We start from the raw sequence: 72,089 nt of genomic DNA on the forward strand, positions 1-72,089 counted from the left end.
AAACTGGAAGGAAAGAGACACAGGTGGCTGAAAGGAATGCGTCCAGAAGAAGGGAGAAGACTGGATCAAGGTGAAGACGGAAAGGTGGTGGCAAGACAGAAGACCAGAATGAAATTTTCACTCTGCAGCGGAGTGTGCGCTGATATGAAACTTTCTGGCAGATTAAAACTATGTGCCGCACCGAGACTCGAACTAGAGACCTTTGCGTATCGCGGGCAAGTGCTCTACCAACTGAGCTAACCAAGCATGACTCACTCCCTGTCCTCACAGCTTTACTTCTGCCAGTACCTCGCCTCCTACCTTCCAAACTTTACAGAAGCTCTCCTGCGAAGGTCCCGAGTTCGAGTCTCGGTCCGGCACACAGTTTTAATCTGCCAAAAAGTTTCAAGACAGAAGACGATGGAGAGGCCTATGTTCCATACAGACCCGGCCAGAGGATGGAAACTGTCCAAGATGATGATGACCGTTTTCATCTACACACGATCCAGCTTCAGATCATAAAAAACATTCTCGATTAGTGTAACTGCCATGACAGTTCAACACATCGTTAAAACATTCTTTAAAACTGAACATATCCATACAGAACGTAAAAGTAAAATCACTATACATCTTCATAACCAGTCAAGAACAACAGAGGTCATAAACTAAGGCTTTATGCCGTTAAAACTTAGGAACTGTTTAAATTGCTTCAGTTACTAAGTTTTAAGAGCATAACGCCTTAGTTTCATAACGTCGTTTTGCTTCACTGGTTGTGGACGATATAAAGTTGTTTTACCTATACGTTCTGTATGGATATTATCAGTTTTAAAGAAGATTTTACGATGTATTGAACTGTCATGACAGCTACGCTAATGAAGAAAATTTTTGTCATCCGAAGATGGCTCTTGTGTTGCTGAAACCGATAATAAAATAAAATAAAAAAAATATTTCCGATCTCGACTTCGGGGTTTTCAGAACTTTGTCCTCAGAAATATTGACAAAAATACCCTGAAACAACTTTGATTCCATAACAGCTCAGTTTCCTTCTGTCTATACACTAGTAATATCGTGTGGTATATATTGCCGCAAGTTTATTGGATTATAGCTCAAATGCACCTAAGATGGCTCTTTATAGCCGAAATCTAGATATGCGAGACTAATGAAAGGTAATGGGGTTGCGACTGATTGCTGTGTGCCTCTCCTTCCTTATATACTGATGATCCAAAAAAATATTCTGACCATCTGCTTAGTAGCTTGTTTGTCCGTCTTTGGAACGAAATACGTCACTGATTCTTCGTATCAGGACTCCGACAGTTTGTTAGTAGGTTTGTGGAGATATGTGGCATTAGATGTCTATGCACAGGTCATGTAATTCACATAAATAACGGGCCGCTGATTTACGTACGCGGCCATGGCGCCAAATTGCTACCCAGATGGGTTGCATAGGATTTACGTCAAGCGAATTTGGTCGCCGAGAGTTCACTGTAACGCTCCTCAAACCACTGTAACGTGGTTCCGGATCGGAGACACTGACAACTGTACTGCAGAAAGATGGCCTCACACATGAAGGGATGCACGTGGTTCGCAGCTGTCAGCCTATCTTCGATTACTACCACAGGTCCCATGGAAGCGCAGGAGAATGTCTACCGCCAGCCTGCGTCCGAGTCACGCTGCACGTTTCGAGCCGCCTTTCACCTAAATTACGGCATCTGTGAAGACGACCATCGACCTAGTGTAGCAAGAATGTGATTCAGACACCTTTCCGTTGATCGACGGTAGAATACCGATGATCCCGTGCCCCGTGCCCACGGCAATCATAATTGACGATGTCGTGGGGTCAATATGTGAACACGTAGAGTAGGTCTGCTGCGGAGCTCAATGTTCACCAATGTACCACGAACGGTGTGCTGCGAAACAATAGTGATTGCACCAGCATTGTGCTCTTCTGGCAGGGATGTTACAGATCACCATATATTCTACTTTACAGAGCAAACAAGCTGCCGTGAATAATCGTGGACGTCCAAACATTTGGCGACTAGTGGTAGCTTCACAGTCCTTTTACCTCTTTCCCTAGACGCTCACGACAGTAGCACGTGACCATTCGACCAGTGTCACTGTTTTCGAGATACTCGTTCACAGACTCTGCGTAATAATTATCTGCCTTTTGTGAAAGTCGTTTATCTCAATGGATTTCCCCATTTGCAGCACATATCTTTCCTACTATGATCCCCTGTCTCTCTTACTCCGCTTACATATAATTTTTTACCGCGTCACGTGCTCACAACGCCACCAGGCGCATCCAACGTCGCGGTGGGCAGTGTTTATAACGTTTTTTTCTTATTGTTCACAGTAACCTGTATGCGTGTACACAACTCACGCCACGAAAACCACGTCAAAATATGACAGTACCACCTCAATCTCATCACACCCTCCACACGTTGGGCCGCTGGTGCCCTTGACGCCTTGCATCATTTCAAAAGAGTTGCAAGCACGACTCGTCGAACCAAGCAACACACCCACTGAAGGCGTGCAGCCTCGTGTGCCGCTGTGAGAAATGACCTTTCTCGACGCACACGACTTGAAATGTCGATTGCATGCAATTCCCTTCGCAATGTTTACTCGGAAACTGATTGAGATGGAGCTGTGTTAACTGACAGCAGAAATTCCTTTCGGATTTCAAACCGAATGTCTTTGACAAGGCGTGGTACTCGCCTCTGGTCCCTGTCGGTTTGTTGTTTTGAGTCATCAGTATTTTAAGTGGTTTGATGCGGCCCGCCACTAATTCCTCTGCTTTTCCAACCCCTTCATCTCAGAGTGGCACTTGCAGCCTACGTCCTCAATTATTTGCCGGATGTATTCCAATCTTCCCCTTCCTCTATAGTTTTTACCCCCTACAGCTCCCTCTAGTACCATGGAAGTTATTCCCTGATATCTTAACATATCTCCTATCATCCTGTCCCTTCTTCTCGTCAGTGTTTTCCATGTATTTCTTTCCTCGCCGATTCTGCAGAGAACCTCCTCATTCCGTACCTTACCAGTCTACCTAATTTTCATCATTCTTCTGTAGCACCATATCTCAAATGCTTCGATTCTCTTCTGTAGTGGTTCTCTCACACTTCATCTTTTATTTCTATACAGTGCTCTGCTTCAAACGTAGATTCTCAGAAATTTATTCCTCAATTTAAGATCTATATTTGATACTAATAGATTACTCTTGGTCAGGACATTGCTAGTGTTCTTTTTATGTCCTCCTTGCTCTGTCTAGGTAGCAGAATTCCTTACCTTCATCTACTTCGTGATCCCCGATTCTGATTTTAAGTTTCTCGCTGTTTTCTTTTCCGCTTCTTCTTATTACTTTCGTCTTTCTACTATTTACTCTCAGTCCATATTCTGTACTCACTAGGCTGCTATTTTCATTCGACAGATCCTGTAATTCTTCTTCACTTTCACTTAGGACAACAATGCTATCAGCGAATCTTATCATACTTTGAATATTAATTCCACTCTTGAACCTTTCTTTTATTTCCACCGTTGCTTCTTCGGTGTACAGATTGAAGAACAGGGGTGGAAGACTACATCCCTATCATATACCCTTTTTAATCCGAGCGCTTCGTTCTTGGTCCTTCAGTCTTATTGCTCCCTCTTAGTTTATGGTACATGTTGTATATCATCCGTCTTTCCCTACAGCTTATCCCCATTATTTTTAGAACAGCGAATATCGACATTGTCGAACGCTTCTTCCACGTCGACATATTCAATGAAGATGTCTTGATTTTTCTTCAGTCTTGCTTCCAGTATCAACTGGCAATCAGAACTGACTCTCTGGTACCATTACCTTTCGTAAAGCCAAACAGATCGCCATCTAACAGATCCTCAGTTTCCTGTTCCTTTCTTCTGTCGGTTAGGGCCCTTTAAATGACTTCCATTCTTACGCAATATGACATGCATAGCTGCTAGTGGTACATCATTGGTTGTGCGACAGTCTGGGTCGACGTAGTGACAAGTTTGCAAAATTCATTCGCTGTGTGGACATGGGCACGTCCGAATACGATAGCTCCATTTTTTATTGTGTCAAGTCGTCACGTAGACCCATCTGTACTGATAACATACAACCGGTTGGTTCATACGCTTCACAGCCCTGTCTTTGTCAGTGGTCAAGGGTCACATGATCGCGTGGTACTAGTTTTAGACCGTCTACAGAGCTCCAAAGCGACCAGTGCGCTCTTGTAAGTGAGTAACTATATTTTTCCCGGTTTATTTCTGAAAAGTAAGTGGTTGTACCCGCACTCTAAGATGAGTCTCGACGGTGTGACATTGTCGAATCGATAGAAACTGAATGCGTCGGCTGGTATTGACTATTTTCTGGTTGCTGCAAATCTTAGGTAGCAATAGACCTGTCTTTATTGCATCTACGGCTACGAAAGCAGAGATGACAAGCAAATCTAACACTGGACGTCAGTTGAACAGAACGGAACAGAAAGTCAAAAAATTCCACGATGCATTTCTAATGTCGGGATTAACACAGACAGGTCAACGGAACTGAACGGGACAATTAACTGGCGTCAACGTTAAGGATTTCCTGGAAGAAAGTTTTAACATTGAATTTGATGGGGGGAGAGATTCTTCGTCTCCTGATTTCAGAAGTTAGCCCAGCCTTGCTGCGCTAACTCATTTTATAATAGTGGGTTTTCTGCTTTTGTGTCGTATTTGTTTCATTATTTCATTTATTTCCTGGATTGCCTGCAATGGTTCCATGAGGAGTTAGTATTTCTCCGTATTTCTCCTGCGAGTATTCTTCCAAAAATCTGAAAGCGAAAAACGATTCAGGTTTTACCATACCTAGACAGAGAAAAAGCCTACACTCAGCATAAAGAAGAATTTAAACTGATGAAACAACTTTTTAGTACAAGTTTTTAACAGTACAAAAGTCAGCTCTATTAAGAGCAAAATTCTGTTGTTTTTCACGTTATTTACTACTTAGAAACGCTACGGTCGCAGGTTCGAATCCTGCCTCGGGCATGGATGTGTGTGACGTCCTTAGGTTAGTTAGGTTTAAGTAGTTCTAAGTTCTAGGGGACTGGTGACCTCAGAAGTTAAGTCCCATAGTGCTCAGAGCCATTTGAGCCAGTACTTAGAAAAAAACGCAATGGATATTTTAAAAAGGTTCCATGTAATGCCTTCTAAATATTGTTTGGTATGTTTGTGTATATATTTTCTAAGCAAGATAAATGTCGATGTTTTGAAAATTTGCAGTTTGACCTACGTCTAGAACATCTTTTATGAATTTTACATTGACCATTAATAAATTCTAAGAAACTTCCTGGCAGATTAAAACTCTGCGCTGGACTGTTTTTTTTTTATCTTCTTCCAGCACTTCAGCCTTACCTTTCGCTCACCGTAATCGCCTTCTTTGGCTTTAGCCAAAAACAAAGAAATATTCTTCTCCAGAAGTTCTTCTCGTTGATAAAACTGATAAAATTCTCTTAGACTGACTGTTAAATAATTGTAAAACATAACTCTTACTGTGCAACAGAATTACCTTGGGAAAATAGTCTTCTTGGAAGTTAAGAACTAATCATAGTGTCATTACTACGACTACAAAAGAAGTGTAAAGTCTTTAGTGGTGCTGGAAATGAGAACGGCTAATATGTGTAACAAGACTTTAACTGAAGGACCCTTCTGGTTTACAAATCACTAAAACAAAAAAATAAAGAAAATAACTTGTTGTTGCATTTTATTAATTATTTAAAAAACAACATATTTCGATTAGTGTTGCGAGTGTCTTACTATTCCGTCAGCTGGCGTCCTCCTATTTTCATTGCTTTCTGAGTGTCCTTAATTGGTTATGGTAGCAAGGACTGCTAAAGTCCCTGTTTCTTGTTCTAGTAGGATGTCCTCACCAAGAACAACATTTAAATAATTATGAAAAAGTACTGCCTCGAGTTCACTTCCTGAGATTCGCTACCGTCACGTTTCACTTAATTAGTCCCCTCCTAATCAGGAATAAACTTCATTTGACCGTGAGGTATCGGGATGAGACAAAATCACTTGCAATAGCTGCCTGGTCATTACGACGAGGTTGAGTCAATAAACGTGTCAGAAACTGGGATAGAGGCATCAGAGCAGCGTGTGCAAATATGAAATTTATTTTACCTTTCGACATTCCCCCCTTGCAAACTCAAACAATTATCTCATCGCTCGACAAAGCGTTTAGTCAGCAGCATAGAATTCCTGTGGCAGCGTTCGCATCTAACGAGTGACTTCTCGGGATACCACAAGTTTACTCGACTCCTTAAATTGCTGCAGCCCGCAAGACCAACTTGACCTAGGGGTAGCGAAATACCCCTAGACGGGAAAACAATGTGCCAAGGAGGCCAGGACACACTTGTTTGCGATTTCTTTTGTCCTTTGCTGAAATTCTGTATAAAATTGCACAAAAATTCCCATTAAATACAGTTATAAACATAAACGAGACCAATCTGGGAATGGACGTGCTCTGAAGATAGTTCCTCGGCTCAAAATAAATAGTTCCTCACGCTCTTCTAGTAGGGTATCCACTCATAGCACACCTTCCGTCTAGGTCTGTCCAATAGATTCTTAAAATCCTGAGTTGGTTGGAGGGCCTTCCTAATATTGCTCCAACGTTCTCCATAGGGGGGACAACCAATGACCTTGTTCGCCGAGGTAGCGTTTGGCGAACACGGAGACTAGCAGTAAGGACTCTCGCTTTGTGCGGGCGGGCGTTATCTTGCTGAAATTTAAGGCCAGTGTGGCTTTCCATGAAGGGCAATAAAACAGCGTGTAGAATAGTGTCGACGTACCGCTGCGCTATGAGTGTGCTGCGGATGACAACCAAAGGGGTCCTGCTCTGAAACGAAATGGCACCCCAGACCAACACTCCTGGTTGTTGGGCCGTATTGAAGGTGACTGTCATATTGGTATACCATCGCTGTCTGGGGCATCTCCAGATAAGTCTTCGACATAGAATCTCACTGACTGGAGTAGAAATGATTTCAGTGATAAACAGCGGCTGGTCAGCAAGGTCAACCAATCTCTCCTCAACTGAGCACGTTTGGAGGATTACGAACAGCGCACACGAACCAGCTCGGGATTCTGACCATCTAACGGGCAAGTTGTGACAGTACTTGGCACGACATCCCTCTGGAGGACATCCAACAACTTTATCAATCAGTGCTAAGCCGAATAACTGCTTGCGTAAGGGCCAGAGGTGGACTAACGCGTTATTGAGTTGTTCAATTTGTGAAGCTCTTGAATAAATCATCCAATTTTTCTATAGTCGTAATCAATTATTTGTCTTTACATGTCTAAACCATCATTGGCTTCAAACTACTTGATCATTTTCTTCACAGCGGTACTTGTCACAAGACCTGCACCCATTCGAATACCCTTCTTATGGCTTTAGGGTCGTAAAACTGCTGTAACGGATTCGCCATTCTGATAGTAAAGTTCCACGAACAGCGCCTTTTCTGGTAAGGTCAACATGCAGCGATTGCTGGTGCTTTTGACTCCTCTCCTTCTCTCACTACAGCTCCTTGTATACGAGATTCTCGTGCGGCGCCACTATCATATTGCGGTCCAGCGCCATCTGTTAGCTGCTCTTTGCATTCATTTTTGGTTTCAATAAAACCTCATGCCATTTTAGGCATTTATGTCACGTTTTACCTCTCTAGCTACATTATTCTGTGAATTATTGCATTTTCAAATGTGAACGAATTTTTGACTTACCCTGTACTTACCTTATTTGCCTGCAAAGTCGCCAGGCGCCATACAGTCTCGCAGAGGGCATTGGTCGTAATCTCTTGACGCATCAACGTGTATGACACAGACGGTCGGTGAGGGCGGTATCCAGAGTTCCAATGTATACGTTTTTAGTTAGAGACTGTGAAACAGTTTCTATCGATTCGATTCGCTGCTGTATTTATAAGAAATGGATATGCTCCCCTATGAGGACATTCAGTCTCCAACTCTCTATTGGTCGAAATTGTTGCGCTAATACTTGCAGTTCAGGAGTACTGAGCGATTGGGAGGGGGGGGGGGGGCTCGCAATCGATTTCGCGTGCTTGATTTCGGGCATTACTCACTGGTGCACTGCTGCACGAATCGATTGTAGCTTGTCGCTGATTATTTCTGGAAGAGAGAGTCCTGAAGTAGGCCTTGAGCAGCGTTGGCGTGGCAGTAAGAGCCAGACAGCAAGTGACAGCGGACTAAAGGGCATCACGGATATAATGGATCAGTCGGCCGTTAGCTCTTTTTATGTCAAGACTTGGTGTAACTGGTGAAGTCGGAGTTAACACAATGGGCTGAGTATGGCGTCCTTCTGTCTGCGCCCGTTGATTTGTCCGGCTTTGATATTCCATGCTGTGCGTGAGTGGGTGCTGTGAGCCGCACTGGATATTTCCAGGATTATCAAACATCTGACACATCGTGCTTTTATGGTCAGTATTTCTCACACTACGATACACCCACATCTGTTGTCTATGCTTGGTGGCTTACTGAAATACTAGTTTGAGCGCGTTTATCTGAGCTAAGTCTCTGTTGCTCCAGATTATGTATATGTCTCACCAGTCGAATATTCGGCTGTATATGTAATTGTACCTGTATTGGGGATTTCTGTGTGCCACTGAGAGCTTCATTATAGTGTATATGTGTTGGTTATGCGCACTGTGAAACACTAACTTCGGTGGTTAACCTTAATGTTATATTTTCCGATATGGCCGTCGGCTTTCTTGTGCAGTAGTATTCTGGAAAAGTGTTTTGGCAATAAGCGATGGCAAAAATTTTGCAGGTTAAATGTGATTTTAAGTGTTTTTATGCATTTTGCATTTAATCTTTTATTTTATATTTTGTTTGCTTTAACAGAAATTTCCTTATTAAATATATGTGTTAAAAATTGTATTGCATATTTTCGCGTCTAAATACCACGGAAGGAATCATTGCTTGTAAGATCTAATTATTAAGTACTGCCTCGTAGAGGTAAGCTTATCATTTTCCTTACGTAACAGTTTGGTTCACGCAAGGTTCCTTGCTGTGTGGTTTGGTTAAATTACTGTCAGATCTTATTCTCTGAACATTTATGAAGTTTTCCTGCATCAAATTTTATTCGGATAAGGGGTTTAAGAGACGTTACCTTCGCTACTACTACACATTCTTGATATTTTGTAAATTGGTTAAAGATCGATTTTGAAGTTTGGTGGCATATTAAGAGGCCTTATACTGACCATTTATTAACAAGATGGCCATTAATATTTCTTTGGCGTAAGTGGAGTTCATTGCAAGCCCTACTTAGTGTTATGAGGTTCGCGTCCGGCTTTTCTGTGGCTAGTGGCCGCGGGGGTTTGTAACGCTTGGTATTTATTGGCTGCCTGTAAGATGCTGGTTCGCGCTGTCTACTAGTAAATTTTAAGTTAAGTTGTGGCTATATTACTTAGTGTTCTGCTCTATGGAATGTTATTTAAAGTTTTACTTACAGTTGTACATCTCCTTTTGTATATGCTTATGTGCCCATATTACGAATTTCAGGTATTTACGTTTTCTTCTAAACTTGTTTAAGCACAAGTACTGCCTTGAATATTATGTTCCAAGAATATTTCCAAATCATTGAACCATAATTATTGGCGTGAGCCTAAATTAAAATTGTATTTGCCTCACATGTGGACAGCCTTAATCTATTTTGCTTTTTTGGTACTTGATGGAAGCTATAGTAGATTTTATGCTGATTTTAGCAGTGCGTTTGCCCTGTTGTGTGATAAGGACCTGTTTGATTAAAAGAAATTAAGTAGTTTTCCGAAAATCCTTTGAAGCCCTTAAGTGACCTTTTATTAAATTGTCTTAAAGATATCTTCGCTGTTACCCTTTGAGCAGCTCCTGTTTTATAAGGAAAGAAGTTTTTTTAAATTTACTGTTTTATATTTATTCTGGCACTGTGTTTTGTGGCTTGTTGAGGTAAAAATCATTTGTTAAAGCCGATTATTTCTGTTAGCAACTAATTAGCCTTATCCTAAGCTTCATATTGCTCATAATTGTGATTTTTGTGTTTATTTGTTCATGCTATTGTATGTTGGTAAAATAAGTATAACCATTCACACAACAAATGACGCTTCTATTCCGGGTTCGCCCTTCCATGCTTTCCTTGTCCTACCCCATTCTGTGTTTAGGTATTTCAAGTGTAATTAAAAAAATGAGATCTGATGTGACCGGTACAATACAAATTTAAGTTGCCGTTGATGGTGGTTGGATACTGCAGGTCGGTGACCAATTCCGCCATTCCCGTTGCAAAGAATTTCTTTGCCTCCAGATGGCGTGATAGCATTAATAAATTGGATGTCTCACCCGGATTCTATTAATGTGGTCGGCGCACATTGAGAGACGTCTCTAAATAGAACGACAGTTCCGCTTTACTAAAAATACCAGGCTTGTATCTGTGCATCTCCAGTAGTCTAGGGACGGCGATTTTCTGTAGTATTACAACGTTAAGATCGGTGGAACGTCGATATAGCCGCAAATATGTTTCCAGATGAAAAATGCTCCTGTTGGAACACAAAAAAGCCGAATATGATCCTCTAAAAGAAGAGTGGGGGAACAACTGCCTCAATCCTCGTTCAGACTTAGGGTGTGTGAACCTATTTGCGCTATTTGAAAACATAACATTCTGAATCCCTCAACCCAATCTCTCTTCGTCGTAAAGCCTTCATACTCAGCATCTCCCTTTCACTGTCACTGTCTATGTGTGTCTCTCTCCCACAGTCTCCTTTTTCTCCCATTGTCACCTTCTCCTGTCTGTCACTGTCTCCCACTGTCACTGTATTCATCCCTTTTCTCTCGCTCTTTCTTGCCATTGTCTCGTTCTCTGCCACTTTCACTGCCCCTCTGTTCCACTGCCATTATCTTTGTCCCGTTCTTTCTCTCTCCCATTGCCACCGTCTCCTCCTTTCTCGCTTACAGTCCTCTGTGTTTCTCTTCAGCCATCATTGTCTCCTCTCCACAGACGTACTTGGGGATGGTTTGCTCGGGGTTTCGACACCTAGACCCGGAAACTTCAACAGATGCATATTCACCGTGTTCTCTCTCTTTTGCTCTCACTGTTACTATCCCCATCCATCTGTCATTTTTTATTGCTACTGTTTCTCACTAATGATCACTACCTCCTCTCTCTTTGGCTGCCACTGGTACTGTCTCCTTTCTCTTCCACCGTCACTTCCCCTCTGTTACCCTCTTTTAGCAATAAAAAGCGGACATCCATTCGCACGCCAAAATTGTTGGTGAGGAAGGTGGAAAGAAAATTGAGGCACCTGCTTCCCAATTTTCTGTCAAAGTCTTTTAAAGATGAGCATATTCGCTTTTTGAGTTCCGACGGGAAATTATCATTTGGCTCCCTTGTTTATCCTGTTACAGCAGGGTGCGCTGCTTATATAAAACGAATTCCGTGGGGAGTAAAGTTTTGCGGGTTTATTTATGTATTTCGACACATGTACATACTTTGACATGTGTAGACAACAAATAACTACGCATAATATAAGGGTATCATAAAATTGTCTCCCGTTCAACGTAAGTTTATTTTACACATTTTATATAAAAATGGACAACACTTTTAGGCAACACCTACATTAGACAAGAAAGTTAGATTTGTAGGTACAAAGAATTTCGTATGACGAAATAGTTTTTTGTAAGATACTTAGGACGACAGATAGCACCATCGTATTATATCCAAGTCAAGACATCTTATATAGCCGACGTGCCCGTTATACAGACACAGCGCGTCATAAAGATTTTTTTGGTGAAACAATGACAACTAAAAACATAGTTTGGTGACCTCATAATCCTTTCGATGGCTCCAGGACCCTTGTCATGTGTTCACTGCGATAGTTGAAACTACATTCAAGCCTCAGACAGGATATTAAGCGCATATTTTACCTCTATAAGTACGCTAAATTTAGCTTTGGAAAAGGATAATGATTAAAACAAATTTCGAACTTGCCCGGGAATATCATCTTGAGAACATGTGGTAACATATGGTAAGAATTTAGACGATTTTATTAGAGTAGAAGAAACAGAAGTGACCACCGCTACAACTGGTACCTTTTTATTTATTTATTCATTTATCTGAGTCGTCTGTCTTCTGACTGGTTTGATGCGGCCTGCTACGAATTCCTCTCCTGTGCCAACCTCTTTACGTCAGAGCTGCACTTGCAACCTACGTCCACAATTACTTGCTGGATGTATTCCAACTTCTGTCTTCCTCTGCAGTTTTCGACCTCTACAGCTCCCTCTAGCACCTTCGCAGTTATTCCCTGATATCTTAAGAGATGTCCTGTCAACCTGTCTCTTCTCCTTATCAGCGTTTTCCACATATTCCTTTCCTCTGCGATTCTGTTCCGAACTTCCTCGTTCCTTACCTTGTCAGTCCACCTAATTTTCAACATTATTATGTAGCAACACATCTCAAATGTATCGATTCTCTTCTGTTTCGGTTTTCCCACAGTCCATGTTTCACTGCCATACAATGATGCGCTCCAGATATACATTCTCCGAAATTTCTTCCTCAAATTGAGGCCTTATTTGACACTAGTAGATTTGTCTTGGCCAGAAATGCCTTTTTTGCCATTGGTAGTCTGCTTTTGATTTCCTCCTTGTTCTGTCCCTCATGTGTTATTTCGCTGCCTAGATAGCATTCCTAACTTCATCAAATTTGATGTTAAATTTCTCACTGTTATAATTTCTACTACTTCTCATTACTTTCGTCTTTCTGCGATTTACTCTCAGTCCGTATTCTGTAGTCATTAGATTCTCAATTCCATTCAACAGATTCTGTAATTAATCTAAACTTTCACTGAGGATAGCACTGTCATCAGCGAACCACACTGATACCCTTTCACTTTGGCTTTTAATTCCATTCTTGTACCTTTCTTTTATTTCCATTATAGCTTCTTCGATGTACAGGTTGAAGAGTAGGGCGAAAGACTACATTCCTATTCCATCTTAGCTCCTGTATATTATCCGTCTCTCCCTAGAGCTTACCCCCATTTTTCTCAGAATTTTGAACATCTTGCACTATTTTACATTGTCGAATGCGTTTTTCAGGTTGACAGATCCTATGAGCGGGTCTTGATTTTTCTTTAATCTTGCTTCCGTTATCAACCGCAACGTCAGGACTGCCTCTCTGGAGCCTTTACTTTTCCTAAAGCCAAACTGTTCGTCATCTAACACATCCTCAATTTTCGTTTTCATTCTTCTGTGTATTGTTCTTGTCGGCAACTCGGAAGCGTGAGCTGCTGTTAAGCTCATTGTGCGAAAAGTCTCGAACTTGTCAGCTCTCGCTGTATTCTGAATTGTGTGGATGATGATTTTCCGAAAGTGAGATGGTACGTCGCCTTACTCATACAGTCTACATACCAACGCGAATAATCATTTTGTGCCATTTCCCCCAATGATTTTAGAAATTCTGATGGAACGTTATCTATCCGTTCTGCCTTATTTGATCGCAAGTCCTCCAAAGCTCTTTTAAATTCTGATTCTAAAAGTAGATCCCATACCGTTTCTAAATCGACTCCCGTTTCTTCTTCTATCACATCAGACAAATCATCCCCTTCATAGAGGCCTTCAATGTACTCTTTCCATTTATCTGTTCTCTCTTCTGCGATTAATAGTGGAATTCTTGTTGCACTCTTAATGTTACCACCCTCGCTTTTAATTTCACCGAAGGTCATTTTGACTTTCCTACATGATGAGTCAGTCCTTGCGACAATCATTTCTTTTTCGACTTCCTCAAACTTTTCAAGCAACCATTTCGTCTCAGCTTCCCTGCGCTTCCTATTTATTTAATTCCCCAGCGACTTATATTTCTGTATTCCCGAATTTCCGTAAACATTTTTGTACTTCCTTTTTTCACCGATCAGCTGAAGTATTTCTTCTGTTATCCATGCTTTCTTCGCAGTTACCTTCTTTGTACTTATTCTTTTCTCTCCATCTTCTATGATTGCCTTTTTTTGGAGGTGTCCATTCCTCTTCAACTGAACTGCCTACTGAGCTATTCCCTACCTCAGTATCTACAGCCTTGGAGAACTTGAATCGTATCTCTTCATTCCTCAGTACTTCCGTTCCCAGTTCTTTATTTATTTATTCTTTCTGACTAATATCTTAAACTTCAGCCCATTGTTCATCACAGTTAAGTCGTGAACTGAGTCTACGAGTATATCTGTTTCTGGGTACATCATACAATCCAGTATATGATTTCATCATCTCTGCCTGACTATGATGTAATCTTCCTGAATTTTCCCGTACCTCCCGGCCTTTTCCAAATATACCTCCTTCTCTTACGATTCTTGAACAGATTGTTCGCTATTACCAGCCGAAATTTATTGCAGAAATTCATTAGTCTTCCGTCTCTTACATTTATGGTACCAAGCACATACTCTCCCGCAACCCCTTCTTCTACTCCTTCCACTACAACCGCATTCCAGTCCCCCGTAACTATTAGATTTCCATATCCGTTCAAGTACTGAATTACCCGTTTATTATCCTTATATACTTTCTCTCTCTCTCTTCATCTTCACCTTGCGATGTCGACATATATACCTGAACTATTGTTGTACCTATGGTACCCAAAAATATTAGTTTTTATGGGTTTGCACAGAAACCGCCCATGAGCAAATGGTGCTTTTATAAGCCGCTTAAGGCCCTTCCTAGACCACACCTAATTAAAAAAACACTAACCGATTTGCTCAATTTGCATGGGATATGGACGTATGTAAAGTCTATATTTTGATCCTATATTGTAGGAAAGCTACATTATGCTCGATCTTCCGATAGGTACACAAATGGTGGCTAGGCCAAGGGCTATTCAAAACACTTGACCCCTTATCTCTGATCAACAGAACACGATATATGACCCCCTGAAAAATCGCATTTCCGCGCATGGCTCTTTGCAACATATTGTTACCATGCCGTTTTGGTACCTGACTCAGTTATATAAGGAACATTTAATAATTAATGCACAGGTTGGTATTACTGTGGATTGTTTGATTCAACAACAATGAAAATTACGTCAGATGTAGTTGGGAGCTTGAAGCTTGAAGAAGCACATGCTTTTTTTATCTTTTTTTTCGCTGTGTACTCTAACATAAAATTGGCGAGATGTAGAACTGGACCCAGCAGGGGTCCCGGGCACTGTGACTGCTGAAGATTAGAGGTCGTACATCAAGATCGAAACTTTACGTGGCAAAACCCCCACAGAAGTCCACAACGCGTTACAGGAAGTTTTTGGTGAGTTTACAGTGGACCGTAGTACAGTTTTGACATTGGGTTAATCGTTTCTTTGGCATAGACAATAATCAAGACCTGGAAGGCCATAAACGTCAACAGATGAACGAAGTGTGAAAGCTATGGCAGATGCTCTTGAAGAAGATAGCTGTGCGTGCGGCTTGTGAGGAATTCTCTGAAGCCTCGGGAATTCCCCTCCCCCCTCCCCTCCCCACAGTACTCTGTATCCCGACAAATGACTTGAAGAAGAGAAAAATTTCTGTGAGTTGAGTCCCACACTGTTTGACTGCTCAAGAGAGAAAGAAACGCCTGGACATTGCAACGATTCGACCGTGAAGGTAAAGGATTCTTACATCGAATTGTCGCTACTGATGAAACGTGGCTTAGGTACTTTCAACCAGAGTTGAAATCACAGTCCAATGAGTGGAGAGCTTCAGAGTCCCCATGTCCACAAAACATTTGACGTTTTCAGTCAAAGCTCAAGCAAATGATGACTTTTGATTATGCTCACGAAGGCATTATCTTGACAGCTAGAGTCTCATGTGAAACTAGTGTCATAACAGTGTATTATCGTGACTTCATGCAAAATCTGCGCAGAAAAATGCACAAAACCCGACTTCAGTTTCTCGGGGCTGGGCCACTCATTCTCCGCTTTCAACCTACATCCTCAGTTATTCACCAGATGTATTACAGTCTCAGATTTCCTCTACAGCTATCACTCTACAGGTCCCCCTAGTACCATGGAAATTATTTCCTCCTGTAATAACAGATGCCCTATTATCCTGTGCCTTTTTTCTTGACAGGGTTTCCCATATATTCCTTTTTTCGCCGATTCTGCAGAAAACCCTCCTCATTCTTTTCCTTCTCAGTTCACTCAGTTTTCAACCTTCTTCTGTAGAACCACATCTCAAACGCTTCGATTCTCTTCTTTTCTGGTTTTCCCTCAGTCTACGTCCTGTCAGTATAGGGTGTAACACAGAGCATTCTATACTTATTTTGCGTGTGTCATATCATTTGAGACCTTATAATTTATAATTAAATAGAGCATAAATTAAAAATTATGACATCCTTTGAATAGAATATGGAGTAGGAAATTTTCCGATGGTTTAGTAACAGTGTAACAGTGTCTCCCTAGAGTGTTTTTGGGTTAAAAAAAGGTAAATGCGGAACGACATGAATGCCGTTTACAGCATTATAAACTACTTAGAGGAACAGCTCGAAAAGATTGTTGTTTCTATTAGCATAACAATGCACCCTGTAATAAAGGAGCTTCTGTGAGGCAATGGTTTGTGGACAATGGCGTTTCTGACTTGCACTGACCTGCCAAGATTGCCGATCTGAACCCAGTACAACACCTCTGGGATAATATGTATGTGATGTCTGGTATCTCAGACATATTCAAAAGAACACACACCATTTTGATTCACCATCCACTATGAATTAAGACACAAAGGAAATACAGTCCATTCTTTCGGAATGTCCACGCAGTTGCATTGACCACTGTGCCCAGACAGCTCAGTGGTCAGAGTATCTACCTAGTAGGCAGGCGACTGGCTTTCGAATCCAGCTCCGATAAAAATTTTCAGCTTCCCCCATTGATTTAAATCAGTGCCCTCACTCAGCCGGTGTCTGTATTTCCTTTGTGTTAACCTCTGGGACGAGTTGGAACGTCGCTAGCTGGCTCGGTGCTGTAAACAGGGGTCTTCCTGCCTGCTCCCCTCCTGGCTTGGAGAGCTGACAAACACGTCCGCTCTCGGTGGGGGACAACAAGGCACGACTGGCGAGCCGCCCTAACAACTACACTGCCACCGTACCTCTCTCCTGTCAACTTCTCAGAAGCTCTCCTGCATTACTAGGAAGTTTCCAAGCAGCACACACTCCGCTGCGAACTAGAAGATTAATTCTGCAATAACTTCTACCATTGATAGTTCTAATATTAAATTATGACCTTTTTTTTCATCGTAGATGGTATCTCACAAACTCACTTTCACCTCCTTAATTATGGGAGTAAGATTCTGCCTTGAACATCCATAATTTTCATTTCTTTAACACCGACACACATTTCAGGGGAGTTTCAACATTGTCAGTGGAACCATTCTATTTTTTGTCGAATAATTAGGCAAAATTTTTGCATGATAAAATTTACAATTTTTTGATTGTGATATCTTTAATCATAACATTACGAAGAAAAAATGTAATATAATATACTCACGTTTGTGATGCTGATATTTTGCTCCAGTTTATCATCCGCAATAAACCAGAGCTCCTCAATAGTATATTAGATATAATTACCGAAATCTCGTGTCTAAAATGAATCTATTGCTGTTTCTGTTTCCTTAAGAGGGAACGTATGCGAAGTTGTAATATTTTTAAAAGAACCTTGTAAAATCTAAAGTTTTGAAGGCAATGTAACTACATATTCACAGTTGCTAAGGAATGCTATACGCATACTTACGTAAGTTTTTATGCTTATTGAAGTTATATGTTTGTAATTACAAAGGATTGCAATTTTTTGAATAAGGGAGTACAAATGTTATTTTACTGAAAATTACGGCGCTGTTTGAATAAATAAATAACACTGAAAAAGTGGCTGGTTGCTGTTATCTACTGTGTAAGAATCAAACTATATTGGGTATAAATGTGCCTTTTTTGAAAAATCTGTCATCATCATCATCATCATCATCATCATCATTTAAGACTGTTTATGCCTTTCAGCGTTCAGTCTGGAGCATAGCCCCCTTATAAAATTCCTCCACGATCCCCTATTCAGTGCTAACATTGGTGCCTCTTCTGATGTTAAACCTATTACTTCAAAATCATTCTTAACCGAATCCAGGTACCTTCTCCTTGGTCTGCCCCGGCTCCTCCTACCCTCTACTGCTGAACCCATGAGTCTCTTGGGTAACCTTGCTTCTCCCATGCGTGTAACATGACCCCACCATCTAAGTCTGTTCACCCTGACTGCTACACTATAGAGTTCATTCCCAGTTTTTCTTTGATTTCCTCATTGTGGACACCCTCCTGCCATTGTTCCCATCTACTAGTACCTGCAATCATCCTAGCTACTTTCATATCCGTAACCTCAACCTTGTTGATAAGGTAACCTGAATCCACCCAGATTTCGCTCCCATACAACAAAGTTGGTCGAAAGATTGAACGGTGCACAGATAACTTAGTCTTGGTACTGACTTCCTTCTTGCAGAAGAGAGTAGATCGTAGCTGAGCGCTCACTGCATTAGCTTTGCTACACCTCGCTTCCAGTTCTTTTACTATGTTGCCATCCTGTGAGAATACGTATCCTAAGTAATTGAAACCGTCCACCTGTTCTAACTTTGTTCCTCCTATTTGGCACGCAATCCGTTTATATTTCTTTTCCACTGACATTACTTTCGTTTTGGAGATGCTAATCCTCATACCATAGTCCTTATATTTCTGATCTAGCTCTGAAATACTACTTTACAAACTTTCAATCGAATCTGCCATCACAACTAAGTCATCCGCATATGCAAGACTGCTTATTTTGTGTTCACATATCTTAATCTCACCCAGCCAGTCTATTGTTTTCAACATATGATCCATAAATAATATGAACAACAGTGGACACAGGTTGCAACCTTGTCTTACCCCTGAAACTACTCTGAACCATGAACTCAATTTACCGTCAACTCTAACTGCTGCCTGACTATCCATGTAAAGACCTTTAATTGCTTGCCAAAGTTTGCCTCCTATTGCATAATCTCGTAGAACAGGCAATAACTTCCTGCTAGGAACACGGTCATATGCCTTTTCTAGATCTATAAAGCATAGATACAATTCCCTGTTCCGCTCATAACACTTCTCCATTATTTGCCGTAAGCTAAAGATCTGGTCCTGACAACCTCTAATAGGCCTAAACCCACACTGATTTTCATCCAATTGGTCCTCAACTAATACTCGCACTTTCCTTTCAACAATACCTGAGAAGATTTTACCCACAACGCTGATTAAAGAGATACCTCTGTAGTTGTTACAATCTTTTCTGTTTCCATGTTTAAAGGTTGGTGTGATTACTGCTTTTATCCAGTCTGATGACACCTGTCCTGACTCCCAGGCCATTTCAGTTATCCTGTGTAGCCATTTAAGACCTGACATTCCACTGTATTTGATGAGTTCCGACTTAATTTCGTCCACCCCAGCTGCTTTATTGCACTGCAATCTATTGACCATTTTCTCCACTTCCTCAAATGTGATCCTATTTCCATCATCATTCCTATCCCATTCTACCTCGAAATCTGAAACATTACTGATCGTATTTTCACCTACATTGAGCAACTCTTCAAAATATTCCCTCCATCTGCCCAAGGAATCCACAGGATTCACCAGCAGTTTTCCTGACCTGTCCAAAATACTTGTCATTTCCTTCTTACCTCCATTTCGAAGACTGCTAATTACACTCCAGAATGGTTTTCCAGCAGCTTGACCCATAGTCTCCAACCTGTTTCCAAAGTCTTCCCAAGATTTCTTCTTGGATGCTGCAATTATCTGTTTGGCTTTGTTTCTTTCTTCAACATAACTTTCTCTATCTACCTGAGTTCTAGTATTTAGCCATTTCTGATACGCCTTCTTTTTCCTTTTACAGGCTGCCTTGACTGTGTCGTTCCACCAAGCTGTTTTCTTCATCCTACTTTTACACACTACTGTTCCAAGACATTCCTTAGCCACTTCTAGTACTGTGTCCCTGTACCTTGTCCATTCCTTTTCCAATGACTGTAATTAACTACATTCAACTAACTGGTACCTTTCTGAGATCGCTGTTATGTACTTGTGCCTAATTTCCTTATCCTGCAGTTTTTCCACTCTTATCCTCCTACATATGGACCTGACCTCCTGCACTTTCGGCCTCGCAATCCCAATTTCACTGCAGATTAAATAATGATCAGTGTCATCAAAGAATCCCCTGAATACACGTGTGTCCCTCACAGCCTTCCTGAATTCCTGATCTGTTATTATATAGTCAGTGACAGATCTGGTTCCCCTGCCTTCCCAAGTATACCGGTGAATGTTGTAACCTCCCCCTCACTTATCGACCTTAATGACAGTGAAAAATTAAACCGCGTGTATCTAATGGAAATTTGGGAAAAGCAATCGTCACCGAAATTAATCTGTCGGTAAAGAGGGAGGAAACGGTTACATCTAAATGAAAGGAAAAATGCAAATGAAATTGGTGGAAATTAATTTTGAGAAAAGGGTAAAATTAATAACGAAAGTAAATGTGCGGTCGTCACGTTAACAATTAATTGGCGCTAATTAGATATTTGAGATTTGGGGAAAATTACGGTCGCCAGTCCTATGGACAATTACTATACTAACTGAAATAGAAAGGTTATTGCACAAATAATTAGCACTAAAAGCGTGGCAACTGAAGGTTGACACGTGTAGTGTGAAAACTGAAAGTTTGTCAGAAGTAATAAATTTCGCTACACTCTGACTTAATTTAGCAAAAGAATTAATTAAAACCGGAAAATTGAAAGTTAATTTAGTGACTAAAGTTAATAGTGAGCTTTCTTTTGAAGCACATCGAAATTCAGTAAGATACGGTTAGTCTTGGACTACCTCAACAATCATTTCAAAAGCTACTTGAATCTACGCAATTTAGAAATAAGAGATTTAACTTTGAACTTGAATTAAATGATTCTAAACAATTAACAATAGTAAAATTTAGTACGTACCAAGCTGAGCTGCAGTCTCAGGTAAGCTAAAATACGGTAACAAAACTCGCACTTTTAATTTGTGCTTGTGTAATCTAAATATTGTAGCCAGCTATGAATACCTTAACTGAACTTTGAAATTAAAGCAGTGAAATCGAATGATGCTGGCGTTTGAATTTCAACGACACTCGGGTTCATTCCGGAAAAGGAAGGGACCCTGCTTGGTAATGCAATTGGGACAATGAGCAACAAAGGTTCATGCTACGTTGCTGTAATTTTGTGATTTGAACAGTTTGAAAAGCTGAGGTCTGCCATACAGTTCTAAAACTTTACGTGCTTCCAGTCTTCCTTGTTGTTTGATTGAAGGTTTGAAGCCGTCGATCGAGGAGGTGGCGACAGTCACTCATTGTCGGCCGTCGCTGTTGCAGAAGCTGGATGTTGGCGCGCCTTCTTCTCGACACGGTCACCAGGCGAAACGGGCTCTTGATGTGCGCCAGCTAATGCTTCCCGTCCGCGACACCGTGTCAGAAACTATCATAGCAAGTCGAGCGCAATTACATGCTGCCCAACCCCCAAAGCGCGGCTACTCGCGGGAGCGTCACACAACACACCTGCTCCACTGCACTACCCCAGCCAGACTCCCTCTGCCCGCGCTCCATGCGACAGAGTTAACACTACCAAAGATCCTAAACACTTTTGTTCTCCACACGACCTATCGATGTATTCGTTCGATAGCATAGTTTTCCCTAGGCCAGACCCAGCGTATAAATACAAATAATATTCACAAAACAAACCAACATAAATGCATAAATATATATATATATATATATATATATAACAGTAAAACAATTACAATATATAAAGACACAGAAATCTCATATCTTCAGGTAAAAAAATAAGGAAAAAATTTGCAGTGCAATAGATGGAAATAGGAGGATATGCATTCTTGGCGTTACAATGTTCTTATGTTTAAAAAAGGAGTTTGTGATTACTAAGCCCATACTGGCACAGAAATACAAGAGCTGTTTCCCGTTCCTGTTTGTCTCCATATCCTCTCCAAATTTATCCATAACCTTTTCATACCCTTCTGTTTGATTTCCAATCTTGGCGTTAAAATCACCCATGAGCAGAACACTGTCCTTGTCCTTTACTCTAACAACTACATCACTGAGTGCCTCATAAAAACTATCCATCTTATCTGGATCTGTCCCTTCACAATCCGAATATACTGACACAATCCTAATTTTCTTGCTAGACACTGTCAAATCTATCCACATCAGTCGTTCGTTTACATACCTTATTGCAACTACGCTGGGTTCCATTTCTTTCCTGATGTATAGCCCTACACTCCACTGTGCTGTTCCTGCTTTGACTCCTGACAGGGAGACCTTGTATTCTCCCACTTCCTCTTCTTCACTAACAGCTAAAACGTCCAGCCCCATCTTACTTGCAGCCTTCTTCCCAGAGTAGCCCCCATTGATATTAATAGCTCCCCATCTCATTACCATTTGTTTGCCAAGTCGTATCTTAGGAGTCCCTGGTTTGTCAGTTAGAGGTGGGACTCCGTCACCTCCAAAGGTCCGAGGCATTTTGCTCTGATTGTTGCCAGCATCATATTTAAAGTACCGGGGAAGCAGGTTGCTAGCCTTACTTGCCCCGAGTCCCATTGGGTTTTACACCTAAAGGTTGAGGGACTAACCGGTTGATTTGGTAGTCTTTGCCGTATGAGCACAAAGGTGACCACGACTCTGAATATGTCCGAGATGCCCAGCCTTATTCCAAAGTAACTGGTATCCCGACTGTCGGGACCACTTACTTGGCCACTCATACGTTGCCCGTGGTTCATGAACTAGGACATGACTACAGGATCCCACGCAATGAACCACTGAAAAATCTGTCAAACTAATTAATGTATTTTTATACGGAGTTTGATATATGCCGTTATTACAAATTTTTATGTAACAGAATATTGATACGTTCTTTCTCTAGATTTTTACAGCTCTCAAATTTCTGTGAAAAAATATACTAAATATTAGGGCTTTTCTCTTATGTAAATGCTCTACTATTGTAGCAAATGCAAGTTCCTTCCACGAAATGTTTCACTAGAGTACTGAATACCTCCATGCCAAATTTAAGTACTATAATGTCAGAAGGGTGTTGTCAAAACGTAAGTTACGGGAAATGTGATTCACAGATTTGACGGTGTTTGTATTAGGCCTTACCTTATCTGGGTGAACTAGTGCAGGCCATATTCATGTTCCTCTTCATCCTCAAGTAGTTTTTTCTTTGCTTGTCCTCTTAGGTAAATCTAATTTTAAAATTAAGTAACAATGTCAGCTGCATCAATTCTCCTCTTGCCAGTTTCCTGCAATATCGACAGTGTGAAAGCTCTTGGATCAAATCCTAACCTCTGTAGCGTCCGTAGTCTGCCACGATTAGCACAATTGAAAACTAAACAAGCTTCATACGCTGCAACTTCATCAACAGTTTTGGAAACAAATGTCGTCTTAGTTTCCCTATCATTAGAATTTTGAGTTTTTTCAAGCGTACACCTTTGTAGACGTCCTGAATATACTAAACATTGAAATCTTCCCCACATTGTGACTGAATGTAACTGGAAGAAAACATGGCAGGAATAAACAATATGAGGAAATACAGAGCAACAAAAGGGCGTGACTCCGTGCAAACTTTTGTTGATTATTATTTTTATCACATTTAGAAGTGGCATTGGACTGTAATATTCAAGGAGAAATTTCAATATCATATAGTAAATGAAGATCCAATAAAATTTTTTACACAATTTTGGTCGCTTTCGCGTACATAACCCCCCCCCCCCCCCCAAATATCGTTTGCCGGTTTAACATGATTTTTTAATCACCCTGATTTTTAAATTATCTTTTAACTTTGACCCCGAGGGGTAAGTTCAACCGACTAATTGGAAAGGTTTTTCCTATCCATCGCGCTCACTACCACCTTTCGTTCGCGAAGTGTGCATCTGACACGTGTAGATGTCCGTAATGTGTGTGTGGTGTGGTGACATGTTTGCACTGGATGATGATGTTGACGGTGAGAGAAGTACTGGAACAGAGCCTGCAGCTCTCGAATACTGCCGAACTTCAGGCTGTGTGTGCACTGAACTTATTGGTCCGACCAGCTGGACTGCCGTATACGGCCGCATACGACTGACTAATCCCAAGACATGTAGCGGCACTGGCCCGCGTCCACTGCACACGACTAAGTCGGAACAATACTACCGTACACGGCCGGATGACGGACGAATCGCAGTGAAATGGTATTGGTCGGACATAGTCTGAAATCGTAGGTGCGGCGACCACTTGTTACTACTTGCGTCTCGGTGGGTTCTTTACTTAATTATCAACTATAGACTTTGAGAAGTTCATATGTCTTTTGAATGAGACCGGGCCAATGTGGGATATACACTCATGCTCATAAATTAAGGATAATTGCAGAATGAGGTGCCACACAACGAGGCACTACACGAAACTGGCGCTAATAGCATAGGCACATAGAGAACACACGCGACACAGATCTGTAAGTCCACGGTATTGGTGATAAATTGAGGAAACCGTCCCGAAACACATGTGCTACAAAACGCCACTGTTTCCTGCGCATGTACCCCGACATCTATATGAGATATGATCACCATGCACACGTACGCAGGCCACACAACGTATTGGTATACTCTGGATCAGGTTGTCGAACAACTGTTGGGGTATAGCCTCCCATTCTTGCACCAGTGCCTGTCGGAGCTCCTGAAGTGTCGTAGGGGCTTGAAGACGTGCAGCGATACGTCGACCGAGAGCATTCCAGACGTGTTCGATGGGGTTTAGGTCTGGAGAACAGGCACGCCACTCCATTCGCCTGATATCTTCTGTTTCAAGGTACTCCTCCACGATGGCAACTCGGTGGGGCCCTGCATTATCATCCATCAAGAGGAAGGTGGGACCCACTGCACCCTTGAAAGGCGGACATACTGGTCCAAAACGACGTCCCAATACACCTGAGCTGTTACAGTTGATCTGTCAAAGACATGCAAGAGTGTACGTGTACCAATCATAATCCCACCCCACACCATCAAACCACGAACTCCATACAGATCCCTTTCAAGGACATTAATGAGTTGGTATCAGGTTCCTGGTTCACGCCAGATGAAAACCCGGCGAGAATCACTGTTCAGACTACTCCTGGGCTCTTCCGTGAACATAACCTGGGACCACTGTTCCAATGACCATGTACTGTGTTCTTGACACCAGGCTTTACAGGCTCTCCTGTGACCAGAGGTCAGTGGAATGCATATTGCAGGTCTCTGGGCGAATAAACCACGTCTGTTCAGTCGTCTGTAGACTGTGTGTCTGGAGACAACTGTTGCAGTGGCTGCGGTAAGGTCCCGAGCAAGGCTACCTGCAGTACTCCGTGGCCGTCGGCTGGGACTGATGGTGAGATATCGGTCTTCTTGTGGTGTTGTATACTGTGGACGTCCCGTACTGTAGCGCCTGGACACATTTCCTGTCTGTTGGAATCGTTGCCATAATCTTGAGATCACACTTTGTGACACACGGAGGGCCCGTGCTACGACCTGCTATGTTTGACCAGTCTCCAGTCGCCCTAGTATTCTACCCCTCATAACGTCATCAATATGTTTTCTTTGAGCCATTTTCAACACACAGCCACCATTAGCACGTCTGAAAACGTCTGCCCAATTACTCGCTGAACCGCACTCTGACATGCACCAACACACCTCTGCGTATGTGGACTGCTGCCAGCGCCACCGTGCGGCATCCGCAGGTCAACTACACCGCTTGGTCATACCCTGAGGTGATTTAAACCCGCAAACTGCCCACCAGAGCGTTGTTTCAGTATGTATCAGCATTATCCTTAATTTATGAGCATGACTGTACGTGACACAAAGTTCCACCAACGCTACTTACCGAGTAAACTATTCAAAACTTGGGGAGCACAAGAGTGCAAGGTAAATGGAAAACATGTCATAACTTATAAAAAAAAATAAAAAAAATAAAAAAATAAAAACCTGTGCGATCAGATTTACTGAATTCGTGACATATTTTTACTGGAAACTAGTACAGACATAGTGACGTACGATATCATTCAATAAGACTGTTTAAAAAGATTCCATTAACTTTATTTGGAAACACGATTGAGAAAAACACCTTGAATCGTACGTCGATTTTATTTATTTCTCAAACTGCGGAGGTACCAAGAATGGGGTCCACAAAGTTCAGTCTTGATTCCCTTATTCTTAATATATATTAATGACTTGCAATTCTACAGGGTGTTTTTCCCTCCATGTAAAAACTCTTGGGATTGATCGATGAGAGGATACGGAACAAAAAAGGTCGAATGAACTTATGTCCGGAAGTGCATGGTTTCCGTATGCATGGTTTCCTCCTAGAGGATGGTACTGTTCGTGATACGTCCATGTCCTAGCACCCTCTCGTGCTGTAGTTATTGGTAATGTTTGTCCGATTCTCTTCTGTTGCTGACTCACCTTGTGGTGGATCTGATACAGAGTTGTACACAATGGTTCCGTATTCGAATCGTGAGATTGCTGACATGGTATTTACTCACGGGAAGGTAAATGCCAATGAGGGGCGGACAGCAAGGTTGTATCAGGGGACCTATCACAGCCGACAACAACCACAGCATTCAATGTTTGCGACAATGTTTCGCTGTTTGTCTGAGACAGGGCGTGTCAGGACGCAGGATATCATGAAGGACGTACCCGAAATGTTCAGACACCAGACCTGGAGGAAAATGCCATTAACACTGTGGAATGCGATCGCTGTGTCAGTACCAGGCAGTTGGCCCTCCAGTACAGGGTAAGCCAGACGACTGTGTGGAACAATCTCCATGACAACTGTTAGTACTTTTATCATTTACAGCGTGTGCATGGCTTATTAGCGCCAGACTTTCCACATCGGGTGCAGTGTTGTCACTGGTTTCTTCACCAGGCAAGCACGATTCCAGAATTCGTAGTCGGCCGGTGTGGCCAAACGGTTCTAGGCGCTACAGTCTGGAACCGCGCGACCGCTACGGTCGCAGGTTCGAATCCTGCCTCGGGCATGGATATGTGTGATGTCCTTAGGTTAGTTAGGTTTAAGTAGTTCTAAGTTCTACGGGACTGATGACCTCAGAAGTTAAGTCCCATAGTGCTCAGAGCCGGAATTCGTGTCATCCATACTATGGACAGATGAGGCCACCTTTTGCGGAGTGGTGTCTTCAGCTTTCGTAACAGTCATGTGTGGGATAGTATGCAGAACCCGCATGATATGGTGACAGCGAATCATCAGCATCGGTGCAGCCGGAATGTGTGGGCCGGGATAATTGGCGACCGTATTTTGGGACCAGTCATCCTTTCGCGTCGCGTATCAGGCCGGAACTATCGGCGTTTCTTGCGGGTGACTTTGGCCCCCCTGCTGGAAGAAGTGCCATTGATGATTCGAAGGGTTATGTGGCTGCCATATAATGGTGCTCCAACCCACTTCGCCGTTAATGGCCAGACGTATCTCACTCGTGTCTTCCTTGGTCGATGAATCGGACGAAGAGGTCCAGTTGCATGGCTCTCTCGTTCACCGGATCTCAACCTGTGCGATTTCTGGTTATGGGGCCATCTCGAAAGTATCATGTATGCAGAGCCCATTCTCTGCCCTTGGCACTGTTCGGATGTAACCTGGCCGATGTGAACGTGTGAGGCAAAACATGCTACGGTGCGTACACGTATGCATTGAGGCATATGGAAATCATTTTCAACGCGTACTGTAACTGTGGCTGCTTGATACAGCGCGTATTATACCGCAGTCTCTGTGACAATGTGTCATAATAAATGGTCTCTAGCATGGAAACCATGCTTTTGCGGACATAAGCCCATCCCCCCATTTTTGTTGCGTAGCCTCTCATCGATCAATCCCTAGAGTTTGTACACGGTGGAAAAATTACCCTGAGTATTGACGAAGATGAAAAGCTTGTAAGAGGTCCATGACTAAGGAATTTGTCGCTAGCGCACTCGAGCAGATGTAGTTTCGATGGATTGCTCACGCTCTGCCTGCGATATGTAAGCTATAAGAGACTCTCAGACCAAAGAGCAGTGTTGGCTGCAGTAAGAGCAGTGTTGTCAGCAGTAGGAACTCTCTGGCAGTAGGAGTTTGTAGTAGCTAGCAGTCGTGTGTATGGAGTTGGCTGGGCCGGTCGTGGGGAGCGATGGCGGTGCATGAGCGTAGTAGCATAAGGTAAAAGCAACCTCGCGCGTTATGTACTATTGTTATATCAAGTCCCACGTAATTGTTTTAAAAAATCTCTTAATAATAATCTTTCTTATAAAAAGTAACTTTTGACAATCATTCATCTCAATTTAAAGAATTTACTAATTTCTCCAATCCATGATCGTCCCGATTATTGTAAAGAAAAATCAGTTGTTCTTTTTATACATGACAAATCTAGCGGCCAGCATTGCACTAGACTGTGCCAGAAAAATTTCTTATAGGAGCAGATATAAACGCGTTATCTGGCGACTTCATTGAGGTAAGAATTTTCAATTTATTCAGTGTGATCTTTCAGGGCCATGACGCAGCATTGCTGACGTCCAAATTTACCAATTTAGATCCACAGTCAGTTAATTATTGAAAGGTTATATATGAGTCACATTTTTTATTAGGAGGCTAGTCACATTTTATTATTGGTAGGTTACGGAAATTATCTCTTGGTAGGTTATACTAAATATGAATGTTATTTACTTATTTTTAACTGTTGGAAGGTTACACTAAACACGAATGCTATATATAATTAGTTTTTTATTGGTAGGTTACATTGAATGTGAATGAATGAAATAATTATATTTTTAACTATTGGGAGGTTACAAGCTAGTTAGTTTTGCTGACGATAAAAGTGTAGTAATCACACACAACAAACAAGAATAAGCTGAGGAAATTGTAAATAATGTCTTTCAGAAAATTAAGTGGTGCTCTGCAAATGGACTCTTATTTAATTTTGATAAAAGACGCTGTATACAGTTCTGTACTACAAATAGCACAACACCATTATTAAATATAGTCTGAACAGAAGCCTGTAGCTGAGGCAGAACATTCCAAATTGTTGGATGTGTACACTGATGGCAGATTGAATTTGAAGAAACAGACTGATGATCTGGTGAAACTTTACAGTTCAGGTACTTAAGCTATTAGGGTCACTGCATATTTTGGCGATACACATGTAAGTAAATTAGCTTACTATCCCTATTTTCATTTACTACTTTCGTATGACATATTTTGGAGTAATGCATCATTAAGGAAAAAAGTATTCATTGCACAAAAGCATGTAATCAGAGTAATAGCTAGAGCCTAGCCAAGATCAACTTGCAGACATTTATTTAAGAAACTAGGAATATTCAAAGTAACTTCGCAATATACAGGGTGTTACAAAAAGGTACGGCCAAACTTTCAGGAAACATTTCTCACTCACAAAGAAAGAAAATATGTTATGTGGACATGTGTCCGGAATCGCTTACTTTCCATGTTAGAGCTCATTTTATTACTTCTCTTCAAATCACATTAATCATGGAATCTAAACACACAGCAACAGAACGTACCAGCGTGACTTCAAACACTTTGTTACAGGAAATGTTCAAAATGTCCTCCGTTAGCGAGGATACATGCATCCACCCTCCGTCGCATGGAATCCCTGATGCGCTGATGCAGCCCTGGAGAATGGCGTATTGTATCACAGCCGTCCACAATACGAGCACGAAGAGTCTCTACATTTGGTACCGGGGTTGAGTAGACAAGAGCTTTCAAATGCCCCCATAAATGAAAGTCAAGAGGGCTGAGGTCAGGAGAGCGTGGAGGCCATGGAATTGGTCCGCCTCTACCAATCCATCGGTCACCGAATCTGTTGTTGAGAAGCATACGAACACTTCGACTGAAATGCGCAGGCGCTCCATCGTGCATGAACCACATGTTGTGTCGTACTTGTAAAGGCGCATGTTCTATAAGCACAGGTAGAGTATCCCGTATGAAATCATGATAATGTGCTCCATTGAGCGTAGGTGGAAGAACATGGGGCTAAATCAAGACTCACCAACAATGCCTGCCCAAACGTTCACAGAAAATCTGTGTTGATGACGTGATTGCACAAATACGTGCGGATTCCCGTCAGCCCATACATGCTGATTGTGAAAATTTACAATTTGATCACTATGGAATGAAGCCTCATCCGTAACTAAAATGAGCTCTAACATGGAAATTAAGCGTTTCCGGACACATGTCAACATAACATCTTTTCTTTATTTGTGTGTGAGGAATGTTTCCTGAAAGTTTGGCCGTACCTTTTTGTAACACCCTGTATGCAGGGTGGTCCATTGATCGTGACCTGGCCAAATATCTCACGAAATAAGCATCAAACGAAACAACTGCAAAGAACGAAACTCGTCCAGCTTGAAGGGGGAAACAAGATGGCTCTGTGGTTGGCCAGCTAGATGGCGCTGCCATAGGTCAACGGATATCAACTGCGTTTTTTTTAATAGGAACCCCCATTTTTATTGCATATTCGTGTAGTACGTAAAGAAATATGAATGTTTTAGTTGGGCTTTGTGATAGATGGCGCTGTAATAATCACAAACGTAAACGTACGCGGTATCACGTAACATTCCGCCAGTGCGGACGGTATTTGCTTTGTGATACATTACACGTGTTAAAACGGGTAATGCGGAAAAGGTCGATATCGTGTTGATGTATGGCTGTTGTGATCAAAATGCACAATGGGCGTGTGCTATGTATGCTGCTCGGTATTCTAGACGACATCATCCAAGCGTCCGGACCGTTCGCCGGAAGGATACGATATTTAAGGAAACAGGGAGTGTTCAGCCACATGTGAAACGTCAGCCACGACCTGCAACAAATGATGATGCCCAAGAAGGTGTTTTAGCTGCTGTCGCAAATAATGCGCACTTCAGTAGCAGACAAACTGCGCGAGAATCGGGAATCTCAGAAACGTCGTTGTTGGGAATGCTACATCAACATCGATTACACCCGTACCATATTTCTATGCACCAGGAATTGCATGGCGACGACTCTGAACGTCGTGTACAGTTCTGCCACTGGGCACAAGAGAAATTACGGGACGATGACAGATTTTTTGCACGCGTGCTATTTAGCGACGAAGCGTCATTCACCAACAGCGGTAACGTAAACCGGCGTAATGTGCACTTTTAGGCAACGGAAAATCCACGATGGCTGCGACAAGTGGAACATCAGCGACCTTGGCGGGTTAATGTATGGTGCGGCATTATGGGAGGAAGGATAATTGGCCCCCATTTTATCGATGGCAATCTAAATGGTGCAATGTATGCTAATTTCCATCGTAATATTCTACCGATGTTACTACAAGATGTTTCACTGCATAACAAAATGGTGATGTATTTCCAACATGATGGATGTCCAGCACATAGCTCGCGTGCGGTTGAAGCGGTATTGAATAGCTTTCATGACAGGTCGATTGGTCGTCGAAGCACCCTATCATGGCCCGCACGTTCACCGGATCTGACGTCCCCGGATTTCTTTCAGTGGGGAAAGTTGAAGGATATTTGGTATCGTGATCCACAGACAACGCCTGACAACATGCGTCAGCGCATTGTCAATGCATGTGCGAACATTACGGAAGGCGAACTACACGCTGTTGAGAGGAATGTCGTTACACGTATTGCCAAATGCATTGAGGTTGACGGAGATCATTTTGAGCATTTATTGCATTAATGTGGTATTTGCAGGTAATCATGCTGTAACAGCATGCGTTCTCAGAAATGATAAGTTCACAAAGGTACATGTATCACATTATATCAACCGAAATAAAATGTTCAAACGTACCTACGTTCTGTATTTTAATTTAAAAAACCTACCTGTCACCAACTGTTCGTCTAAAATTGTGAGCCATATGTTTGTGACTATTACAGCGCCATCTATCACAAAGTGAAAAAAGTGGTCCAACTAAAACATTCATATTTCTTTACGTACTACACGAATGTGTAATAAAAATGGGGGTTCCTATTTAAAAAAAAAACGCTGTTGATATCCGTTTGACCTACGGCAGCGCCATCTAGCGGACCAACCATAGCGCCATCTGATTTCCCCCTTCAAGCTAGACAAGTATAGTTCTTTGTAGTTTTTTCGTTTGACGCTTATTTCGTGAGATATTTGGCCCGGTCACGATCAATAGACCACACTGTATATTCACTTATGGAATTTGTTATTAATAACCCATCTCAATTCAAAGGCAATAGCAATGTGCATAGCTACAACAGTAGGGGAAAGGGTAGTCTTCACTACTTTGCGTTAAATCTTACTTTGGCGCAAAAAGGGGTGAAATATGCTGCCATAAAAATATTTGGTCCCTTACCAAATAGCATCAAAAGTCTGATAAATAGCCAATCAACATTTAAAAACTCAACAGATGAATTTTTTGATATAAATTAATAACCTTACAAACTGTGTTTACCTAGCAGGTGAATGCAGCTGCTGGTTCTTTCTCCCTCCTTGTCAGTTACGGTGCTGTGTAATAAGCACATATATTTGACTATAATATCAACATTATTACAGGCTTTTCAGTTTAAATATTTCGTTGCAGCAGTCTCTTACCCACTACCACGAGCGCACATTCTATGACTCGTCGAATCTTATGAAGACACTTCTTGAAAACTATTTGCATTGGTCCATGTTTTGACGCTGGTAAGTCTCATCATACAAAGTATTTAGTGGATAGCCTTCATCGGCCAAGAGAACGTAACGTACCGCAATGTATATTCCTTGGAGAGGGCAGAGAAATCCAAAACCAAGTGCTTGTTCTTCAGGTTCTTTAGAGAGGCTCGAATGCGAGAAAACAAAACCGCCACTTCTTTTGCCAGATGCCCCTACGTGAATAGCTAGGAACTTGTGGCCTGGACCAGCTACAGCATGCAAGACAATAAGTTGAAAAAAAACTGCGTATTGTTTCTGAACATGCTACTCGAATGACGTGGATTCTTTACTCTCACGTGCTAGCCATCACACACGCGACACAAATTGGAAACTGCCATTTCTCCCAAAAAACCTAATATTGGTTTGACTTGGTCTTCTTTCGGGAAAGGTATATAGAAATATTTAGGGAAATTCTGGAATACAGAGATACAAGTCATTTAGGAATGAAATAAATAGGAAGTACAGGGAAGCTAAGGCGAAATGGCTCCAGGAAAAACGTGAAGAAGTCGAAAAAGAAATGATTGTCAGAAGGACTGACTTAGCATTTAGGAAAGTCAAACCAGCCTTAGATGAAATTAAAAGCAGGGGCGGTAACATTAAGAGGGCAGTGGGAATTCCACTGTTAAATGCAGGGCAGAGAGCGGATAGATGGAAAGAGTTCATTGAATGCCTCTATTAGGAGGAGGATTTGTGTGATGATGTGATCGAAGAAACACGAGTCGATAAGGAAGGGAACAGGGGATCAAGTGTTAGAGCCAGAATTTAAAGAGCTTTGGAGAACTTCAAATAAGGCAAAAGACATCGATAATATTCCTCCGGAATTTCTAAAAAGTCATTGGGGGGGGGGGGGAGGGGGGAGGCGACAAAACGACTATTCACGTTGATTTGTTGAATGTATGAGAATGGCGATGTACAATGAGACTTTCCTAAAAAATATTATGCAAAAAATTCCGAATATAGCAAGAGCCGACAAATGCGAGAATTATTGAACATTCAGGTTAAAAACTCCTGCATTCAAGTTGGTGACGAGAATAATATACAGAATGAACGGTTGCGCGGTCGATAGCTCGCACGACGTCTCTCGGGACATGATCTCTGGTGTGAAGGGGGCGTGGCATGTTAGCGATGAGTGCTGTTGAGGTGGTTTTCCGGGTAGAGGCAGTGTGTAAAGCAATATGGATAGCGCAGGTCTGCGGAGCAACAGGTCAGCTGTTTGTGTGACTTCAAAGTTTGTGTGGCTGAGCACCTCCGGTATATGAGGGACCTGCATCGGAAACAGTAGTGGACGCATTCTTCCTTTGGCCGATCAGGTCTGGAGGCGAGCGGTGGGTCGTTGTCATCCACACGCCTTCTGGCGGCTCCAAGTTGATTCCACTGTCTGTCATCGCACAGCGGCTTTGTATGCTCGGTGAGCTGCTTTCAGTTCATTGCTTCGGTGCCGAGACCACGCGGCTTTCATGAAGACTGATCTTGTTCTCCGCTGTGAGCATGATAATTGTGACTGGTTCGCTTCTGTTGTTTCATGCGTCTGACCAGGAGGAGCATATCGCTCGTATCGAAACATAATAGTTTCCATTTGGTAACCGTCGTAGAGTTATGATTTGATGTTCATCATTTGGGTTTTGCAGCTCCTTGTGTTGGCCATGTTTGCAGTTAAAATTGTAGGACGTGAGGTCCGCTAGTTATGCAAAACACCGTTTTTTCTCAGTGCCCAAACATGTTTCAGCACCACTGTGTCATCATCAGTGGGTTTATGTTTTATTTATTCTGCAAAGTGGACATTTTTATTAAATGATTACAAAATTATGTGGATGTTGAGTTCAACAATAGTTCATTTCTTTTTATTAATATTTTTACACTTGGTGTGAATGATTTTTCCGGATCACTTGTGTATTATTCTATTATTCACTACAGGTAGCTTGTCATCTGCAACCAAACGATGTTGATGAGAAATTTTGCTGGGAGTTAATCTATCATCTAGAATGTAATTAGGTTTGTCGCGAAATTTCGTGGCTATATTCATTTTTACTTACGTTTTCGTGTGGCAAGCCCTTTTATTCTCCGCATCACGGTGAGGTGTCGTGATGCACACGTAAATGTAACACGTATTTTTCCACAAATAAGGTCGTAAAAGCACTTTTAACTTCACTAAAACGAAGTGTGATTGTGGTTGTTGTGTGTCCGAGCCCAGTCAGTGTTCATTTGTTCAACAGAGAGTTGGGCGCCAAATTTGAATTTTGTTTACATTTTATCTTTGTGTGTGTGTCTGTGTGTGTGTGTGTGTGTGTGTGTGTGTGGGTTTGTGTGTTTGTGAGCAACTTCTTTCTGTGAGTCTACTGAAATAACTGAGTAGGTGTCACTTCTTTGTATTTACTTATACTACTGAGCGAAACTGAACCTACTGGGCCGGTCGGTGTGGACGAGCGGTTCTAGGCCCTACAGTCTGGAACCACGCGACCGCTACGGTCGCAGGTTCGAATCCTGCCTCGGGCATGGATGTGTGTGATGTACTTAGGTTAGTTTTGTTCAAGTACTTCTAAGTTCTAGGGGACTGATGACCACAGCAGTTAAGTCCCATTGTGTTCAGAGCCATTTGAACCATTTTTTTTATCATCTCCACACTGACTTACGGAATTTTCCCGGACAATGACAACTCAAACTTAACCTAGTCATTTATTACACACAGTATACAAGTCCGATGCAATCTGACTGCTCTAAAATGACAAAATGACTTCAAGTAACTAACACAAAAGAATGGCTCTTGCATGGGGGCTTAATTAAATAAAATGAATGCAAATACTTTTTTTTTTTTTTTTTTTTTTTTTTAAGTAGCTGTCTGTTCGGTTACGAGGTGTCGTAAACGGTTGGCCCTGACTAGTTTTAGTACGCAATCTGACTGCATAGAATAACAACAAAGAATGAAAGAAATTTTCCGTTAACACAACTAATTAATTAAGTCCCCAGCAACTATAAAACCTACGAAACCAAAACACAAGTGTAATTGTTCTGTGTGTGGAAGTGTGATTCAACGTACACATCTGGCACGGTTCTTCTTCAATAAGACAAGAAATTTTAAATACCATTTATACTGAAGTAATTAAAAAAAATAGATATACTATAATTGCGCAAGAAAACCAGAATTACACTCTAATACAAGAACACAAGCCAGATGCTTTGTTGACTGAACCTGTAATGACACATTATTTAAGACTTTGAAATAATAAAAAGAATAGGGAATTTTTTTACCTTCATATATATTGGCGAAAAGCACTCGGATCATTACAATATCTCCATTCGAACAACATCTGCTGTCTAGCCCATCAAACAACTCATAAAACATGGAACAAGCACTCCTTACTACAACATCTCAACACCGACTCACTACTACCACATCTCGATAAGCACTCTCCACCACGACTTCTCGACAAGAACTTTTCACTACGACATCTCAGCAAGCACTGACTACTACGAGTTCTCGACAAGCACTGGCAGTGGAGGCGACGGAATAAAACTCTTTGGCGCAATCTCTGGCGCTGTGGCTCAGTGTAGCCACCTTTCATATGCCCTTCCTCCACGGGCCAGAATTTGATGGTATTTATGCCAGCATTGGTGGTGAAAATACCACCAAATTCATCCACAAAAATACAGACAAAAAATAGAAAATGAAAGATAATATTAATACGTAAATATCACATAATTAGATAAAATTTTGGCTTTGCACTGACCTTTCAATAACCTAATATATAAAATACAGTAAGCAATACAAATTCTTTCATACATGTGACTTTACATAATAGTTTACACAATACACAAAAATCAGTTTATACAAATGTTCACATAAAATGCTTTCAACGATAAAAAAAAAACAAGTAGTTGATGGTTCCAGCAGTAGCACCCAGCAATGGTCAAAAGGTGCAAACACCAACAAGTGACATCATTTTAGTAAAAGCAGTTCCATCAGTGGCACCCAGCAATGTTGAACAGGTGCAGACACTAACAAGTGACATCTTTCAGCAGAAGCAGTTCCATTAGTGGCACCCTGCAATATTGAACAAGTGCAGACACCAACAAGTGACATTAATTCAGTAGAAACAGTTCCATCAGTGGCACCCAGCAATGTTGAGCAAGTGCAGACACCAACAAGTGACATTATTTCAGTAGAAGCAGTCCATCAGTGGCACCCAGCAATGTTGAGCAGGTGCAGACACCAACAAGTGACATCATTTCAATAGAAGCAGTCCATCAGTGGCACCCAGCAATGTTGGGCAGGTGCAGACAGCAACAAGTGACATCATTCAGCAGAAACAGTTCCATTAGTGGCACCCAGCAATGTTGAGTAGGTGCAGACACACCAAGTGACTTCATTTCACTAGAAACAGTCCTAACAGTGGCACCCAGTAATGTTGAACAAGTGCAGACACCAACAAGTGACATTATTTCAATAGATGCAGTCCATCAGTGGCACCCAGTAATGTTGAACAGGTGCAGACACCAACAAGTGACATCTTTCAGCAGAAGCAGTTCCATTAGTGGCACCCAGCAATGTTGAACAGGTGCAGACACCAACAAGTGACATTATTTCAGTAGAAGCAGTTCCATTAGTGGCACCCGGCAATGTTGAACAGGTGCAGACACCAACAAGTGACATCATTTCAGTAGAAGCAGTTCCATCAGTGGCACCCAGTAATGTTGTCAGGTGCAGACAGCAACAAGTGACATCATTTCAGTAGAAGCAGTCCATCAGTGGCACCCAGAAATGTTGAGCAGGTGCAGACAGCAACAAGTGACATCATTTCAGTATAAGCAGTTCCATCAGTGGCACCCAGCAATGTTGAACAGGTGCAGACAGCAACAAGTGATATTATTTCAGTAGAAGCAGTTCCAATAGTGGCACCCAGCAATGTTGAACAGATGCAGACACCAACAAGTGACATCATTTCAATAGAAGCAGTTCCATTAGTGACACCCAGTAATGTTGAGCAGGTGCAGACAGCAACAAGTGACATCATTTCAGTAGAAGCAGTCCATCAGTGGCACCCAGCAATGTTGAGCAGGTGCAGACACCAACAAGTGACAATATTTCAATAGATGCAGTCCATCAGTGGCACCCAGTAATGTTGAGCAGGTGCAGACAGCACTCCATAATATTCACTATCACTAATCACACAGTTCATCAGCAGAAATTAAACATGTCCTAGTGGCACCAATCATGTACAAAAAGTGCAAGTAACAGTCCATAATATTCACTATCACTAATCACACAGTTCATCAGCAGAAATTAAACATTTCTAAGTGTCACACATCAATGTTGAACAGATGCAGGTGTGAACAACAGTTTGAATGCACACACAATTGCTTTGACAAAATTATTATCAATGCTCTTACACTAAACATACAAATTATAAGAAACACACAAATGATATCAGATAGTTGTCATCTTAACTATTACAAATGCACAAATATCAGTAAACCTATAATATTTATGATTGTCAGTGCAAGCCACTACAAACAAGTAAGGTAATATTTAGGAGATAGGTCGGTACCAATTTGGGATTGGGAAAGGAAAACACACAAAACACACTCACTCATCTTTCATCCACATTAAGTACTACTGTGTAATTGAATAGTGTTAACTGTGTAAATGCAATTCTGTCAAAATTTGATGTTCATCATGTGTATCAAGTAGTAGTGGCAGCAATGTATAACAGTCAATAATAGTTAGTCAGCGTCATAGTCATAATGTCAAGACCAATGTTTGCCAAGCCAGATCAAAATGTACAGTTGCTGAACAACTGTCAGTGAGCCAAGATATGCAATTACTTCCTCTCTCCAAAAAAAAGTATGTACTGCTTATTGATTTAACAAAGTGTGTGTGTAGACAATCTTCCTTCTACTTGAGTGTTCTAGTCTGCCATCTTCATCCTCCTTGTTCCATATAAACCAACAAAAAAAAAAAAAATGCTCCTCACTTACTTTACCTCTTATCCATCAAAACTCCAATAATCATCAGCATCACATAACCTTAATACTTTAATAATACCTCTTACGTCGATACATATAAACCTTATCATCAATAGCATTTACCTTACCTCTTGTCCACCAAAACTCCAATAATCATCAACTTCACACAATCTCAATACCTCAATAATACTTCTTCAATACGTCGACACATATAAACCTTATCGCCAATATCATTTCACTTCCATAACAACTTTTTCCTCTAGTCAGTCTCCTCGAACAAGTATAGATAAAATCCTAGTGCAAACTTCAGTTCATCATCCCATGCAATCCGAAGACACAATGTCCACACACAACCTCTGTGTAGTCCACCTGAGCCAAATCTTTTACTCATTATGAATTATAAGATACATTTTGGTTACCTTGTCCTTCATTAAACAAAAGAAATGCATACATGACCTCTAACAGCCTTTAGTTCGAATAACTCTCAGTAATTAAGTACGATTACGGAGTGTGAATGATCATAATATTTCACAGTGTGTACACCTTTTCAAGAATCATGGCAGAAGCAAACATGTGGAGTATTTTTTGTGTCAAGTGTCACTTGCTATTTCAATTGCTCACGAAGAATGCAGTGTAATCCTGTCAATGGTCTAACCCTAGTGTTGGTATGTCATGTCGTTAGCTTCCTTCCTATTAGCATAAATTTATACCGCTTTCATAAAACCTCCAGCTCATGGCAGTTAATTTTCTTATCTTAAAAATATAAGGCACTGAGCGTAAGCAAAACATGCAACAGCGAGTAAATATACCAGTAGAGAACAGAATGTCAACAAGTGGATGCAGCACAATTCCTACAACGAGGCTCTGCCAAGCAAACAATCTATAATTAATACCACAGTGTGACCTAAACTCCATGTTCGTACACAGTATATCAGCATTTCTATATACCAAATGAAAGAGTAGTTATGACAACACACAGAAATGTATAAATATGCAATCCATACGCAAAGCAGCAAATATATATCTTACATAATAAACAGGTCATTAGCATCATATCAGCATAAGCAAATAAATGTTCGTATGTAATCTTAATAAGTAAACATGAAGGCGCAAGCAGATAAATCACAAAGTATAACTTACATACATAACCATATCAGCACAATTAATCAGGTGACAATTATAATTTAAATAAATAAGCACAGCAGGCACATAATTTAAAAAATATGACATCAGTGAAAAAGCAGTGCAGCCAAGCGATGCATAATATATACAAATAACAACCCTGTTCATTAATCAATCGTTGTCAAAATCAGTTAATGTACGCAAGCACGTCGCTTCACAAGTAAATTCATAGAACATAAAATTCAGCACAAAGTATGAATCACTTAATTGGGAGCAGCAAATTACGTCTAAAGTACGTACCTAAGTGGAAATATGTTACCTGAAAAATGAACTCAATTAATAGTTACCTTTTTTAGTTTATTAGTTTCTTCTTGGAAATTACATTCTTCCTGAAATTTTCTCGATAGCAAGTCCTCTTAACGTCGGACACACACAGAATTTACCTGAAGTTCTTAAATATTTTATACAACCGTATCCTGAAAAATACTGAACGTTAATAACATAATTTATTAAGTCACTATAGCTTTATACTGAATTTAATCGGAGAAATTAGACTGTGTATTTGTTTACAGCTGTCAGTGCATTCGCACTGAGCGCTCGATCAGCTGTAGGCGCGTGACGTGGGAAGTGATTGTTTGCGGTCAACGACTGCCTTGTGCGGCGCGCAGACTTGACTGTTGCTTTGAGTATGTGCCGCCGCCAAAACACAGCGCGATATCCTTGTATTCTCTGCATGTTTACATGTAGCTGTTAGTTTCTCTAAAGTATGTCATTCCACAAAAATTTTAACGTTCGATATGTGATGTATTCCCTTAGAGCGCCGAGATTTAAGAGTTTCTACTTCAACAGTGTTATCATGAATAATTTTGCGAACTCTATATGGACCGTTATAAAGCAGAAAAAATTTGCGACACAAGCCTTTTCCTTTGTGAGACAAACGATGAGACTTAATTAACACCTTCTGACCAACTGACAAGATTTTTAAACGACCAGGACGTTTAGCTGATTTCTCTCTTCTAGCAGCCGCAGATGCAATATTTTGCAGAGCCAGGTTCACAACTTCAGAATGCCCCAGTTTCCGTGTAGGCGGAAAAGGAACGATTTCAGAAATGCGATTTGTCGGTGCTTTATTTTTTAATATCAATATAGGTGGTAAAGAAGTTGAATCATTAGAGAGTTCATTCAGAATGTTTTGAAAAATATGAAGATACTGATCCCACTTTCTGTGATTCTGATGACAATAAAGTCGACACAATTTATTGATTTCCTTCATCCATCTCTCTGAAGCATTAAATCGAGGGTGAAAAAGTGAAATGAAAATTGGTTTAATCTTACGACGCCGTAGAGTACGAAGCCGAATTTTAAAGCGAAACTGTGATCCATTATCTGACATAACCTTATCAACATGACCCACTTCTTTAAAAAAATGTTTGATGAAAGCATTAGATACTGAACGAGTTGTTGCTTTGCGTAAAGGTGTAAAACACACATATTTTGATGTCAGTTCCACTGTTACCAAAATGTACGCAAAACCATTAGTAGAACGAACCACTGGACCGAACAAATCGACTGCATCCATCTCCTTTAATTTCACTGGAATGATAGGAAACAACGGTGCTCTGTGAGAAACAGTTGGCGGCTTAGCCTTTTGACATAATTTGCATTTGGCAAGAACGGATCGAATACGTTTTTCCATATTACTGAAGTAGCAATTTTCTCGTAATTTATGAAAACATTTTCTGGGACCAAAGTGTGCATAACTGAAATGTGTGTACCAAATCAATTTATTAACCCACTCATCAGGAATACAAACTGACCAAACAGAGTTGTCGACCGATTTTCGTTTAAAAAGAATATCATTGCGAACTAATAATACTGTCTAACAAAAATCTTTAGATAAATCCGGATGTGAAAGAAGTGGAGCAGCAACTAAAGCATCACGGAGTTGTTCAAATTCTGACTGAGCTTCCTCATCCCAACACCAATTAGAATTCTTTCCAGATAGTTCACATAAACGAGGTGTGGCCAAATCGTCCAATCTAACAAAGCGTCTAACAAAATTACAGACACCAAGGGAACTACGAACATCTGTTAGATAAAAATTCTTGGTTGTGTCTGTTATTAAAATTTCTATTTTCCTGTCTGTCTGCGTAACTACTTCTTGTGTAATTTCGACTGTCACTTCTGAAATTATTGTTGTATCTACTACCCTAGTTATTTCTGTAGTAAGAATTTCTATTATTGTATGAATAATTTCTGTCTTGATGATACCGATTACTGTTTCCGTATGGTTGATCATTCCGGTAGGAATTACCGTTATTATAATTGTCCGTGTAATTTCTGTTAGAACGTCTGTTATTGTCATAAGGCTGGTATCTATTGTCCTGTCTGTTTCGTCTGTCATTCGCAAAGTGACCCATATAACGTCCGTTCCGATCACTATCCCTTTTCTCTGAAAATCTATTATGATTACCATTACTGAAAAAATTACAAGAAGTCCCGTCGTCGTTATCATACTCAAGTTCTTGTAGCAAAGTCTTAAAAGTCTCAATGTCGTCTTTACATCTTCCGGCGAAAGCAATTTGTCTTATTGATTGTGGCAGCTTAGTTAAACAAATGGGAATTAATTCAGTCGGGCTATAAGGGTTGGACAGGAACTGATTCTTTCGAATCATGTCTTCAAAGTATTCTGCCGGCGTGCGGAACTCAGACTGTTTAAAATTACGCTGCATAATAAGACTGTGTTTGACTCTGTCTTACGTGTTTTCGGACCAATATGCCGATAGAAATGCGTGATAAAAATCATTTAAATTATTACAATCTCTAATAAGTGCACGCATGCGCGTCGCCGGTTCGTTTTCTAAATATCCACCATAAATTCCAGTTTGTGACTTAGTGGCCAATTTGGTGGAAGTGCGTACATAAATTGATCTAACCATGAACATGGATGTATGTCATTCTTAAAATTGCGAAAGATCTTAAATTTCCGAACAGTCAAAAAGTGTTTATAGTCAAAGGTTTCGCCTCGTTGCGACAAAGACCTACCGCGACTGTTCCAGTCCGAATGTCGATTATTGTCTAGTTCACGCGCCTGGCGCTCTCTTGTTGCATCCCGTAAATGAAACAAATTATTTTCTTCAAAGCCCTCTGCTATCTGTGATTGTAAATTTCTTCTGCTGTCTTTTCCTACGATTTCGCCTTCAATTTGTTTGACTTGCTTTCGTAATGCCTCAAATTCCCTTTCGACGCGTTCATTAAATTTTCCCTGATTTTCAACATGCTTATTTATATTCTGGAACTCTTCGGTTTCTGCAAATGGCAATGGCGCTGTATCATCTGAATCTCTGTCCCCATTTAAACTAAGACTCGTCAATTTATCTGAAATCTCCTCAACTCTTTCCGATAAGTCACCTAATTGTTCTTTCTGTTTATTTACGTCTTCCGTAAGTGTCGCGACTCGGGTTTCAGTATTGACACCTTTGGTAGTTAACTGTTCATATTGTTGTGTTAGGTTATTTATCCTGTCATTTGGTACGGATTCTTTCAAATATTTCTTCCTTGTGCACGTTGTAAATTTAACTCTGAAAATTTCTGCACTATCGCGCGATCTCTTTCTTCCTGTTCTCTATCCTGTTCCTTTTGTCTAATCTCTACTGCAATTAATCTATTATTGTGAGCATTCAAAATCAGTTGTACTTCTTCTCTGATTTCTTTCTTTAATTCATCTTTCATGTTTTTGAAACATGTCCCTATTCGTGAGTCTAACCGTGTTTCCATTGTTCCCATATCAGTTTTTAATTCAGATCCCAAAGTTCCCATCTCTGTTTTAATTGTTCCTATCTCTGTTTTAATTGTTCCTATTTGTGTTCCCAGTGAGTCTAACCGTGATCCCATTGTTCCCACATGTAATCCCAAATTTAATATAGCACCCATCAACTGCTCCATCTCTTCTGTCGTTAATCTCGTATTCTGAAAATTTTTCGATTGTGAAAAATTTTGAATTGGTTCCGGACTATTTTCCCGACTTATTAAATTGTTTTCAACTTCATTATTCACCATACTGCTCTCCTGTGTTGGCGAGTTCGCCATGTTAACAATTTCGTCACTCTCACTATCCATCACTTTTGCCTTTTTCATCGATCGCGTAATCATTTACAAAACATAAAAAACTCGTCACTATACAAAAATTACACACAATGACCCTTTATCACTAACAATATCATTCACACGAAATGCTTCCCTCAAACACGATTAACGAACAATTGAAATAATTGCACTAAATTGTCAAACACGTAGACAAGACAAGAAAATTAAATTCTACAAAAAAAAATACCATTAGAAGAATGACAATTACCAAATCTACACATGCAATATAGACTACAATTACTAAACTAGAAATTAATACAACAATACTACTGTCGACTATTTTTACAATCCGAAGAATTCCAAGGGACGATCCGAAGCAGCGGTCGCCACGTGCATGGGGGCTTAATTAAATAAAATGAATGCAAATACTTTTTAAGTTTTCTTTTTTAGTAGCTGTCTGTTCGGTTACGAGGTGTCGTAAACGGTTGGCCCTGACTAGTTTTAGTACGCAATCTGACTGCACAGAATAACAACAAAGAATGAAAGAAATTTTCCGTTAACACAACTAATTAATTAAGTCCCCAGCAACTATAAAACCTACGAAACCAAAACACAAGTGTAATTTTTCTGTGTGTAGAAGTGTGATTCAACGTACACATCTGGCACGGTTCTTCTTCAATAAGACAAGAAATTTTAAATACCGTTTATACCGAAGTAATTAAAAAAATAGAAATACTATAATTGCGCAAGAAAACCAGAATTACACTCTAATACAAGAACACAAGCCAGATGCTTTGTTGACTGAACCTGTAATGACACATTATTTAAGACTTTGAAATAATAAAAAGAATAGGGAATTTTTTTACCTTCATATATATTGGCGAAAAGCACTCGGATCATTACAATATCTCCATTCGAACAACATCTGCTGTCTAGCCCATCAAACAACTGCATAAAACATGGAACAAGCACTCCTTACTACAACATCTCAACACCGACTCACTACTACCACATCTCGATAAGCACTCTTCACCACGACTTCTCGACAAGAACTTTTCACTACGACATCTCAGCAAGCACTGACTACTACGAGTTCTCGACAAGCACTGGCAGTGGAGGCGACGGAATAAAACTCTTTGGCGCAATCTCTGGCGCTGTGACATCTCAGCAAGCACTGACTACTACGAGTTCTCGACAAGCACTGGCAGTGGAGGCGACGGAATAAAACTCTTTGGCTCAATCTCTGGCGCTGTGGCTCAGTGTAGCCACCTTTCACTCTTAATTGGAAGAAATCCTAACAATAACCCATACTTTTTCATAAGCCACTTACCTCACAGAAAATCTTCGTAATTCGAACTACAGCAATTATAGCAAGCAGCAACTACAGCCAGCTAAATAAAAGGATTCTAACTTCTATAGGCTTTAACAACTAGGAGGCATACGCTTAGCAAAAGAAAGATTTTTTTGAAGAGCAAACAATGTAGTCAGCAGATTTTATCTTATTCATGTGACATCCAGTTCCAAAAATTATATAGTTGTCGATAATTCCACTATCCAAACATTACCAACTACAGCCATCATCATTTTACAATGCATTTCAGCAGATTTTATCTTATTCATGTGACATCCAGTTCCAAAAATTATATAGTTGTCGATAATTCCACTACCCAAACATTACCAACTACATCCATCATCATTTTGCAATGCATGTCCTACCAACACTGAGTGTCCACGAAGGACACTTGTCCAAGCCGTCCGCTCGCTAACATGAAATCTGGAAATTTGTAGTAAGATCTTATGGGACCAAACTGCTGAGGTCATCGGTCCCTAAGCTTACGCACTACTTAATGTAACTTAAACTAACTTATGTTACGGACAATACACACACACACACACACACACACACACACACACACACACACACACACACACATGCCCGCTCGCTAACTGCTAGTCCGTCCATCCCCAGAGTCTCTTACCGAGGGCGCAGAGCGCTGTCAGCGATATTAATTACAGTCTACAGCGCTCCCAACATACAGACATATAAACATGCTACTTACAGTGGAAATAGGGGAGAATGGCTGTCTCCCATTTCTGGATCTACTAAGAAGGAAGAAGGCAGATGGCACACTGTCTTTCAATATATAGGAAGAAGACTCATATAGGTCTGCACCAGCATGCAACAAAGTGCCACCATCCACCGCAGCGGCAGACAGTACTGTCCACCTTGGTACACAGGGCGCACATTTCGCAAAAATGGGTACAGCGGATTAGGAGTGCGTTCAAGACGAAACGGGTTGCGTGGAAAATCGGGAAGGAGGAGAAGACAGGGAACTTGCTTTTCTTCTGCATTTGCGACCGCCATCAGCCAAAATTGGGAGGCTTTTGGAAAAATGGAACATAAAAAAACTGTCTTCCGACGAGCACCATAGACGAGTTACTTGGCTCTGCGAAAGATCGGCTTAAACTCAACGTAATGGGATTTATAGTATCGCCTGCGAAAGAGGTTCAACAGTACTTTGGACAAACGCAGCTATTTATCTCTGAAAGCTGCGAGGGACTTATCAGGCATGTGCGGTTGGGACAGAAGGAGAAATCTGAGATAGCGGAACACAGCATCAAGGAAGACCACGCGTTTGACTTCGAGAACACCATGGTACTCTGCTAGGCTGACGGCTACTGGGATAGCGTCATAAAAGTGCCCACTGAAATTCGAATGTTGTAAACAGAAACGAAGGATACCAACTGAGAGTGGCATGGAATCCAGCGATAGTGGCAATTCGTCGAGAGCGCGCCCACTACCGTCCTCCTCGCCAGACAGGACCAGAATTCTCTCTGGCAGAGGTACAAACGGTAACATCCCAACAAACTCGAAAACCCAAATGAGAATGTCATGATAATTTACAGTAGGGAACAGTGTTATCCTGACAGGTACGACAACTTTGACAATAATATAACACCTTAAAGTTTTGATCAACACCAATTTCAATAATTACTGAGTATGTCATGATATAAAGGTAGTAAGAAAGAAAGGTTATTTTTAATTAGCTATCAAATATCTCAGTAATAACTGCCAATCAGTACGACGAAAGTTAAGTCCAAAGTAATATGGCGGTCAGAGATAATATTTATTGTGAAAGAGATTTGTAAACTCGACGAAAAGGAAATTCAATGCGTTTACAATGCTCGATCATGGAAAAGTCAGTCGCTTGCTAGCTTGCTCGTTATCAAGTCGAGAGAGAGCACCGTTTGTTATAGTACTACAAACGGATCGCTACGAGATTGTTTCTTTTTTAAAAAAAGTAATATTGTGTAATAGAGATGCGCGGACTTTGTTCTCAGTTATTCTAACTTGAGAACCTGAACTGAAGTGATATTCTAATAGTGTACGACGAGTTAATGAACTTTAAATATTGTAGATATTATTGTTGGACTCAGCCTTCGTCAAAGTGAATAGTTACAACGAAGAATGGACATAGTATCGAAGACTGCAATACTTGATTAGCCTGGAGTAGGAAACATTAATTCGACCATACGAAGATAATACAAATACGCCAATTGTAAAAGTTGTCGTAATTGTCACGATCACCAAACCGAAAAGAATCGTAAATGATCTGATCCATCGGTGTGCGTGTGGTGTGATGATTATAAACTAAGTGCTAAGAAGGAACAATAAAATTGTTCGTCAGTAATGGAAATCTCACGTGTTGGTTCCATCATTAATTGAACTGTGTGATAGTTGATAATCAAAATTAATTAACTGTGAACATTCTAATATAAAGTGTGACTTCATGAACATTGAGCATTGAAAGGGGTGTTTTGCCGAAATGATATCACGACGCACAAAGCAAGATAGCATTATAGATTATCTGTGGATTTACGTCGTGCCGTAGCAACGTAACAACTGCTGATATTGAACCGCAAATGAATTTCTCCTCGCTTCCGTGGTGTGAACCGATGCCGGTGATGAATGATTCTCTCAATACTGCAATAAATAACTAACCGGGCTGAACAAATTAGCATAAAACCATAATAGACAATTAAAATCGGGAGTTCGCATCGCTGAGAAGACTGTACGGACTCGCAAACGGGCTTTCATACATTACGCGAGGAACAATTTTCTTTAGATTTCAGGTGCTGTTCCATGTTACCCGACGGGGACAACTATCACTGCGCGTCGCGTCTCCATTCCACCGACCGAACTGTAGCAGTAGCGGCTCAACATCAACAGCGACAACAAAAAGGGGAGAGGGGACGGCACAAAACGGAGCGCTCGCTACCCCCACCACCGTGACGTCACCCCCGCCCCATCCTCCTCTCTGTACCAAGCCTCCAAGAGCGAGGTGGAGGGGGCACACTGCAGATATAAGTAGAACGCCATTCACAAAATCTCGACACTTCGCCAGAAGATAACGAGTATGTCACCTGTCGAAACGTGGCGGTTTTATAACACTGCCACCCGGATGGAAGCCTGAGAGCTATTCATCAACTGTTAATGTCTATTTTCACTTATTAAGTTACTGTTCCACATCCCTTTGGAAACATTTCAGTGTTTTAGTTTTTCCTGTTTTTAATTATTTCTTTTCATTTGATAAGTTTTTCGCTGTTTTATTTGAAATTAATTTTTTCCCCCCTTTATTGCCCCTAAAATTTTGCCTGCTGGTAGAAACGGCCTCGGTTACAACCCCTCCTTTTCTTATCGTTCGACTCTTATAACGTGTATCTTTACATGTTATAGATAACATTTTGCTCCTTGTATATCATTCCACTAGTTTCAGAATTTCAAAAAGTGTGTTCCATTTTCCTAAACCTACAAATGCTATGAAGGTACATTTATCCTTCGTTAACACATATATCAGTGGAGTAAACTGAATACTGGAATCCTCCTTGTTGGTTTCCGGCCCTCCAAAACGCTGTGAATAACAATGTTCCTAAATAGCTTATGGCTGCAACCAATCTGCTTTGGAAGCGGGCGCCCACAAGCATCAGAATAACCCGGAGCGCGGCAACAGTATGACGATGCCACGGCGGGAGCGACGGACAAACAGCCGTCATCACAGGACCGGGGGGATTCCCTCAGTTTGCTGAGCGCGCGTGGCAGCATGCGGCTGGGTGGGGGTGGTGTGGGTGGGGTTAGGCTCGCGTTTCCCTGCGACCGCTTTGTTTTATGCGACCTCCCGGTCCGCAGCGGTAGCCGCGCATCCGCACAGTAAACCCCTTGAAAGCGGCCGGTATTACCATTCCAAAACAGACGCCCCGGCCGCCTAATCCGCCGGCAGCGCGCAGAGGAGATATCTGCTTCTGGCCGGTTGTGTTGGCAGACCTGGTCAACGCACAGGGCTACCAGCCCTTGCCTGACCGTGTAACGCTCTGAATGTCCGCCCGTGCAGCCTCCGTTTCGCGAGCAGCATTTTTGATGTACAGCTTAAATCTGTTGCTGGGAGGATTCTGACGCGAGAGGGTGGTACCTCACGAAAGTTTCGAGGAAGACAAATGCAGGGTAGTTAAAAAAAATAACAAACTTCGATAAATCTAGACGCGTAAAACAATATTCAGAAAGAATGGTGTGTAACTGAAGTTGGTTTGAAAAAGATGCAACAAATATTTCTTTCCTTCAAGTTTCGATCAACCGATCGTCAGCAGGTTCCATGAGTACATACACATCAGCCTGAGTAGCAAAGCTTTTACTGTATTATATCACTGGATTCAAAAATGGTTCAAATGGCTCTGAGCACTATGAGACTTAAATGCTGAGGTCATAAGTCCCCTAGAACTTAGAACTACTTAAACCGAACTAACCTAAGGACATCACACACCTCCATGCCCTAGGCAGGATTCGAACCTGCGACCGTAGCGGTCTCGCGGTTCCAGACTGCAGCGCCTAGAACCGCACGGCCACTCCGGCCGGCTCACTTGATTCATTCTGTTAGAAAACACTTATGACGCTGGCACAGTAGTCTAGAATCGTAGAATATTACGCCAGTGTCGTGTGTGTTTCTTTCTAAACATATAAAATGTTGTTGTTGTCTTCAGTCCTGAGACTGGTTTGATGCAGCTCTCCATGCTACTCTACCCTGTGCAAGCTTCTTCATCTCCCAGTACTTACTGCAACCTACATCCTTCTGAATCTGCTTAGTGTATTCATCTCTTGGTCTCCCTCTACGATTTTTACCCTCCACGCTGCCCTCCAATGCTAAATTTGTGATCACTTGATGCCTCAGAACATGTCCTACCAACCGGTCCCTTCTTCTTGTCAAGTTGTGCCACAAACTCCTCTTCTCCCCAATATAAAATATTATACCAAAAACCAGCGGAGCAGTCAATCAATGCAATTTTATGGTACCTAGTGATAAGCAATTGTAAATATGGAAATAAACCGCTTCAGTTGTAAAAGGCTTTTACTTTTCCAATTTCACGACTGGTTTCAGGCTAACAGATGCCCATCAGCAGGTGTAATATTACTGAAAACAAGCAGGAGAAAACGTTCTAAGTACTTAGGAAGGTTTTTAGAGTTGCTCGTTGTGTTGTATTTATGAACGTGAAAAAATTTGTTTTTATTATTAAAAGATGTTTTATCTAACCCATTAGTCTATTTTTTATTATACCTTTCGCATTTGATGTGCCCTAGGCGTTATTCACATTACTTTGTAGTATACTTTTTCAACTTCGCAATTTGATGTTTGTCTTACCATACCTCTTTACATTTTGTGCGCCAGCGGCGTAGGTTACATCTTTTCATAGTACATTTTTCTAAGTTTTTCCATCTATATAGGCTCTGTTTCCGTTATTGTTTCCCCAATCACCACTGTTCTGTGTTTTCTCACTGTAACTAGCCCGACCGCAGCTAGAATTTTAGCTAAGATAGTTCTTATTAGTATTCATTGCCTTATGCTTAGAAGCATCGTTAAAAGTTTTCCCTTAACGTTTTCTCTTCTTCGTTGTCAGTAATATTACACCTGACGATGAGCATCTGTTAGCCCAAAACCGGTCGTGAGATTGGAAAAATAAGTCTTTTACAACTCGAGCAAATTATCTCCATATTTACTGTAATGCTCAATTGCAGATGTTCATTCAACAGGATTACTTGATTATCAGGTGACTAAATCTGTCAGAGACAGCAAAGGACTTGGAAGAGCAGTTGAACGGAATGGATAGTGTCTTGAAAGGAGGATATAAGATGAACATCAACAAAAGCAAAACGAGGATAATGGAATGTAGTCGAATTAAGTCGCGTGATGCTGAGGGAATTAGATTAGGAAATGAGACACTTAAAGTAGTAAAGGAATTTTGCTATTTGGGGAGCAAAATAACTGATGATGGTCGAAGTAGAGAAGATATGAAATGTAGACTGGCAATGGCAAGGAAAGCGTTTCTGAAGAAGAGAAATTTGTTAATATCGAGTATAGATTTAAGTGTCAGGAAGTCGTTTCTGAAAGTATTTGTATGGAGTGTGGCCATGTACGGAAGTGAAACATGGACAATAAATAGTTTGGACAAGAAGAGAATAGAAGCTTTCGAAATGTGGTGCTACAGAAGAATGCTGAAGATTAGATGGGTAGATCACATAACTAATGAGGAGGTATTGAATAGAATTAGGGAGAAGAGGAGTTTGTGGCACAAGTTGAGTAGAAGAAGGGACTGGTTGGTAGGACATGTTCTGAGGCATCAAGGGATCACAAATTTAGCATTGGAGGTCAGCGTGGAGGGTAAAAATCGTAGAGGGAGACCAAGAGATGAATACACTAAGCAGATTCAGAAGGATGTAGGTTGCAGTAAGTACTGAGAGATGAAGAAGCTTGCACAGGATAGAGTAGCATGGAGAGCTGCATCAAACCAGTCTCAGGACTGAAGACAACAACAACAACAACCAATGTGGTAGTTAGTAAAGGTTTATTTCAGCTTCATTTCTTGGTGGTTCTCAAATAAGATTTTTATAACATCCATTGACGGAAAAAACGCGAATACTAAAAGATAATTAATATAGAGTAATGAAATTTTGGGAATACATTCATCTAGATAACATATGTAAGTGATTAACATTGCAAGACCACAGGTTAATCGGAATGTGAAATGCTGGTACATTACTAACCGCTGTAACTGCCACATTGTTGAATACAAGCATGCTTTGTGTTGTACAGATGCTGGATATCAGTCTATGGGATGGAGTTCCATGCCTGTTGCTTCCGGTCACTCAATATAAAAGTGGTTCAAATGGCTCTGAGCACTATGGGACTTAATATCTGAGGTCATTAGTCCCCTAGACTTAGAACTACTTAAACCTAACTAAGCTAAGGACATCACACACATCCATGCCCGAGGCAGGATTCGAACCTGCGACCGTAGCAGCAGCGCGGTTTCGGAATGAAGCGCCTAGAACCGCTCGGCCACACCGGCCGGCGGTCGGTTAATCCAGGGACTGTTAATGCTGTTTGTGGATGACGCTGGAGTTGTCGTCCTATGATGTCCCATATATGCTCGATTGGAGTCAGATCTGGCTATCGAGCAGATCGAGGCAACATATTGACACTCTGCAGAGAATGTTGGGTTGCAACAGCGGTATGTGCACGAGCGTTATCCTGTTGGAAAACACCCCTGGAATGCTGTTCATGAATGGCAATACAACAGATCGAATCATCACATTGGCGTATAAATTTGCAGTCAGGTTGCTTGGGATAACCATGGGATTGCTTCTGCTGTCATACGAAATCGCATCCCAGACTTACTCATTGTGTAGGTGTAGTGTGTCTAGCAAGTAGACAGGTTGGTCGCAGGCCCTCAACTGGCCCCTTCTAACAAACACACGACTCTTACTGGCACCGAGGCAGAACCAGCTTTCGTCAGAAAATCCAACAGAACGCCACCTTTTCCTCCAGTGAGCTCTCGTTTGACACCATTGAAGTCGCAAATGGGAGTGGTTTGTAAGCAGTGGAAGGCACGATACAGTGAGTCGGGCTCAGAGCTGTCCTTAAAGTAACCAGTTTATAAAAGTTTTTTGAGTTACTGTGATGCCAGCTGCGGCTCAGATTGGTGCTGCAGATGAAGTACGATGGGACAGCGCCATATACCTACACGATGGTCTCCCCTATCTGGCCGGCGAGAGCTCGGTCTTCCTGTGACCTTACGTTCTCGTGACTGCTGCTGCCAGCAGTCATGTACAGTGGCTACATTCCTACCAAGTGTTTCTGCAGTATCGCTGAAGGAACATCCAGCTTCTCGTGACCCTATTACACGGCCTCATTCAAACTCAGCGAGATGTTGATAATGGCGTGTTTGTCACCCTAAAGGCTTCTTTGATTAACATCATACCACCATGTATAATCTGAAAGGTTACTAACGCTCACGACTGTCACTGCGTGTGCTTAAAGCAAACCCGATTTGAGTCCTCATAGTGGCGTTGCCAGCGCCGACGCGAAATCTAAATAAACATCATCTTTCACAAGTAGAAACACGCCTACCAACCTTAGTTTGTCACACAACTCATTATTGGTGTTGCATTTTTTTTCCGTCAGTGTATTGACGAGCTGTGGGCACCGCATGATCAAAACAGTATTTATTTTTCAGTAACTGGTAATGCAGCACAGCCCCGTTTAATGTTCATCATATTCAATTGCTGGAAAAAAAAAGAGAATATATCGTGAAAAAAGAATGAAATCCACTTACAGTGTCAAATCACTTTATTCCAGAATGTTATACAGTCTTTCTGTATGACACTAAACATTAAGGTTCTGCCGCGCGGGATTTGCCGAGCGGTCTGAGGCGCTGCAGTCATGGACTGTGCGGCTGGTCCCGGCGGAGGTTCGAGTCCTCCCTCTGGCATGGGTGTGTGTGTTTTTCCTTAGGATAATTTAGGTTAAGTAGTGTGTAAGCTTAGGGACTGATGACCTTAGCAGTTAAGTCTCATAAGATTTCACACACATTTGATCTTTTGAACATTAAGGTTCTACAGCGCTTTATTTGATTTATTCGAATAAACGTGAAGTTAAATTTCGTTCATACATAATTAAGCTTAGTACTTATCCCCTTTCTCGCCCTTATTTCCACACCCCATCCCTATTGCTCAAATATCCTTGGGGCTGTCCCCAGTGAGTTTAGTGACCTAGAGAATGGTGGACAGGACAATAATATCGGCCGTTTCCGATTATTTTTACATGTCACTCTCGTTTATCCCTACGTATACAGTCTCTGCGTTCATCCCTTGAGGACATGCGACGCCGACTGGCTTCTGTCTCAACTTCTGCCAATGGCGAAACGTCGATGCAGTATGGGAGGGCAAGAGACCAGCACATTGCTTTCCCGTTGTCTGCTTTCCACACATTGGAGCCAGCTTCCCAGTTGGCACTACGAGTCTGAGTGCACCCCATTCATCCTCCAACATTGGCAATGCCAGCGCTGACTTTTCATCTGTATAAACAGATTCATCGCTATACGTGACTGAACTATTTGTTCGTGTATCTCGCCCAGACTATTTCTTACTAGACATATGCGTACCAAGTTTTTAGACAAAGCACATAGTGTATACAGTGGATTGTATCACCAGATATCTATGCACAGGTGGGAAGCTACCGCACGCTACTACATACTGCAACGCTGGTACGTCCACTTTACGTATGTGAAATAGCAAAACTGGAAATAAAGTAAAACGCGCTCTTATCTGCAAATAAGGGGTACCTTACAAGCTTCGCCGAAAGGCTTGTTCACTGGTATGTTCAAGAATATGTTCAAATTTGGGTGTATTCCTAAGGGACCAAATTGCTGAAGTCATCGGTCCCTAGACTTGCACACTACTGAAATTAACTTGTGCTAAAAACAACACATGCACCCATGCCCGCGAGAGGACTCGAACCTCCGTTGCGCAACGCCTACGGGCAACATCCAATATCGGAGCGGGCTGCAGGCATAATGCCATGGGTTATCCCTGTATACGTACTAGCACACATAAATATTACAGATTTGATTCCACTTCATCAGTATAGTGATAAATTCATAACTGAATCAGGAACCAGGAGACAAGTACCCATATTGTCACGTAGAAGAAAGTGTCATTAGATGAATGATGAACACTAACTTCACTCAATGAAGGTTCATTCAGCACTTGCTCATACAAGAGCGTGGAGCGAACTGCCTCCGGCCAGAACACACATAGTATATATACAGCTACAGAACATTCCATTACAATGATTCTTGACATTTGTGGATGCTTCTATTATGTACTCGAACCGAATATAGAAATTAAAATTATGCAGTCCAGGTGAGTTTCGAACACATGCTTCTTCACACAACAGTTTAGTATCATAACCACTACACCACGGAGCTACTCAGCTGCTTCTTTGACATTGCTCCGTCCTCAAGAGAACAGCTTCTCTGTGTTGCGACGTCCTAGTCCTGGAATGAGTCATCGGTCCTCTGCATACTCCGACTCCCGATGACTGATGCTCGCCCTGGCGGTGATCTTCTTAGAACTCCTTTTTCCGCTACGCTCTTCATCACCTTTTCGCGTGTTGCCTGTCGCTGGAGCTTCGAGTTTACCCTGGGTGGCAGGATCCTCATAGGGCTTCATTCGAAGGACATGGACCGTATCTCTGATCTTTCGTCGTCTTGTTTCGGGTCCAGATCTTCAACTTCATAAGTTACATCAGACAACTGTCTTTCAGCCTTATAAGGTCCAAAGTAGTGCCTGAGGATCTTCTCAGAGAGACCAACCTCCCGAACAGGAGTGAAGATCCAGACGAGGTCACCAGGCTGGTAGACAGCAGGTCGGCGACTCGCGTCATACCTTTGGGGATCGTTTTCTTGAGCCTGCAGTGTGCGGAGTCGAGCTAACTGCCGAGCTTCCTCGGCTCTGGTCGATGTAGTCGTCGTCCAAGTCATCAGGATGTAACGGAAATACAGTGTCCATCGTCGTAGTCACCTCACGCCCATGCACCAGGAAAATCATGTGGTGTCTTGCTTGGCGGTGTTGTAGGCAAAAGTCACGAAAGGTAGCACTTCATCCCAGTTGCTCTGCTCAACAATGAAGAACATTGATAGCATGTCGGCCAAGGTGTTATTAAGTCGTTCAGTAAGCCCGATAGTTTGCGGATGGTAGGCAGTCGTCATGTGATGAGTAATGTTGCACCGACGCTTTATCTCTGTCACAAGATTCTATTGAAAAACTTTCCCTCGATCTGTAACTAACGACCTTGGGGCACCGTGTTTTAATACTATGTCTTCCACGATGAATTTGGCTACCCCGTATGCTTCGGCTGTTTTCACGGCTTTTGTAATGGTAAAGCGCGTCAGATAATCAGTGCAAACAATAACCCATCTATTGTCCCTAGCAGACGTTGAAAATCGTCCGAGGAGGTCAATCCCAACACGATGGAAAGGCGTTTCGGCTGGTGGAATTGGTATGAGCCGGCCAGGTGGTTTCTGAGAAACTGCGTTTCTCCTCTGGCACTCTTTACAGTGCGACACATAGTGACGGACACTCCTAAATAAACCTGCCCAGAAAAATCTCTTGTGGATACTATCGTATGTCTTCATAAATACCAAATATCCGGCCTCAGGTGTCTCATGGAATTTCTGTAGAACATCTAAGCGCATGTGTTTACGAATCGCTGGTAGCCACCTCTTTCCAAACGGATTGCAAGGTAATCCGGTAACTACCTCAAATTGTCCTTTTACATCCTCTGACCGATTTAAGGCAAGCATAATTTGAGATATCTTGGCGTCCTTCTGCTCAGCAAAAAATGGTTCAAATGGCTCTGAGCACTATGGGACTTAACTTCTAAGGTCATCAGTCCCCTAGAACTTAGAACTACTTAAACCTAACTAACCTAAGGACATCACACACATCCATGCCCGAGGCAGGATTCGAACCTGCGACCGTAGCGGCCGCGCGGTTCCAGAGTGTAGCGCCTTTAACCGCTTGGCCACCACGGCCGGCTCTGCTCAGCAGAAAGACCCTGGAGTGCAGAGAGACAGTCACTATCTTCATCAAAGTCTTGATGGTCTTGCACAGAGTTTCTTGAGACAGTCGACATCTTGGTGTTTTCTTCCACTGTTGTACACTATGGTAATGTCATACTCTTGAGGACGTAGTGCCCACCTGGCGAGTCGTCCTGTTGGATCCTTAAGATGGTTCAAATGGCTCTGAGCACTATGGGACTTAATATCTATGGTCATCAGTCCCCTAGAACTTAGAACTACTTAAACCTAACTAACCTAAGGACATCACACAACACCCAGCCATCACGAGGCAGAGAAAATCCCTGACCCCGTCGGGAATCGAACCCGGGAACCCGGGCGCGGGAAGCGAGAACGCTACCGCACGACCACGAGCTGCGGGCGATCCTTAAGATCCGTCAACCAACAAAGTGAATGATGGCCTGTAACAACTGTGAATGGCCTTCCATAGAGATACTGTCGAAATTTGCACATGGCCCAGATCACAGCGAGACATTCTCTTTCTGTAATTGAGTAGTTTCTCTCGGCTTTTGTAAGTGTCCTAGAGGCATAGGCTATAACCTTCTCTTTTCCATCCTAAATTTGCACCAGAACAGCGCCGAGCCCGTACCCACTGGCGTCTGTGTGTAGTTCTGTAGGTGCTCTCTCATCATACAGACCAAGTACAGGGTCAGTCGTCAGAGCTATTCGCAGCACATCAAAAGAATATTGTTGAGCACCACCCAAGATAAATTTAGCATCGGCTTTTAACAACTGTTGGAGTGGCCTGGTTTTGATACAAAAGTCTTTGGTAAAACGACGTTAATAAGAACATAATCCGAGAAAGCTTCTCATATCTGTAATACTTATAGGAATAGGAAATTCCGTTATAGATCTCAGCTTTTCTGGGTCTGGCCGCACACCTTCGTTTGACACAAGGTGTCGAAGTATTTTGTTTTCTTTTGCTCCAAAGAGACACTTTCTTGGATTAATTTTCAGTCCACCTTGTTGGAGACACTTAGGAACGGCCCTCAGTCTTTTTATATGTTCATCAAATGTGTCTGAGAACACTATAATGTCGTATAAATAACACAGACACATCGTACACTTCAGGTGACGTAGAAGATTATCCATCATCCTTTCAAAAGTTGCTGGTGCATTACACAAACCAAACGGCATTACCTTAAACTCATACAGGCCCTCAGGGGTGATGATGCAGTTTTCTCACGATGAGCCTCACCTACTTCGATTTGCCAGTATCCCGAGAACATGTCCATGGTTGAGAAAAACGTAGCTCCCTTCAGACAATCTAGAGCATCGTCAATTCGTGGAAGAGGATAAACGTCCTTTTTAGTTATCTTATTAAGCTTCCTGTAATCAACACAAAAGCGCCAACTACCATTCTTCTTCCTGACGAGGACCACTGGTGTCGACCATGGGCTCTGTGAAGGCTGAATGATGTCATTCTTCATCATTTTCTCTGCCTCGTCGCGAATTATTCGACGTTCCGTTGCTGACGGTGTGCTCTCTGGCTTATTGGTTGACGGTCTCCAGCGCTGATCCGGTGCTTCATCGTCGATTTGTCTAATTTGCTCTTCACCTGTGGAGTGAAGCATTCAGAGAACTCTTGAAGAATGGCAAGTAACTTCTTCTGTTGTTCCTTAGTGAGATCTGGTGATAGTCGAGCTAGAAGATCTTGTCTCGTAGTGGCAGCGCTAATTTCGCCCACAGACACGGCATCGGTGGTTTCTATGACGCTCAGCTGTTCCTCAATTAACGGCTCAACGTTTGCTACGCACATGCGTCTTGGAAGTATCTGCGGTTCTCGGCGACAGTTAACTATCCACAATTCACCGAATCCGTTCTTAAACGAGACGACAGAGGCTGGGATGACCAAGTTATTCTTCAGTGGTATTCTTCTCTTACATTACACTACAAGATACATGGGCTGATGTGTGGCATGACACTTGACAGTTACCTTTCTAGCGCTGACTGCGGGAATGATCACTTCATCCAGCACACATAGTCTGCACACACTCGGATGCGCATCGTCCTGTCCACAGTATCTCATCTCGTCTAGCGTAATCTTCTAGCAACCACAATCTATAATTGCCTAAGAAGCTTTCAAAAAGTTCCATCCGAGAATGACGTCATGACTACACTCTTGTAAGATGATGAATGGCACATCCGCCTGCAGTTTTTACATATTTCCCATTAGCCACCATGAGCAGAGATGTTTTGCTGTCGACAAATATGGTTTACTACAACTGGCGACGGTACTTATCAGAAATAACTGAATATGATGCTCCAGAGTCCATAAGAGCTTGGGCTGGTAGGCCATTCATGAGGATATCGACGTAGTTTCCTATCATTTTTGCAGTGATCGACGGCAGACGATTTATCTCTTCGGCGGCCTCACCTCCCAGGAAGGTCGCACCCTTTAGTTTCCAGGTTGCGACGGCCAGGTGATCGGATGGAACTTCTAAACGGCGATGGAGACCTTGCTCGGCGTGTTGGGGAGCGTCCTCTCCAGCGGCTAGCTTGCGGCGATGGTGACCTATGTCGTTCTGCACCATCTTCTTATTCATCTTCGTCATCCCTTAATCGGCGTCGGCTAAGATCTGTCTGCTGTCTTCCGGCTCAGGCGCCATCAAATATCCGCGCCGCCATTCTCGACAATTGCGTACCACATGTCCCGGCCGTCCACAGTGGAAACATACTGGTTGGTTATCCTGGGTCCTCCAGACGTCAGTCTTCCTTGGTGCCCAAACATGTACCTCAGGAGACATTGTAGAAACGTAACTTCGCCTGGGCCTCGACCTTTTCAACGTTTTAAAGGGAAATGAAGGACGAGAGATTGGGTTCAATGTCTGTTCCACTTCCTTCCTTATGACCTCTTGAAGCGTCTCGGCTTTTTGTTCGCCTTGAAATCCATGTCCCTTCTGAATTTCCTTTCTCACTATCTGACAAAGAACACTTGTGAAATAAGTTGCTTCCTCCTTTACAGACGTTTGGAAGCCGCTCAAACTTCTTACGTGTAGTTCTTTTTTGATGCATTGTCTCAATATACTAGCACCATTTTATGAAGTCGTCTGCTGTCGAAACCTCCTTCAGGACCAGGGATTGATACATGTCCTCAGCAACACCCTTCATGAGATGTTCAACATTATCTTCCTCCTTCATTCCAGGGTCCACTATTTTACACAGCTCTAAGACGTCTTGAATGTAGGATGCTGTAGTTTCTCCTGGACGCTGTGACCTGCACTTTAATTTATCCTCAGCCTTGCACTTCTGTCCTCCTTCAGGACCAGGGCTTGATACATGTCCTCAGCAACACCCTTCATGAGATGTTCCACATTATTTTCCTCCTTCATTCTAGGATCCACTATTTTACACAGCTCCAAGACGTCTTGAATGTAGGATGCTGTAGTTTCTCCTGCACGCTGTGACCTGCACTTTAATTTATCTTCAGCCTTGCACTTCTGTCGTGTGTCGCCGAAATACTTGCGCAGTTCCGCCTGGAATACTTCCCAGCTTACGCTGTTCTCATACCACTGCTTGTCAGTGCCCTCCAAGTAGAAAAATACGTTAGCCAAACACGCGGTGTCATCCCATTTGTCAAATTTGGCTATACGATCATGGACCTTCAGCCACTTGTTTGGATCTTGGCCATCGTCACCAGAGAATCCGAAAGGATGTCTCATGTGGTGGCACACAGTTGCTTTCATCGTAACGTCCTCTTGTTCTTCTGTCTCCGATAGATTACGATCTACTGAATGTGGATCGAACTCGGGTTTCTCGCCACGTAAAGGGCGGCTCTGTCGTGGCCTGATGGGAGCCACTGTGTCGTCGATAATGTGCGCTATCACAAGTTCCAATACCCAGCGCCTCCACCAGAATAATGTCACGTAGAAGAGGGTGTCATTAGATGAAAGACGAACACGAACTTCACTTAACGAAGGTTTATTCAGCACTTGCACATACAAGAGTGCGGAGCGAACTGCCTCCGGCCAGAACACATACAGTATATATGTACAGTGATTCTTGACATCTGTGGATAGTTCTATAATGTACTCAAACTGAATATAGAAATTAAAATTGTATAGTCGAAGTCAGTTTTGAACTCACGATTCTCCATGCAACAGCTCAGTATCATAACCACTACACAACGGAGCCACTCAGCTTCTGCTGCGGCAATATCATGAAAACTGTTCTGAGGCACATTAGAGCAGAGCCACGGTGTGCCAAATTTGACGTGGGCCAGAAGTACGGGCCGTGTACTGGCCACGGCTGGGGCGGTATCGGCTCTGCTTTGCTCATTCTTTCCCGGAAGTGCTCGCTACAGCACGACATTCCATTTAGTACTGCTGTGTGACATTTTTCGGTCAGCACATTCTTCAAGTAGGTGGAATCGCTTAAGATCAAATAAGGCAGGAGGAATGGATAATATTCCATTAGAATTTCCAAAATCATTGCGCGAAGTGGCAACAAAACGACTGTTCAAGCCGGTGCGTAAAATGTATGAGACTGGCGATATTCGATCATCCACACAATTTCCAAGATTGTAATAGCTGACAAATGCGAGCTTTACCGGGCAGTCAGCTTAACAGGTCATACATTGACAAGAATAATATACAGGAGAATGGAAAAGAAAACTAAAGATCTATTAGATGACGATCAGTTTGGCTTTAGGAAAGTTTAAGGCATTAGAGAGGCAATTCTGACTTTGCTGTTGATAATGGAAGCAAGAGTGAAGAAAAATCAAGACACATTCACAAGATCTGTCGACCTGAAAAAAGTGTTCGACAACGTCAAATGTCAATATCTGAAATTCCGAGAAAGATAGGGGTAAGCTGTAGGAAATACGGCTAATATGCAATATGTACAACAACCAAGAGGGAAAGATAAGACTGAAAGATCAAGAACGAAGTGCCGAGATTAAAAAGGGTGCAAGACCGAGGAGTAGTCTTTCATCCCTACTATACGTCGAAGAAGCAATGACGGAGAGAAAAGGAAGTTTCAAGAGTGGAATTAAAATTCAAGGTGAAAGGATACCAATGATTTGCTGATGACATTGCAGTGAAAGTGAAGAAGAATTACAGGATCTGCTGAATGGAATGAGCAGACTAATGAGGACAGAAAATGTATTGAGAGTAAATCAAAGAAAGGCGAAAGTAATGAGAAACAGCAGAAATGAGAACAGCGAGAAGCTTAACATTAGGTTGACTGATAAGGCAAGGAGCGAGGAGGCTACCCGCATAATCGGCAAGGAAAGCAATATCACGAAAACACTGACAAGAAGAAGGGGCAGGACAGGATGGTAGGGCATCTGTTAAGACAACAGGGAATAACTTCCATGCTACTAGAGGGAGCTGTAGAAGGTTAAAAACTTTAAAAGACAGAGAGTGGTGTACATTCCACAAATAATTAAGGACGTAGGTTGAAAGTGCTACTCTGAGATGAAGAGGTTGGCACAAGAGAGGAATTTGTGGCGGGCCACATCAAACCAGTCAGAACGCAGAGGACTCAGAAAAATGTTCCTAGTGTGAAGGATTTGCAAGTGATTAAGCCAGAAGCACTATTTGCGACAGAAATGTTAAACATGAACTTCAAAGACCAAATGGAGAAACTTGAAATAAAGGAAAGAAAAATTTGAAGGAAAATCATGGCACCTAAATTACAGGATAATAAGATAGTATACATCAAAAAAGAAACTCTCTACAAGAAAATCGAATAACTTTAGCATGCGAAAAAGTAGGATAAACTTTTACGCGCATCTTCTCAGAATGAACTCTAATAGATTGACCAAACAAATCTTTGACTTTGCCCGTAACAACAAAAAGAAAACCCAACTGGTTTAAGGAAACTGAGAAAGACCTAATAGAAGTAAAGATTTCAGAAAAATCACTAATCGATAGAACAGCTAAATTAATTACTAAAGATGAAAATATATGGTTACAAATATGCACAAAAACCCAAACATATCATCTCGGAAGAAGAGAGGAAAACAAGATCAGAAAGAATGAAGAAATACTGGGCACTGAGAAAACAACAACACACAAAAATAAACGATTGATCCGATGTACCGCAAAGAGAGTGAAACGAAAGATGATGAAGAAGAAGAAGAAGACGAAGCAGAAAAGGACATTCACAGGTCCAGTAGATGTTTGCACAAACAGAGGCAGTCTGATGATCTATCATCACAAACCTTTAAAGTGAGTGAGAATGACCTAAGAGAGGGACGAGAATTCTTAATATCTGTTACGTAGTCACATTAGCGAGGGGTACTGCAGATATGCTGTGAAACGATATTAGAATACCGTGGAGAAGCAATTTAAACATTCAATTGACAATGAAAGAAAAAAAAATTAAAACGATCGAGAGATGGGATTCATTCTTCAGTACATAATGAAGCACTTTATATTGAATTTACAGGTACGCAGCACGTGAAGAGTTTCGTAATGTGAATAGTTTCTGAAGTCTCACGCATTATTCCATTCTCAGCTGCAACGGTATTCGATGGAACTGAACGAAGAGTATGGAGATTTTATATATTCTTACAAAGTACGTTGGTTAAATAAAGGAGCAAGCCTGGAATGACTTTTCGATTTAAAACTAGCTATGTTTGAATGTATGAAGGAAAAAGAAGTGCAGGAATGAAAATTAAAACTTACGGAATTGTTTGTAGACTTCGCTTTCTTAAGCGTACTTGGCTGCACGCGTCCACATTGCAAAGTGAGAAACAACTTCCTGATTTGATGGGGATGCATTTAAAAACAAAATCGCATTATAGAAGGGTCAAATTCCGACAAACACAGTCCAGCTCACCAATGTTAAAGAAAACTTGAAGTTTGCAGAATTCATTGTGGGTTTAAAAGAATTACAAAGGTTGTTTCCTAAACGTTTTGGTGACACTATCAGTCTTACATCTATTTTTGAGCTGTTTGCAAGAACGTTTGTCGTTTCAATTGAAAGCGCCCCTGTGCCTGTGGAGCTGTAACTGATTGACCTGCTAGGTTATTCCCGTTTTAATGACGAATTCTTTTACGTTAAAACTGTCGAGGATATCTGTATTCCTTTCTTCAGGTAGAGTTTCCACGTCACCATAATGTGGTCGCAAAAGCGATAAAATATTGCGATCGACATATTTGTGTAGAAGATCTTTTATCTATTACGTAACGAACCACGATTTTGTGGCAACTTGAGTGCGAAATTTGGTGCGGCTGTCTGCAACTGCCCTTGTGCCACAGTTTGTACCAGATAAAAATTATATATCGTCTTCAGTGCACCAGAAATAATTAAATAATACTGAAAATTTATTTCGTCTGTGATCTGTGTTGTTGTGAAACTTGAAATAAGAAACCAAGTCGTATGCAACGCGACTGCACTGCCGTTTACACCGAAGCCCCAAAGATCTGGTATAGGTATGCATATTGAAATACATAGATGTGTAAATAGGCAGAGTACGGCCTTGCGGTCGGCAACGCCTATATAAGACAACAAGTTAGACAGTTGTTAGATCGGTTACTGCTGCTGCAATGGCAGGTTATCAAGACTTAAGTGAGTTTGAACGTGTTGTTATAGTCAGCACACGTGCGATGGGGCACAGTATCTCCGAGGTAAAGACGAAGTGGGGATTTTCCCTTACGACCATTTCACGAGTATACCGTGAATATCATGAATCTAGTAAAACTTGAAATCTCCGACATCGCTGTGGCCGGGAAAAGGTCCTGCATGAACGGGACCAACGAAGACTGAAGACAATCGTCCAACGTGACAGAAGTGCAATCCTTCCGCAAATTGCTGCAGATTTCAGATCCGGGGCCATCGGCAAGTGTCAGCGTGCGAACCATTCAACGAAACATCATTGATTTGGGCTTCTGTAACCGAAGGTCCACTCGTGTACCCTTGATGATTGCACGAAACAAAGTTCACGTTCGCCTGGGACAGTCAACACCGACGTTAGATTGTTCATGACTGTATTATATCTCTTAAAAAATAATGTAACTACTTATTTTGAGGAAACACTCTCCTAGTAAATTTGTTTGTCCTTTGATTTATCGTGATCTGTTACTGATTTTTAGTGGAGTTAGTTTTTACTTTTAGCTTTCAAACAAATACAAAAGAGATATAATAAGCACAATAATGAATTTCGTAGGTTGCCAATTACGTATTATATCTGGTTTTATCGAGCGCCAGGCTTCATACAAATTGCTGTAACTGCAATAGCGTAGTATTACTCAGCTCCAGTTCACTGTCACAGAAAATAGACAAGTTTTAATAAAATTATTTCACTGGATTACTTCAATTAATCTCACTGAATATTTTTACATAATTTCTTCCGCTCCGGCTGCCAGACATTGTGCTGTTAAAAAATATTTTTAAATGTACCGCGTAATGGCGGCTAATTGTTAACAATCAGAGATCACTGTTACTCGCTCCGCAGCAGCTGGAAACATGCTAAATAATTTTCATTAAATATTCTTTTCATCAGATAAATGTGGCGTAGGTTCTTGAAATAACACACGGAGATCACTTTATACTAATCTATTCTTACTAGGACACAGTTTACACCATTAAATATTTGCAATTACGTTACGACAGAAACAAATGCTGGCGCAGCACAATAGCTTGCGTACCTTATTCCAGCTAACACCAGAACGAACAGAACAAAACAGACTAGACAGAAGAATGAACATTGCATTGTGTTTTATACTCTTACAGAGATGATAATACTTCTTTTAATTATTTACACATTATAATCTCATACACTAAAAATAATGTCTTTTCTGCATCTATCAATCTATATTGTATATTTTTACAGTTAGTGTTATTACCTTTCGCAGATAAATCGATGTTTGCAGTTCATTTTCGGTCACATACAGTCATTTTTATTTATGTTTCACCTCGATAAAGGTGAATATTGCAAAAGGGACACCACAACTGGAAACATGTTGCCTCGCTGAACGAGTCTAGTTTCAAACTGCATCGAGCAGATGGACGCTTACGGCTGTGGAGACAACCTCATGAATCCATGGGCCCTGCATGTCAGCAGGGGACTGTTGAAACTCGTGGAGCTTCTGCAATGGTGTGGGGCATGTGAAGTTGGATTGATATGGTACCCCTGATACGTCTAGATCCGACACTGACAGGTGATACGTAAGTAAGCATCCTGTCTGATCACCTGCATCCATTGTGCATTTGACAGACTTCGGCAATTCAGCAGGACAATGCGACACCCCACACGTCCAGAATTGCTAAGTGGCTCCAGGAACACTCTTCTGAGTTTAAACACTTCCGCTGACCACCAAACTCCCCAGACATGAACATTATTGAGCATATCTGGGATGCCTTACAAGGTGCTGTTCAGAAGAGATCTCCACGCCGCCTTACTCTTACGGATTTATGGACAGCCCTGCAGGATTCATGGCGTCTGTTCCCTCCAGCACTACTTCATACATTAGTCGAGTTCATGCCACGTCCCGTTGCGGCACTTCTGCGTGCTCGCCCGAGGCCCTACACGATATTAGGCAGGAGTATCAGTTTCTTTGCCTCTTCAGTGTACATGCGGCGCGTTCGCGTCTTCCCCTTCTTCGCCGTTTGACAGTATTGCGTGTCAGTAGGCGGCTAGGCTGAGGGCTGTGGCACTCACGCCAGGGCGCGTCACGCGTTCCGAAATCTTGGCCGCTCCAGCCTTAGAGAAAAACAAAGAAGAAATACATGTTACTGGAAAATATGTAAGCTACCGCCGTTTTCAGTATGACATTGTACTGTTTGGTTCTAGTGTAGATAAAACTTTAGAAAGAATGGAAGAACTTAGGGACGACAAAAGACTGAGGACACTATACAATTGTATGTGAGAAGCTAACATGGTAAAACATTCAGGATTGTCTTCGATAGTTCTCATTGAAGACTGTAACGAATGGAAAAATCTACTGTATCCAGAATGAGATTTCCACTCTGCAGCGGAGTGTGCGCTGATATGAAACTTCCTGGTAGAACACTTGCCCGCGAAAGGCAAAGGCCCCGAGTTCGAGTCTCGGTCTGGCACACAGTTTTAATCTGCCAGGAAATATCAAATCTACTGTAATTTGCAATCTGCTCCCCTCGGAAGGTTGTAGTTTACGGATTAGCCATTCGGTGGACGATACCGACCGTCCATAATAAGAAAGTTCTTCCACTACGGAAACTTTTCCAGTCACATCCACAGGGTAAGCGTCAGAGATTCCCTAAAAGGACGTCCATTAATTAAGTGATGGGTTGTTTTCAAAATTTGGACGCTCTCCTCCCCCTTTAATGGTATTTGTTAACATGTGGTGTGATACTCTCCCTGCACCCATCCGTCTCATGTGAGGTTTACTCCACAGTCTTGTAAAAATTTGTAAAAATAAATACTTTTTATTTGTTTTAAACATTGATTAAATTCTTTAACACTTCAATGAAACGAACCCTTGGACAGACAGACAGAGAGACAAAGACAGACCGACGAAAAGGCTCCACGAAAATACGCTATGTGATCAAAAGTATCCGGGCACCTGGCCGAAAATGACTCAAAAGTTCGTGGCGCCCTCCATCGGTAATGATGGAATTCAATACGGTGTCCGCCCACCCCTAGCTTTCATGACAGCTTCCACTCTAGTAGGCATACGTTCTACCAGTTGCTGGAAGGTTTCTTGGGGAATGGAAGCCCATTCTTAACAGACTGCTGCGCTGAGGGGAGGTATCGATGTCGGTGTTCTGTAGGATTCAGGTCAGGACTCTGTCCAGGCCAGGTCATTACAGGGATGTTATTGTTGTGTAACCACTCCGCCCAAGGCCGTGCATTATGAACAGGTGCTCGGTCGTGTTGAAAGATGCAATCGCCATTCCCGAATTGCTCTTCAACAGTGGGAAGCGAGAAGATGCTTAAAACATCAACGTAGGCTTGTACTGTGATAGTGCCACGCAAAACAACAAGGGGTGAAAGACCCCGCCATGAAAAACACGACCACACCATAACACCACCGCCTCCGAATTTTACTGTTGGCATTGTACACGCTGACGGATGACGTTCACCGGTCATTCGCCATGCCCACACCCTGCCATTTGATCGCCACATAATGTACCGTGATTCGTCACTCCACAACGTTTTTCCAATATTCAATCGTCCAATGTTTACGCTCCTTACGCCAAGCGAGGCGTCGTTTGGCGTTTACCGGCGTGATATGTGACTTATGAGCAGCCGCTCGACCATGAAGTCCAAGTTTTATCGCATCCCGCCAAACTGTCATAGTACTTATAGTGGATCCTGATGCAGTTTGGAATTCCTGTGTGATGGTCTGGATAGATGTCTACCTATTACCCTCTTCAACTATGGGCGGTCTCTGCCAGTCAACAGACGAGGTCGGCCTGTACGCTTTTGTCCTGTACGTGTCCCTTCACGTTTCCACTTCACTATCATATCGGAAACAGTGGACTTAGGGATGTTTAGGTGTGTGGAAATCTCTCTTACAGACATATGACATAAGTGACACCCAATCACTTGACCACGTTCGAAGTCCGTGAGTTCTGCGGAGCGCCCCATTCTGCTCTCACACGATGTCTAATGACTACTGAGGTCGCTGATATGTAGTACCTCGCAGTAGGCGGCAGCACAATGCTACTAATATTAAAAACGTATGTTATTGAGGGTGTCCGGATACTTTTGATCATGTAGTTTACTATTAACCGTTTTGACGGATTCCTAAAAAATTGAACTGTTATTGGTTTATTGTACACACTAAATGTCATCGAAACGTTATTTATTTTGCAGATGAAAGACAACATTGTTTGTACCTCCCTTCGAACAGAATAATTACGTAGCTTTTCAATCTCTTGACTAGTATGATTACCAAAAGAATTATTGCCAGTGAAATTTGGCTTACCTTTCTTCCGCAAAGGTTCATTTCTTGCTCGTATGTGTATTCCGAAGTGTCGTCGTTTCGCTTAACATACATTATAAAAGTTTTCATACAAATTCATGCTGAGCAGAACAACATCGGCTTTATAGGGGTTGCAGAATATCACGACTGACTCACTGAATGACACGCAGTGCTTTCGACGGCGCAGCAAAGAATTCCCCCAATGAAATATAACGCTTGTGCGTTTCAGATCAGGGAATCACGGACATGCACTCGTTGAATGCTTTCAGATCAGTTCAGAGTGGCCATAAAGATTGGTGGGCGCTTAGGTATTGTTACCCGTTACAGTTGTGTATTTTCTCTGAATTAAAAGTGGCGTGAGATTTACACCCCACCCCCCTCCTAAAAACAGATTTGATGAAATTTCAACAGACCCCTTCATCCCTCCCCCCCCCCCTTTTTAGCTCACGTAATTAATGGACATGCTCTCAGACGTCAATGTTCCAAAACTTGAGAAGGTAATTTAGATTCATTTTCCTTTCGCGTAAGCGGTGTTGCAGTCAGCGAGTAACTTTGTGCAGGAGACCTTTCAAACTGAAACACCAATTTACAACCGGGATCACCATTATCCTGGCACTTAGACCCATTCTTGAGTATTGCTTATCAGTCTGGGATACTTACCAGAAAGAATTAAATGAAGAGATAGACAAGACCCAGAAAAGGGCAGCGCGTTTTGTCACGGGATCGTTTAGTCGACGCGAGAGCGTTTCGGATATGCTCAACAAACTCTACAAGAGAGACGTTGTGCATCACGGAGAGTTTTATTGCTGAAGTTCCGAGAGAATATGTTCCGGGAAGAGTCGGACAATACAGGCTGAGTCACTGACTATTGCCACCTAGAATAACTCCGAAAGTATGATAGGAGCTGAAAAGTTTGTGGGACACAAGTTGCAGGGGACAACGGGGTCCATAATATGATGTTGGTTTCTTGTTGCTAGGTGGTGTCGCTTCAGAGATATGAAGGCCGACTTTGATTTTTAAATGGGATGCTATAGTTTGGTACTTATTTTCTGATAGCGGCTATCGAGACGAATCCAATGATGTGTAACAGTAAGGTCTTTGAACATCAACGGAGGTCAAAAAGTGGCATGAACGTCCATTTACAGAAGGTGTTCGAAGTGATGATCATTGGTATCAATGCAGTGCTGCAATCTTCGTATCATGGATTGAGTGGTATTCCTTATCACATCGGCACTTATCGAAGCACATGCTCTGACAATTCTCCTTCGTATATCGTGCAAATAGTAAATATTCGCCAAATACGGCGTATCCATCCAACGCGCCATTGAAATGTAAACACCATTTTACGGTTTCGCTATAGAACACGAATAGGAACGGTAAGACTAGTATCGTCGAATCAAGCGAATGTGAATGATGTATTCCTTGGAAGAACAAGTCTACATGCTTCTCATTTACGGAGAATGCCAACGAAATTCAGTGAGAGCTAGAGACTTATACGCTGAAAGATATCCTCAACGTACTCACCCTACACGTTGTACATTTAAATATGTGTATGGATAAATTGAGAACAACTGGGTCTTTAACGCATCGAAAACATATCCGGCAAACGAAAAATACTAACGAGAAAACGGAAATTGCTACTCTTGCCACTGGAGTTCGAGATCCTTGTGTTAGTTCGCGTCAGATCGCAAGAGAATCTGGTATGAGCCAGAATAATGTCGTTCGTGTTCTGCATCGCCATAAATATCATCCTTACCGTATCAGTCCCACCAGGAATTAACTGGACGGATTGTATGCGTCGCACTGAATTCTGCCGATGGGCTCAACTTCAGATTCAGAGGGATGACACATTTATTAGTTTGATTTTATTTACTGACGAGGCTACATTCACGAACCATGGAAATGTTAATTTGCATAACATGCAATACTGGGTAAGTGAAAATCCATTCGGCTGAGGCAAGTTGCACGCCAAAAACAGTGGTCGGTGAATGTATGGTGCCGGATTCTGAAAGACAGAACTATAGGCCCCTATTTCATCGAAGGAAATCTTAATGGTAGGAAGTACACCACATTCCTGCAAGAGATATTAGGTCTGTTATTGAAAGAAATACCTTTAGGAACAAGGAACAGAATGTGATATCAACACGATGGGTGTCCGGCACATTTTTCTCTGATGGCTAGAAATGAGTTGCAAGGACAATTCCCAAATCGTGAGGAGATGTATCGTGACTGGCTAGTTCGCCAGACTTGACGCCTCAGGATTTTTTCTTGTGGGGATTCGTAAAAGAGATTGTTTATAAAGACGTTCCAACTACACCTAAACATATGCGAGAGAGAATTGTCAGAGCATGTGCTTCGATAAGTGCCGATGTGATAAGGAATACCACTCAATACATGATAAGAAGATTGCAGCACTGCATTGATATCAATGGTCGTCACTTCGAACACCTTCTGTAAATGGACGTTCATGCCACTTTTTGACCTCCGTTGATGTTCAAAGACCTTACTGTTACACATCATTGGATTCGTCTCGATAGCCGCTATCAGAAAATAAGTACCAAACTATAGCATCCCATTTAAAAATCAAAGTCGGCCTTCATATCTCTGAAGCGACACCACCTAGCAACAAAAAACCAACGTCATATTATGGCCCCCGTTGTCCCCTGCAACTTGTGTCCCGCAAACTTTTCAGCTCCTATCATACTTTCGCAGTTGTTCTTGGTGACAATAGTTAGTGACTCATTCTGTATATTGCTTCCCCCAACATACATCTCGCGAAATGATAACATCGAGAAAATTTGGTAAACTGGAGCTAATACGGAGGTTTACCGACTATAATTCTTCCCACGTGCCATTCGCGTATGGAACGGAGACAGGATCATCATTTAGTGGTGCGACTCATGGTTGAAGGCCAAAAGTCAGATCGTATATTCCCAGATATCAAGAAAACATTTGACACAGTGCACATTGCAGATCCGAGCATACGGAATAGTTTCTCAGATACGTAGGTAGCTATAAGATTTTTAAAGTTAGAACCCAGTACGTTGCCCTGGGTGGCGAGTGTTCATCGGAGACAAAAATATCGTCAAGAGTGCCACATGGATATGTGATAGGACTGATTTTGTTCTCTATATACATAAATGATCTGACCTATAGGGCGAGCAGCAATCTGCGACTGTTTGCTGATAGTGCCGTCACTGAATGACTGTAGAAAGATGCAAGGTAACTTCGACAGAATTTCTATTTCATGTAATGAGTGGCACCTTGCCCAAACGTAGGAAAATGTAAGATAATGCAGATGAGAAGGGAAAATAAACCTGTCATGTTCAAATACAGTATTAGAGCTGAGGTCCAACAGGACGACGCGTTTTGGCTCGCCGATCGTTCATGATCCG

Source organism: Schistocerca piceifrons, chromosome 5, assembly GCF_021461385.2.
Source record: "Schistocerca piceifrons isolate TAMUIC-IGC-003096 chromosome 5, iqSchPice1.1, whole genome shotgun sequence".
Taxonomy (NCBI): domain Eukaryota; kingdom Metazoa; phylum Arthropoda; class Insecta; order Orthoptera; family Acrididae; genus Schistocerca; species Schistocerca piceifrons.